The 72,089-nt window shown below is 46.5% G+C and overlaps 1 long non-coding RNA gene across 1 annotated transcript; it reads right to left on the bottom strand.

Moving 5' to 3' along the window:
* Positions 1 to 12,901: 12,901 nt before the first annotated feature.
* On the bottom strand, positions 12,902 to 44,381 carry LOC128336811 (uncharacterized). Its single transcript, XR_008312099.1, has 3 exons — positions 44,319 to 44,381; positions 15,531 to 15,633; positions 12,902 to 12,950 (listed from the first exon to the last, which is right to left on the bottom strand). It is a non-coding gene; the product is annotated as an uncharacterized LOC128336811 (long non-coding RNA).
* Between the last annotated feature and the right edge of the window lie 27,708 nt (positions 44,382 to 72,089).

Here is a 72,089-nt window from a genome sequence, read left to right on the forward strand (position 1 = left end):
TAGAAACAAGAGCCTCCTCTGCTCATTATACGAAAAAATAAAATAAAATAGTTATCCAGCAACAGTGACTGTAGGAATAAATGAAGAATATATGCCTCGGATCCAGTTTGGAACAATCTTGCTCTCCCAAGGTTTTATCCAACTGGCAATTTCCCCATGGGCTGAGTTCAGATGGTCATCTAAACTAGGACTGCACAACTTTGTCCCTTCCACTGTTTTTGGACTACAACTCCTATCATCTCTGACTACTGGCAACTATGGCTGGGGATGATGGGAATTGTAGTCCAAAAATAGTGGGAGGGCCATGTTGTGCAAGCCTGATCTAAACCATAGTTTAGATGACTGTATAAATCTGGCTTATGATGTAAAGAAATACAATTATGGCTTAGATTACTATGAATGAGCCACAGAGAGCCTCAACTCAAGGCTTAGATTACTATGAATGAGCCACAGAGAGCCTCAACTCAAACACACAAGCTGCCCCCTTCCCTTCTGCTCCTCCTCTCTGCATGAGCAGAGGAGATTTAAAGCTTCCGATTTTCAATAAATTGTTGTTCATTCCAACAAGCCAGGATCCAACTATACCTTCAGATCCTGGTTTGTGACCTAATGACAGTTAGAACAAACCACACTTTCCTGCTATGCTCAAACTTGGGAAACTGCAGTTTGTTCTAAATACTAGTTCATACATAACAGGAAACTGCAGCTTATTCTAAATGGAAAGTGCCTTTAAAACTTCTCTCTTTGCACACCAAGAAAGAATAGGGAGAAACTTTGCCGGGGTCTTGCAATAACAAGCTCGTTTACTTTGTCGTTTACTTTGAAATGAGTTATGAACGTCTAAGGAAAATCATGTGAGAGTTCTTGTTGGGCAGTCTTCCCCAAATTCTGATACCAGGGACACAGCTCCACAGCACCATTCTGGATTAAAACAGGATGCATACAGCACTCTTACATGCCCAAAACTAGGGTTGTGATGTTTAATTGATGAATTAGTTGAATTAATTTTATTTATTTATTTTTACATGTCTATCCCAGTAGCGGCCAGTGAGGGCACCGGTGGAGGGGTGGCGAGAGGCACCTTTAAGAGTAAATGAATTGGTGCTTACCTCTGCTCTCCACCTGAATGCTGCTCGGAGAAGCAGTGTGTTGCCCCACAGCCCCTGCGGCAGGGGGTCACCTCCGCCACTCACCTGCTTCTCCGAACAGTGATCAGGTGCGGCAAGAGCAGAGGTAAGCAAGCACCAATTCATTTACTCTTAAAGGTGCCTCTCGCCACCCCTCCACCAGTGCCCTCACTGGCCGCTACTGGTATATCCCACTCTTTCTCCGAGGAGCCCAGAGCAGTATATGTGGCCATGTTTATCCTCACAACAACCCTGTGAAGAAGGACTGACTCTGTGGCTGGCTCCGAGTCATCCAGTGAGTTCCGTGGCTGAGTGGGGATTTGAGCTCAGCTCTCCTCAGTCCTAGTCCAACACTGTGGCCACTGCACCATTCTGGCTGACAAAATTATTGATTGACTAGAAAGGGATTTTCCCCAGTCTTCCCTTCCCTCTGAAGTGCTCTGTACCACCCCAAAATATGTCCCTGACAGGACTGGCCCCTGGGGTACTGCACAGTGGCGTAAGACTGTAATATGTAATACTTCACCCTGCTCCCCAGAGGACCTGCACCCCAGAATACAGTCTTCTTTGCTCATTGCACCTCAGTCCCCAATAAGCAGTTAGTGTCATAAGCGGTGCTCCTCCTCTTGAATAGGAATTGCCTGCCTCAGCATCCAGTTCCAGAGAGAAATGGCTTCATACTGGATTTCCAGTTTTACAGCAGCATCTTTTCATCTCTGACATGTTAGAGTTTTGCCCACCATAACAGACTGGTGGGAACTCTCTCTCGCACTGTAGACAAAACCAGTGTGGGCTAGTCATCTGCTTGGGCTGGCCATTCATTCCCGCGGATGAGCAACTCCCGTTAAAGATGGAGAAACGGGAAGCTCAGGTTCAAGATGGAGCTCTGCAATTCTTGGCAGGGGGCGGGCTGCAGGCGGGCCAGACATTGCCAGAATACACTAGGGCTGGCCTTGGTCCCTGCAGGTCATGAAGCCAGCACATTCATAATGCTCACCTTCAATGCGATATCCGCATTAAGACTCCCAAGCTAAGATGCAGCTTAGATTTTTCATCATTGAGGCTACTCACACGTGTAGCCAAGAGCGGACTAAGCCGGCTCTTGCCTGTGCATGTGAAGCCACAGCATCTGAGTGGCTGCCGGTGGCTCTGCGGTGGCATAACCTACCTGCAGAGCCACTCTCTAAAATGAGGTTAAAGTGATTGCTCCCTTTTCCTGCTCGTGTGCAGCGCTAGCTGCTTTTAGCTGGCACTGCAGCAGCAACGGGTGCCTGCCGGTCGCTGCTGGGACACCCATAATGCATCACACACCCGCTTGGTGCATTATGGGATTTCAAAGGGCTGGGAGGACACATCCCGTCCCCGACCCTCCACGCTGCTGGGGGCTCCCGGTGGTCATCTGGGTGGGTGATCTGCTTGCCCAGGGAGCAATGAGGGATTGTCTACGGGGAAGGTAAGTTTGAACAGCCTTCCCCGCCTCCCTCCACCAAGCCCTTCTCACTGATCGTGGGAAAGGGCTTAGAGTCTTCACTCTTAAATTCTGCCATCCTCTCATCCATCCATCCACCCACTTCCCTGCCTCCAAGTTAGCATGCCCCAAAGGCAGAAGGAGAAGAAACGGGAATCACTCTGCTAACAGATATGTGCCACTCCTTCCCATTTCTCCTCCTGAAGCACTTTCCTTTTATTCTAGATAATTAAATGACTGTTAATTAAATAACTTCAAATATGAGCAGCCTTGAGTATTTTAAAATAGAAGTGATATAACACTCTCCTGTGCTGTCTTTGCAGCATGCTAGGGGCGGCGGAAATAGCCAAGGCTGTTGTGTTTGCCTTTTCACTATGTGTGAAGGTGAGTTGGCACTAGGTATGCCTGCAAAGAAACGATTAGAGCAAAAATACAGACAAATTGATCAGAGTGGACATCCTAGTGCGACCTCGACCCATTAGAGCATTTCTTATTTCAAAACCTAGCAAATTGCCATTCATGAGGGTACCACTTCCATTAGAAATGGATTTATTTCACAGGCCCTGGAGATGGAGGTTATGTTCCTTCTCCCACTTTTGGAGACGTCTCCCCACCCCCACGCTGCATCCCATAAGCAAATAAAAGTCAATCGCCCCTTCTTCCTCCAACTCTGAGATTCTTTCCAGCAGCCTGACTTCATTTCCTAACTATTGTTCTTGTTAGAAAAGTCTTCCTGGTGTTTAACCTAAGTCTTTCCTTTTCAGCCTCAATCCATTTCCTCCTGACCACTGAGAACAATTGGTTGCTAAGGGCACAATTAGATGTGACCCACGATTGGATCTCCCGCTGTTTTTAAAGAAATTTCATGGCACCCTTTGATGCCACATTATATTGATATTCTGCTTATCTCTGCTGTTTTATTTACTTTGATTGCTTGGGCTAGATTTTTTTACTTGCTTGTAGCGGTATTTTGTATTGTTTGAAGATAGCTTTGGAAAGGCAGAGCCATTAATAAGAATGAATGAAGAACCCCGAATCCTATTGGGACTGTGGTGCTGGGAGAAGGGCTGGGTGTTCACTCCTTCCCCATCCCATTCCTCTAATGAAAATTGCCCTCAAACGGCTACTGGGGAGAAACACATAGATGCCCATTTCAAAACTGTTGCCAACCCACTGCTCAATTTTCTCTTCGGTAGCCCCAATTCTGATAGTAACACATGGAGGTCATTCTCATGACCTATTTTATTAGGACTTGGGAGAAGACAGGAGCTTACCTGTCATCCCCTCACATGATCTGGGGACCATTCCCATCGGTTCTCATGACCAGCTCTATCCAGGCAGGGCTGCACTAGCCTGAGTAAAGCTGGTCGTGAAAACGACCTCATGGAAGTAATAGTAATAGGAGCATAGGAAGCTTCCATATACTGAGTCAGACCACAGGTCCATTTCTCTCAGTATTGTCTACACAGACTGGCAGCAGCTTCTCCAAGGTTGCAGCCAGGAATCTCTCTCAGCCCTATCTTGGAGATGCCAGGGAAGGAACTTGGAGCCTAGATGCTCTTCCCAGAGCGGCTCCATCCCCTAAGGGGAATATCTTACAGAGCAAACACTTCTAGTCTCCCTTTCTTATGCAACCAGGGTGGATCCTGCTTAGCTTAAGGGGACAAGTCATGCTTGCTACCACAAGACCGGCTCTCTTCCTATACATCACCATATAGGGCATCATGCGTATAGCAGTAACATAAGGTAGGGATGCAGAGAATCATGTAGTGATCCCAGATAACCTATACAGATCTGCTGCTGTTTTACATTTGGATTTGATTGGATGCTGTCTGAGCCCCACAGTCACTCCCCTTCTTTCCCAGAACTTTGTAGTCGGATGTGACCCATAATATCACATTATGAGGAGGGAAGCTGGTCTTGGGGTACCCAGCACGATTTGTCCCCTTTGCTAAGCAGGGTACAACCTGATTGCATATGAATGGGAGACTATGTGTGGGAGCACTGCCCTTAGGGGACGGAGCTGCTCTGGGAAGAGCATCTAGGTTCCAAGTTCCCTCCCTGGCAGCATCTCCAAGATAGGACTGAGAGAGATTCCTGCCTGCAACCTTGGAGAAGCCGCTGCCAGTCTGTGAAGGCAATACTGAGCTAGATAGACCAATGGTCTGACTCAGTATATGGCAGTTTCCTATGTTCCTAAGGTGTTGATAACCATGAGGTCTGGGTAAGTGGGACTCTTCTCCCCGCACCTTGTTGCACATGCTAGAATTAATAAGTAGACAACTTCTCACAAGACTGGTTTCTGTGTGGTACATAGGTGTGCCATAAACTGAGTCAGACCATAGGTCCATCTAGCTCAGTATTGTCTACACAGACAGGCAGCAGCTTCTCCAAGGTTCCAGGTAGGAATCTTTCTCAGCCCTATCTTGGAGATGCCAGAGAGGGAACTTGGAACCTAGATGATCTTCCCAGAGCAGCTCCATCCATGTTTTAGAAACGCTGTAAGCTCTTGAGAAGTGCACTGGTCTTGTAGTAGCAAGCATGACTTGTCCCCTTAAGCTTAAGCAGGGTCCACCCTGGTTGCATACGAAAGGGAGACTAGAAGTGTTTTCACTGTAAGATAATCCCCTTAGGGGACAGAGCCACTCTGGGAAGAGCATCTAGGTTCCAAGTTTCCTCATTGGCATCTCCAAGATAGGGCTGAGAGAGATTTCTGCCTGCAACCTTGGAGAAGCCACTGCCAGTCTGTGTAGACAATGCTGAGCTAGAGGGACCTATGGTCTGACTCGGTATATGGCAGCTTCTTGTGTTCCTGTGTAATATCTATTGTCAGCTTCAGTGGTGTAAGGCTCCTTTCATGACAGCCTCCACTACCCCAACAGCCATGGCTCATCACCAAGCTCACCCCAATTTCCCCCCTTAAACAGATGCTGTAATTGTGGGGGCGGGGGGTTCTGTTTCAAGAAGTCAAGGGTAGTTTCCTAGTCCTACAGAGTGTGAACCATATTATGTGGTTATTCACCCAAACGTACAATCTGGAATGCCAGCCACAAAGGGTGGAGGATACTCCTTGCAACAGAAGCCAGAAAGAATGGTAATAAAAATCAATCATAGTCCAAGATTCAGTGATGTAACAAACTGTTGGAATAGCAAGAGCAGCCTATTATTTTCATGTAGAAAGCCAAGGGCTTTGCATCCCTGCTGAGACCCTGGAGGGGGAAAGTGCCAGGATCGTGTCCCTGCCCATCTCTGCAGCACCACACTACAGGGATGAACAGAAACCGGATATTTTAAACTATCTACCTACCCATCTCTCGTGCTTTGAGGTCCTATGAATGTTTGCACACACGGTTGCTGGATCCGGGCTCCACCTTGCTTGATTTTGCAATTCTGAAACATCAGTTTTGTCATCAAGAGTTGAACAGAGACACACACTTACCGAAAAAGCTGAATTCCACCTGCCAAACTGTGGCTGAAGTGCTGCACAGGGAAATGCACAGTAGTGCCTGTGACCCTGCACACAGGCCAATGTCTCCAATGGGGCTACATCACAGGGCAGCAGTAGGGTTGTGTGAACGGGTTCAATGTTGAACAGGTTCAACATTGAACCTGTTCGGTCCGATATCAAACCGGACACACACACACACCAGTTCAGTTTGGTATTGGACCAAACCTCCTGGCCATTGGGGGGGGTGTGTGTGTGTGTATGTGAGTTCTGAGTGATGACCCAGCCATGCAGAGGAACATAGGAACATAGGAAGCTGCCATATACTGAGTCAGACCATTGGTCTATCTAGCTCAGTGTTGTCTTCACAGACTGGCAGCAGCTTCTCCAAGGCTGCAGTCAGGAATCTCTCTCAGCCCTATCTTGGAGATGCTGCCAGGGAGGGAACTTGGAACCTTCTGATCTTCCCAGAGCGGCTCCATCCCCTAAGGGGAATATCTTATAGCGCTCACACTTCTAGTCTCCCTTTCAAATGCAACCAGGGCAGACCCTGCTTAGCTAAGGGGACAAGTTATGCTTGCTATCACAAGACCAGCTCTCCTCTTCTGGGCATGCAGAGGCTCATTGGGCATGCACGGTGGCCTCCAAAATGGCTACTGCCAAGGGGGTGAGGCTTGGAATGGGCTGAAAACAGCCTGAACTGAGTGATTTGGCACATCATGGAGGCCAGCGGTGGAGAGGGGGAGGGGAACTCCTGGATGTCATCCCAAATATTGAGTGTCTTCCTTTTGTCCCCTTTTGTCAGAGTACAGAGTACAGAACCTGCATTAAAATCAAGCTATGAATAAGCAGCATTGTTTAGATTTAGATTTGGATTTAGCTTAAGATACACCTCCCTGTGACTCCATTAACATTTTACTGGAGGCCCACCTGGGTGGTGCCTCCATCAAAGGCTCATTTGGAACACAGGACGCTAGGAAAAGAGGAAGCTGCCTTTTCCCGAGTCAAACCATTGGTCCAGCTAGTTCAGTACCGTCTGCACAGGTTGGCAGCGGCTTCTGCAAGGTTGCAGGCAGGAGGCTCTCTCAGCCCTACCTGGAGATGCCAGGGAGGGAACTTGGAACTTCCTGCATGCAAGCAGGCAGATGCTCTTCCCAGAGCAGCCCCATCCCCTAAGGGGAATATCGTCCAGTGCTCACATGTAGTCTCCCATTCAAATGCAAATCAGGGTGGACCCTGCTTAGCTAAAGGGACAATTCATGTTTGCTACGACAAGACCAGCACTCCTATTTTATACCAGGCTTTATACGAAGTCAGTCCATTGATCCATCTGGCTCAATACAATGACTGGCAGCAGCGCTCCAAGGTTTCAGGTAGGAGTGTCTCCCAGTCCTGCCTGAAGATGCCAAGGTGTGCATCTGGGACCTTCTGCCCTTCCACTGAGCTGTGGCCCCATTCCCTAAAGCAATATCTTACAGCACTCACATGTGATCTCTCATCTAAATGCAAACCAAGATGGAATCTGCTTAGCAAAGGGAACAATTTATGCTTGCTGATCACTTTGTGATGCAGCAGGGAAATGCGTGACTAATAAGCAGAAGGTTGCTGGTTCAAATCCCCGCTGGTACTATAGCGAGCAGCAGTGATATAGGAAGATACTGAAAGGCATCATCTCATACTGCATGGGAGGAGGCAATGGTAAACCTCTCCTGTATTCTACCAAACAAAAACCACAGGGCTCTATGGGCACCAGGAGTCGAAATCAACTTGATGGCACACTTTACCTTTACCTAACCACAAGACCAGTTCTTCTCCCCAAGTGGCAGTGCAAGAGAGAGCATTCTCAGTGGTGGTTCCTGCCTTGTGGAACTTTGCCCTACTAAATCCAGTTGATACCCTCCTTTTAAGTCCCTTTTTTTTTTTTTTTGGTGGAGGTCGGGGGTGGTGGGAAGGATAAAGACCTTTCATTTTCAACCAGTCTTTCTGCAGCTTGTATGAAATGGTAAGATTTGATTGTGATTCTCCTCCATGCTGGCGCAGGTTTCATTATTTAGACTGACTGTATTCTATTGCTTTTATTTATTTTTGTATAGATTACTGCAAGTCACCTTGAATCATCCCTGAGAAAGGTGGGGTATGCATTTTAAAAATAAGCCATAACGTTGTGGAACTATTTGCATTTAGCTGATAATTTCAGGTAGCGAATTCATTGGAATAAGTTGTTAAGCATTTTCCAGTTTCTCTGCAGACCTTGACATTAACTGGAGCAAGTGAATCCCTATAGTAAGGGGAAAAGAGACAGGAACGTTTTCAACTTTTCCTGCATTTCAGAGGAATGCATTAAAATGGTAACTGTCAGGCTGCATTTAACAAAAAAATGGGGGGGGGAGGCAAGGAGGGATATGGCAATGGGTTGAGCAAAAGCTGCCGGTCAAATCCTGGCTCTTAGATTGTAATCAGCGTAACCTTAGTGTATTAATTACATATATATTCCACCTATCTTCCATAATGGGACTCAAGATGATATAAATACACATGGTCCCTAAGCAACCTCCCATGAGACCCAAGCCTCCTTCAGCAAGGATTCTGTGTCATGTGTCTTCAGAGCACACTAGCTTCGATTCTAACTTTCAGTGGAGTGGGGCTCCGTCATTGGAGACTCCCAATGCGCCCCATACTTTGGAGCCCCATACACTGAAGCCCTGTGAAGGGATGGGAGAGATTGTTGTGCTCACACAAGAATTTTCATGGAAGGACCTTATGATGACGGAGCATCACTCCACCAAAGGTTTCAACGCAAACTCTTGTTTTCATTCAGCAAAGTGAAGGAAAATGGGAAAAGATGGCTTTGTATTAATTATTACTTATGTACAATTTATTTATTGTCCTGTCCTGGATGCCTCACTCTCCCTTGATGAACCCAGCCGTGGTGTTAACCCCTTGTTTGCAGGCTGGTCATTTACCTGAGGCTCATTTACCCCCCCACACACACATATATCCGCCAATACCGGTCACCACTGTACTGAATGCTTACTGGCCACCACTTGTATCCACACCCCCAAGTGTATATGTTTATATTTTATTTGATACAATATGCACAATTTATTTGGTCCCACACACAATGAGTGAGCAATATCCAGACCTGTCTGACAAGTCTTCTAAACAGTCTTCTTGTTCACAGAAGAGGTGGTTTTCTCTGATTCTGCCTATAGGTGGCTATAGGCCAATTCCAGCCTCAAAGGCAGGATGCCTCTGAGTACTAGTTGCAGGGGAGTAACAGCAAGAGAGAGGGCATGCACATACCTCTTGCCTATGGGCTCCCCAGAGGCATCTGGTGGGCCACTGTGTGAAACAGGATGCTGGACTAGATAGGCCTTGGGCCTGATCCAGCAGGGCTGTTCTTATGTTCTCTTTCCTCTACTTCCCCTGTGCCTGCCAATCTGGTCCTGAGGGTCCCTCGATGCAGGCCTGGTTCACACATACATTTAAACTGCAGTTAAAGCTGCCTGAGTTTGTAACTGTAGTGCGCCCGAACGCGCAAAACGGCGGGTAATTGTCTGAAGTTAACTCTAGTTTGCCCCACCAGACTCCAATTGGAACCTGACCCAAGGTTTTTTCTAAGCTTTGCCACCAACAGCTGCAGTTTTGCTGCCAAACTGTCCGCCAAAGGCAGACTCAGCCATAAACGCGGTTAAGTGCCCATTTCCAAAATCTAATCATGGGGGGGGGGTGCAGCCCCACCCGAGGATGTGGCTGTTCCATGCTTTCGGCACTTCTCGCTGGCAGCCACTCAGGAAACCAGCCACGCCCCTCCTGTCAGCTGTGCAGCTATGGGGTTGCCAGGCTACAGGGACACCAATACGCCCCATCCCAGACTGGCCAGACTGTCAAGCTGCACAGCCACTTATGGTCAAAAGTCCACAAGCACAAACACCCCAAGTGGCAGCACAAGTAAGGCACCCCTTCATGGCACTGGGGAGAGGAAGCCAAAAGGCAACCCCAATCAGGGAAGCTGGAGTAGCCAAGTTCTATTTTGCACACAGAAAGGATGGGGTAGGAGAACCCAACCCCTTCCCCGGGTGGGAATATTTGATCCCTAAGTCTTCCTCCTGAGAAGAACCATCTGTGGGGCACTAATGCAAACTGTACGAGATGGGACTCGTGCTGTACAAGGTGCTGTTCTCGATGCATGATGAAGAGCACCCCATTACCCCATGGACTGCTCCCTCATGAGAGTAGCAGACTAAGGGGAGTTGGGGAGGATACTCCATGCAGGAAAGCTGCAGTGACGGGTACTTGGGCAACTGCTTTCCTGGTCTCGGCAACTGCCGTCAAGCCACTGTCAAAACCTGCGCCCTGCCAACCCACCCGCCAATGTAGAGATGTGCACCCCTACCCGCAGCCCCCAATGGGTGGTGCAGCCATTCTGGAGTGGCTGGAAACCAGGGCTCTCTACTCCTGGGAATCACTGCACCTCAAGATCTTCATACACAGAGGGTCTTGGATGAAATGGGTTATCTGGACCCTTTTCAATCTGGCTTCCACCCTGGATATGGGACTGAGACTGCCTTGGTCGCTCTAGTGGATAACCTATACCAGGAACTAGACAGAGGGAGTGCGTCCCTATTGGTTCTGCTGGACCTCTCAGCGGCGTTTGATACCATCGACCATGGTATCCTTCTGGGCCGCCTCTCGAGTATGGGAATCGGAGGTACTGCGTTGCAGTGGTTCCGGTCCTTTCTTGGAGGGAGGGTCCAGAAGGTGGTGCTGGGGGACTACTGGTCAGCTCCATGGCCATTGGCCTGTGGGGTTCCTCAGGGTTTGGTCTTGTCCTCCATGCTGTTTAACATCTACATGAAACCACTGGGAGAGGTCATCCGGAGATTTGGACTGAGTTGTCAGCAATATATGGATGACACTCAGCTCTATCTCTCCTTGTTATCTGATCCTAGGGAGGCAGTGGATGTCCTGAATTGGGGGCTGGAGGCCGTGATGGGTTGGATGTGGGCTAATAAACTGAAATTGAATCCGGACAACACGGAGGTAATGTTGGTCAGTAGGAGAGCCAATCGGGATGAGGAGATTTTACCGGTTCTGGATGGGGTTGCACTCCCCTTGAAGGAGCAAGTACGCAGCTTGGGGGTATTACTGGACCCGGCTCTGCTTTTGGAAGCTCAGGTGGAGGCGGTGTGGCCAGGGGTACCTTTGCACGGCTTCGGTTAGTGCACCAGCTGTGTCCCTTTTTGGAGAAGGCAGATCTGGCCACAGTTACCCATGCCTTAGTCATGTCAAGGCTGGATTACTGTAACGCGCTCTACATGGGGCTGCCCTTGAAGAATATCTGAAAACTGCAGCTAGTGCAAAATGCGGCAGCTAGGGTTTTATCTGGAGCTGCCTGGTGAGAGCACATCACACCCATTTTGAAAGAGCTGCACTGGCTACCAGTTTGTTTCCGGGTCCAATTCAAGGTGCTGTGCTGCGAACACAGTGCTGGCAGATCTAACTCCATGCGGCCCTGTTTAGGAGCTAAACTATGCCCCCACGTCCGATGTTAGAGGCAGGGGGTGTGGCTAAATGTTCCCTGAATCTGACATCAGATACAGGGGGCGGGGCAAAGGGGCTGTGGCAGTGACAGAACCCAGGCCACCGCTGGCCTCCCTCTGCCCCTGGTAGTAGGCTAAGTAGTAGCTAGGAAGTCTCCATCCATCTCCTGGCTCTACTCAGTCTCATCTCCCACAGCTGAGCCTGGTCCTCAGCTGAGGCGGCCTTTCCTCTTGAGGAGACCTTTCCTAGATCTGCCTGTGAGCTGCCAGGTGAGCACTCCATCCTCACTGCTGTAGCTGGGTCCCGGCTCTGCAGTGGTGAACACAGGGGTCCCCCAGAGATGCCGGCGCTCTCACACTCAACTAGGGATGTGCACAAACCACAATTCGCAGCAGAATTCTCAGCACATCTCCAGCACCTTTAAAACGGAGCAGCATACCTGCTCCTCCGCCACGCATCACCACTTCCTGAATCGGTGGCACTCCTCCCAGCTATCTTTGCACGCCAGTAGCACTCTTTCCCAGCTGCCCTCGTGCACCGCTTGCACAGACATGACCTCTGTGTCTGCATCTGAGGTTCTGAGGGGATGGTCTCTGGTGATAGATGGGTTTCTGGATCAGGAAATGGTTCAGACACAGGTTCTGGGTCATGCAGCTGGATTGCCCTCAGAGGAGTCATCACTAGAGGACTCTCTAGGGCCCCAATCGGGGGGGTGTGCGTCTCTGACACAAGAAAGACTTGAAGACAATGACCTGTTCTGGCTGCAGTTGCTCCCTAAGAGCCAGTATTTAGTGGCATACCATGTGTGCACAGGTTTCACATAGCCATCGTGATGCACAGTCACTGGCAGACCAAGGAGAGGTTACATAGGAAACTACCTTATACAGAGTCAGACCATTGGTCCACCTAGGTCAGTACAGTCTACACTGACTGTAGTGTAGTGAGGGCATCCTGCTCTCAAAGGCAGGATGCCTCTGAGTACCAGTTGCAGGGGAGTAATGGCAGGAGAGAGGGCATGCCCTCAACTCCTGCTGTAGGCTTCCAGTGGCATCTGGTGGGCCACTGTGCGAAACAGGATGCTGGACTAGATGGGCCTTGGGCCTGATCCAGCAGGGCTGTTCTTATGTTCTTATGACTGGCAACAGCTCCCCAGGATTTCAGGTGGGTGTTTCCCAGCCCTACCTGGAAATAAACAGGGACTGAGTCTAGGATCTTCTGCATGTAAAGGGGATGCTCTTCCACTAAGCTACGGTCCTTTATGAACATAGGTCTATCACCTACTGTCCTGAAAATCATCTTCATGAGTTTCTCTGTTATCTTCAATCAACCATTACTTCCTTTTCTTTTCTTGATGATCCTGATGTAACTGTAAATACACATTTAGTAATCCCATGCATGGTTTCCCCCTCCATAATACAATTCATGTTTAAAAATAATTAAGAAAAGAAATGGCATTCATTTACAAAGTTATTTGCCATGGGGATATTTTATTATTAAGTCATATATCCAGTCAATTCCGAAATAAATTTCAGCTCTCAGCATGCAAGAGTTTGTTTATTAATAGAGATGCCATGCATTAATTCAAGACTTCCAGTTCAGTGGGTAAAGTATTTGTAATTTGGAAAATGACATGCTGACCTTAAACAGATAATGGATGTTTTTACAAATCCTGATTGGTATTCACCAATGCTCCTCTAGAAAAACTATTGCAAGGAGGGGGAAAAAAATTCTAGTGGGCAAATGTCAACCAATAACAAAAAATATGTATGAGATGACCCTATGATCCTGACAGAATAAAAGCTAAGTGAGTCTTTCTATAAGTAATTTGTGGTGAAAATCAGTTTTGACAAAGGAAGAAGAGCAGAGTATTTTCAAATGTTTTAATTCATTCAGACTTGGACTGAATTTGCATAATGGCTCCAAGATGGAAGCATATGCATTTGAAAACTAATTACTAGCACATTAATTTCACACCTTTTTTTAAATGCATCAGCCTCACTGCAAAAGGGTTATTTTGTGATGCTCATCAGACTATTAGTTATGCAGAAAATCTTCACACAACAGAATATACATCTCTGTGGACTGGGGCAGGTGTGGGGAATTTAACACAGAAGAAGTCTTATCACATGGTTCAAAGAGGATCTGATGCAAAGAGGATCTTATCACATGGTTCAAAGAGGATCTGATGCAAGATAAAGAGGGAGCATCCAGACCATTTATTATTTGTCCTCACTTGGGTCCCCAGGTGTTGGACTACAACTCCCATCATCCCCAGCTGCAATGGTATTTTGGCCATGGAGTTTTGCATGTTTTATTTCAGGGGTTCCCAACCAGTGGTGTTCCAGATGTTGATGAACTACAACTTCCATCATCTCCAGCCACAATAAATTGTAGCTGGGGATGATGGGAGTTGTAGTTTAGTAACATCTGGAGTACACCCAGTTGGGAGCCCCTGCTGTACTCCACAGCTGGATGTGGATGTCTCCAGCTCGCAAGCAGCAAGCTTCAGGGCAGGAACCAAAATCTCTCCAAAGTGAAACTGGAAGAGGATTTTAGGTTCCTCCCAAGGACAGACAACCAAGAATATTCTTAGATGGTTCCTATAATTTCTCCACAAGCTTCAGGGCACCCAGCCAGTAAGACCCTCCTGAAACATGCAGCTTATGGATCGGTACAAAATTGTGTTCCTATTGTTGCTTTCTTGGGCCACTGCTGCAGGCCATTACACTTTATTTTTGACCCTCTTCACACACACAGTTATGGGGCAGCTATTGCCCATGGTGCTGTCCCATGCAGCTGTGCTATGCAAGTGATGGTCACATCCCTGTGGATAGAACCAACCACCACCGCACTGGTCTTTGCCTCCTAATCTTGACACATGATGGGGCAATGATCAGATGGGAAAAACCTCCTTTGACTGGTTCACCCCTGTGTATGTGTGTGCCATGCATGCACATGACCCAGTAGATGGGATACCAATACATTGTAACTGGGGATGATGGGAGGTGTAGTACATCTGGAGGAAGCCTGGTTGGGAACCACTGCACTAAGGGAAAGCAGATCCCATGGGCCTCCAGGTAGCTTTGAAAGAGGCCGCCTTCATGTGAACATTGCATGAACAAAAGATAAGGGGAGAATATGCCTGCCTAGAGAAGACAGCCTGATATTGAGAAGAGAATTTTTAAAAAAGAGGATGGTGGGAAATCAAAGAAGCCGCTCTCCCTTGTGATGAATATGAAGCTGGATGCATGGGGAATGATGGATTCATTAGCATGCGGAAATAAGTAAGTGATAATGAATTTGCTTCTTAAGTCCCAGTTTCTTCTTCTACTGAGGAGATGAGAGACCTACGCATTTATATTTCAGTAACCCTCTGGACACAGACGGTGCTTCAGAAAGTCTTTATTTAGCCATTAGTTCTCTAATGGCCTGAAACTTCTGCTGCTGATAGTTAAGTGGTTCGCATAGGGGGTGCAGACTCTTCAGCTAGTGCAGAAACATGAAAAATAACATTATGCCAGTTTCCTACATCCACTAGCATCGACAGTTGTCTGTCCTCTATCTTTAGGTTTAAGGCAGTAGTGAAAATTATGCTTTAAGAAAGGGTTAGGTCCCAAGCTGTGGGGAGCCCCTCCCTGCATTTCAGTGCTGTGTTGCTTCTTGCAGCTTGTGGTGACTCTCTCCTCTTCCCCACATCGAAGGTGATGGCCAGTGGCTTTTGGTACCCATTACATAAAAAGCTGCCTTATATTGATTGATTGATTGATTGTTAAATTTCTATACCTCCTTTCATTAAAACAATCTCAAAGCGATTCACATAAAAGTTAAAACAAAACTGCAGAAATTACAAAATTAAAATATTAGCTAGAATATAAAAATACAGATCTGATTAAGAGATTAAAAACCAAGCACAATCCATCCATATATATAATTCTCTAAGGCGTACCTGTGGATAATCTCGTGCGTGGCAGCTCTCATGAGAGTTCTCAAGCAGAAGCACCGTGCTGATTGGGCAGTGGAGATTCCATATGCAGATAGGGAGGAGGAGCCTGTGAGAACAGAAGCACCATGGTGATGGGGCAGTGGGGATTCCATATGCAGAGGGTGGGGAGGAGCCTATGATGGTTAAGGTCAGTTGAAATGCAACTGTTACTGGTCGGAAGATGTTCTTGATTGTAGAGGAGAAGAAGATAGATAGATAGATAGATAGATAGATAGATAGATAGATAGATAGATACCGTGTTTCCCCAAAAATAAGACAGTGTCTTATATTAATTTTAGCCCCCAAAAATGCACTAGGGCAATTAGTGGTACATCAGAAATTACTGCTAGGTCTTACTTTCGGGGTAGGTCTTACTTTCGGGGAAACAGGGTAGATAGCTAGATCTAGAACTAGATCTAGATCTATAGGATAGTGGGCAGGGTCTGTGAAGAGAGGGAGAGAAGGGTCATAAGGGAGGAAAGAGCCCCTTCAGGAGAAGGAGGCTGCCATTGTGTGAATTAGATGAGGAAACAAGATGAACAAGATCTGTTAACTCAGAAAGTGGGGGAGAGAGAGAGAGAGAGAGAGAGAGAGAGAAAGAAGGGAGAGGAAGAGAGAAAGAAGGGAGGATGAGGGACAGGCCTGAGCCTGTCCGCGGCCTGAGGGGAATGAGTGGCCATGGTGGCACCTATTGGCAGCAAGGAAGGGCCCAGTCAACCACTGCTGTTGTTTGGGGCTACTGAGGCCATTGGTGGAGAGTAGGGATGTGCACAGAAACATGGTGGGGCAGTTCAAAGGTGGCGGGGGTTGCCACTTTAAGAGTGGGGGTGCACTTACCCCCCCCCCCGCCACTTTCCTCCCCACCGCCTTCCTTCAGTAAGACAGCTGATTGGGGAGGCAACGTACTTAGTACTTGATTGCTCCCCTCACCCCCTGCACAGCCCTGCTCACCTCAGAGATCTCTCTCCACCCTCACCTGAGCTGCACTCCTGCTCCTCCTCCATCATCTGGTTGCTTCCATCGCCCTCACCCCTCCTGGTCACTCCTCCATCCCTTTACTTCATCCCCCTCACCCCTCTTGGTTGCAGCTGCAGCGTTGCAGCCCCCTATCCCCAGAGACTTCCTCACCCGAGCCCCACTCCTCCCTACAGGACAGGAGCAGCAGCAGCAGCAGCGTTTGACCGTGCCATTCCTCACTGCTGCCATCACCATGGCCGCTTGTTCCCCTCAGGCTGCTGACAGGCCCGGGCCCAGTCCTGTCCCTTGCCTGCCACTCTCTGCTGGGGATGTGCAAAGAACTGGTTTGAAGAACTGGTGGTTCCACTGGTTCAAAGGAGGTGGGGGTGCCGCTTTAAGAGCAGGGGAGGGTGGACTTACCCCTCCCGCCGCTTTCCCCCCACCGGCGTCCTTCAGTAAGACAACTGATTGGATGGCAGTGTACCTCCCTGCCGCCTCGTTGCCCCCATTGGCCAGATATGGCTGGAAGTCCCTGATGCACATAAAGGGCCGCCGAACCAGTTCCATGCACATCCCTAGTGGAGAGTGGCAGGCAGGCAAGGGATGGGCCCGGGCCTGTCAGCAGCCTGAGGGGAACGAGTGGCCATGGTGATGGCAGCAGCGAGGAAGGGCACTGTCAACCGCTACTGCTGCTACTGCTACTGCTGCTCCTGTGGGGAGGAGTGGGGCTCAGGTGAGGGTGAGGAGGTCTCTGGGGATAGGGGGCCGCAGCTTGGCCAATAGGCACCAGCAATGCTGCAGCCGTGACCTAGAGGGGTGAGGGCGATGGAAGCAACCAGATGATGGAGGAGGAGCAGGAGAGCAGTTCAGGTGAGAGTGGAGAGATCTCTGAGGTGAGGGGGGCTATGGCAGGGGGTGAGGGGAGCAATCAAGTACTAGCGTCCAGATGCTCTGCACAGGTTAAGCTAGTATAACCATAAAATATACAAAGCAGCAGCAATAGTAAAAATCATATAAAGCCTGGGTAAAAAGCCAAAATTTAACACGCTTTCTAAAAACTGGGATGGAGACTGAGGAGCAAATAGCCACCGAGAGAGCATTCCAGAGTCTGGGGGCAGCAACAGAGAAGGCCCTGTCCCATGTGCACGACAGCCGAGCCTCCATCATTGTTGGCACCCGGAGCAGGCCCCCCCCCCGATGACCTCGTCAAGCGCGCAACAACCTTTGGGAGCAGGCAGTCCCTCAGGTATCTGGGCCCAAACCTTTAGGGGCTTTACAGGTCATCAGCAGCACCTTGAATTGGACCCGGAAACAAATTGGCAGCCAGTGCAGCTCTTTCAAAATGGGTGTGATGTGATCCCAGCAGGCAGCTCCAGATAAAATCCGAGCTGCTGCATTTTGCACTACTTGCAGTTTCCAGCCCCACATAGAGCGCATGACAGTAATCCAGCCGTGATGTGACTAAGGCATGGGTTATACTGAGTCACTGTCAGACCATTGGTCCATCTAGCCCAGGACTGACTGGCAGCAGCTCTCCAAGGTTTCAGGCAGGAGTCTTCAGGCAGGTGGAGTGCAGCCCTCAACTGCAGGCCCATCCTGAGCTCTATCCCATCCCCTTTCCAGCAGTGATTGTTCACGCAAGCACACCCTGTATGAGCAGGCACTCACTCACCTGCCTGCTCCCTCTGTGCAATGAAAGGGATGGGGTAGAAGTCTAGTGGGAGCCTACTGAGGGGCATCTTGACAAGGGTTCTCCAAGACTGGACCTGGTCCTGCCTTGCTTGCATGGAAGAAGCTGTTGGGGTCCATAATAAAGGGTCAGGTCTTTAGGATCTGGACTGTGCTGTAGATTTTGTGCTCAGAGAGCCAGCATAGCGTAGTGGTTAGAGTGTTGGACTAGAACCGGAAATACCCGGGTTTGAATCCCCACTCAACCATGAAACTCACTGGGTGACTGGACCAGTCATGTATCTCTCAGGCTAACCTGCCTCACAGGGTAGCTCACAGGCTCTGGGATCCGCGGAGGAAAAGTGGGATATAAATGTAATAAATAAAATAAATAAAACAATCATGCTGTCACCTGGCTGTCACATCTTCTTGCCTTTTTCAGTAGTAGTGAGAACTTATGGCAGAATGCTTCATGTCAGCATGACTGAGTTCAAGCAGTTTTACAGGAGTTTTGCAAAACTTTGTTTCAGTTAATATGCATACTGCTTTGAAGCATTTGTTAGCAGCAGTGCTCTTCAGACTGGACGTCCAGGATGAAGTCCAGTCCTCAGCACCAGGAGGGGGCCTCCAAATATCCTGGAGGGGGGAGCTCCCTGCACCCCCCCCACACACATACACACCTGCACTCACCCCTGCCATGCCGAACTCTTTCTTGAGTGCTGCCATGTGCACGGCCGGGAGCGGGGAGAGAGAGCTGAGTGGGCCTCCTCCGTGGCGGCTAAGTTAACTGGTCCTCCCAGGCTGGTGGGCCTGTCTAGGCCTGCTGGAGGCCTGAGCACAGGCAAACCGCTCCCACTCACCTGTGCAGTGCGAGTTGCAAGTGTGGGAGCGGCTCGTCCGTGCTCAGGCCACCAGCAGGCCGCCATAGAGGAGTTGTGCTCGGCTGTCATACACCCCATCCCCCGGCTGCGCACATGGTGGCACACATGAAAGAGATCTGTGTGGCGGCAGGGACCCAGTGGGGGGGCTGCAGGGGAGGGCCCCTAGGTCAACTGGAGGCCCACATGGACAGGAGAGTGGTGGGCGTGCTGTGAAGTGCAGCTTTTAAAAAGTTTCCAGTTTTCCCTAAAGGGAGGGAGCTCACAAGGGAAGGGGGCCTCGTGGGAGGAGGGGGGCCTCATGGGAGGGAGGGGGCCTCCAAAGCATTTTTGGTCTGGGCTCTCAAAATTCCTAGGTGCATCACTGTTTGTTAGCTAATGCATCATCTCAAGAGCATGGCGAGTGAGCTAAGTTGAAGGACAAGCTGAGTGTTTGGATATTTTAGATTGCAACTGTCAAAGGTGTTTGGAGGAGAGCTGGTCTTGTGGTAGCAAGCATGACTTGTCCCCATAGCTAAGCAGGGTCTGCCCTGGTTGCATATGAATGGGAGACTTGATGTGTGAGCACTGCAAGATATTCGCCTCAGGGGATGAAGCCGCTCTGGGAAGAGCAGAAGGTTTCAAGTTCCCTCCCTGGCTTCTCCAAGATAGGGCTGAGAGAGATTCCTGCCTGCAACCTTGGAGAAGCCGCTGCCAGTCTGTGAAGACAATACTGAGCTAGATAGACCAATGGTCTGACTCAGTATATGGCAGCTTCCTATGATCCTATGCTCTGGATCTTCCAGACAGTTAAGTACAAAAGTATCTCAGAGAGTTTTTGCTGCTCTCACAACAGATTAGAACAGGCCTTCAGTGGGGAGATGTGAAGGTAGGTCTCCCACATGTAAGGCAACTCTGTTCCCTGTTCTTAGCAATGCTTCTTTTCTTATTTCTAGGGAGGTAGCAGCAGCAGCTCTTCCATGAGGCAAGGTGAGGTGGTAACCTCATAGTGGATACTGGGGTGCAAACAGTGTAAGATGACCTCTGACTGCCATCAGCGTTCTTCAGGACTGATTTGCAAAGTTAGCAAGGAACACTTCTCCTCACACTACTTGCTAAGTAGGGGAGCAAAGTAGTCAGTGTCACCAGGAGCTAGAGGGTCAGACAGAAGTCAGGAGTCACAAACAGAAGAAGAAGAAGAAGAACTAATACTAGTACTCCTCCTCAATACTGAAGCAAAGATCTTCCCACACAGGAAGCCTTTTATATCCTCCCTGTCTGCAGTGGGGCCAATGTCAGGTCTCTATGGGCGGGGCCAGTATAGAGCCTGGAGGCTGGATGAGTCCTGCAATATAATGAATCCCCACTGGTGGCAGTGTTGAGCAGAAGCCTTGTTAACTGGAGTTCTGCTGCCCTATCTGTATCCTGCATTTCAGGAGGCCCAAACCCATGTTTGCTTTTAACATGAACCCAGGTTCAGCCGTCCACACAAAAGCATATACATGTGTACAGACATCTGTGCACTCATACAACATAATATCTGAATAGGGCTCATATGAACAGTGTGCTTTGTCTTCCTCAGAAGGCCGAAATTTTTAATATTAAATTCATATGATAAGCCTATCCTATTATTTTTGACATATGAAAGAGCCCTTGAAATGTCCTTTCTAACTCCTGTCTGTAATTTGACACCATCTGGGGAGCGTAAGTGGTAATTCTGTTGCATCAACAGGAAAAAACATGGGCTCATCTACAGTAACAAAAGTTTTCCGCCAGCTCCAGCCTTCACGGAATACGCTTCAAGCATTCCCCCTCCCCCCAAATTGGGGTTAATACACATTATAATTATACTTGTCTTAGCATCATTAAACTAGCACAGAAGTATAACATAATTACACCTTCATGATAGGGTTCTCAGTTGCCGCAGTCTCTTCGATGGGAGGGCGACTGTGCTGTCATCTCCAACACTTTTGTAATCAACCTCTTGAGTGGGAGATGAGCACCAGCAATTCTTTACATTCTTGCTTATTTGAAACCTGTCCCCCACCCAACCGTACTGAATGATGGCACCCACATCCACAAAGCAATGTGCCAATGCCAGCACCTTGAAGTGGATCAAGAGGACATCATCTTGCAAGATTTAATTGGCACAGTAAGTGGGCGTAAGATTCAGAGTGGTCCCCCACCCCCATGAACAAGTATAGCTTTCAAAGGAGACATTTTCCTTTAAGGCTTTGTTTTTCAGGGTGATGCCTTCCCCAGAGAGGGTTTTGCGAAGAACTTGGGATCAAACTAAACAGCTCCCCAATTCTTCTCTTATCTCCTCCCCAAGCCTTTCTCTTTTGTAACAAGGCACTGCAGAAGGGCTATCCTTAGGGCATGGCAAGCAAGGCGAAAGCCCCGGGCCCTGCTCTTTTAACCCCCATTAGAATTAACTAGAACGGAGCCCGGCACTGGCTGATTTGACCCAGGCCTTGCATCCCGCCAGGGCTCAGTAAGGACAGCACTGCACTGCAGGGACCCAATTTGGATCAGGACCATAGCACAGAGGGGTGAATCCTTTTTGCCCCATGCTGTGGCCCCAGTCTAAACTGGTCCCCCTTCCCTGAAGCTGCTACTAGTAAACAAAAAACATGTGTCCATATTGTACTTGTGTGTTTCTCTTTCTGCCACTTATTGCTGCCTGGGGGCTGGGGGCACTCCTTTCATGAGGCACGGTGAGGCCTCAGGCAGCAAATTTGTGGGGATGGCAAGATGCACCCTACTGCCTCAGCTCCCTCTGCGATCTGATCAGCTGTTTGCCAAGTAGTGGCACAACCACCATTCAGCAAAATACCACCCCTTCCTGCTGCTGCTGCTGCCATCTCCCCCGCCTCCCCCGTTCCTTTGCTGCTTGCTTGATAATGAGAAGGGGGAGCAAATGGAAGTGCAAATGAGGAAAGGGCATTAGAGTACTGAAATTGTTCTACAGAGGGAGAAGAGTGCATACACTGCTTGTTTCACAGCAGCACCTATTTCTGGAACAAAGGAGGAGCTGGCAGAGGTGTTTGCGCATGTACAGGTGCATGTATGAAATCAAGCAGTGGCTATTGCTGCCACTGCATGAAAAAAGGCTACTCAGTAGAGCATGTCAGAGAGTCTGTTGGTACAGGGGCATAGCTATCCAGCATGCTCCTGGTCCCCCTCTTTCCACTTGCACTGAGAACAACTGAATAGAGCATATGTCGAATCCAGAACATCCACACACCAGCCACTCTCCATCAAAAACTATGTGTGCACTCAAGAAGGTGCCACAAATGAGAGATATGATGCTAAATGATCATAGTTAGAACAACAAGGGTGAGGATACAGGAGGAGAGTGGTTGGAAGTAGGGATGTGTGAATCGATTCGGGTACAAAATGATTTGTACCCAAATCTACCTGTTTTGGGTGATTTGTGGACAAAACAAATTGCCCCTTTGCTAGCTGACCAGATTCGGGTACAAAACAAATCGCCCAGATTTTGGACCTGAAACATTTGTAGATTCAGACCTCCATTTTGTGGAGATCTCTCTTTCTGTGTCTATTTTGTGTCAGGAATCTTTTTTGAAAATCCTGCCCTCCCAAGCTTCAGATTGGTAACTTACAGTGTGCAACGATTGGCTGGCGATTCCCCCCTGGTTCCAGATTGGCTCATTTCTATTCAAATCTTGTGTTGCCAGGGGTGACTGACCCCGCATTGGCTAGGGGAAGGGTCAAAGAGAGAACAAGGGTGGGTGAAGTTTGAAGGAGGGATTTTCAAATGTGCTTAAGGAGGCTCAGCCAGCGAGCCACCATTCTGCCTCGTGGGAGGAGAGAGAGAGAGAGAAAGAGAGAGCGCCAGAAGAGCTTAGCTTTGCCTTGCTTGCCTGCTGTGGATTCTCTGCTTCTTGTTCCTGATTTCCTGATTGAGAAAAAGAGAAGAGGATTTTTTTCACCCCCTTCCTGCTGCTGTGAGAATCGCTGCCTGCGCCTGCTATCTGTGCAAATTGATTTCAGTACAAAATAATTAGTACCTGAATCTATTTGTTTTGAGTGATCTGCGGACAAAACCAATCACCCCTGTGCTAGCTGGCCAGATTTGGACTCAAAACGAATTGGGGGTGATTTGATTCGGGTACAAATTGAATAAAAAAAATCAATCTGTACACATCCCTAGTTGCAAGCATGAATTGTCCCTTTTGCTAAGCAGGGTCTGTGCTGGTTTGCATTTGAATAGGAGACTATGTGTGTGAGCACTGTAAGATATTCCCCTTAGGGGATGGGGCCTCTCTGGGAAGAGCACCTGCATACTTTCATGAAGAAGGTTCCAAGTTCCCTTCCTGGCATTTCCAAGACAGGGCTGCGAGAGACTCCTGCCTGCAACTTTGGATAAGCTGCTGCTGTTCTTTTAGACCGTACTCAGCTAGATGGACCAATGGTCTGACATGGTATAAAGCAGCTTCCTATGTTCCTATAAAGACCATCAGTAACTGTAGAAGTTTGTTTGCTTCCATGTCTGAGGGCAGAACTATACGTATGCCTAATATCAGCCCCCATGTTCTCACTTGCTGCCCTTTATGCCAGGAAGTGCCTTCCAGAACACCTGTGCAATGCCTCCAGAGCTTCCTTCTTCCAACCTTCATCTCCATACTCTGCCATAATGAAATACATGCAACTCACGCAAAGAAATATAACTTCCCCTGCCTCCATCTTCCCTCCCCTTCCTCTACTGCCTCCCCATGTTGAATTTTACATTGGAAGCTCCTCAGGAGAAGAATCAGTCTCCTTGTACTCTGAAAAGCACCAGGCCCAAAGATGGCACAGTGCTAATACTAATATTAATAAAGTTTGATTCTATACCAATCCACACATTGCAGAGTGGCCTGTTAGCTGGCTGGGTTTAATATAATATGACAGGACATCATGCTGTCAGTCGAACTGTGAAGTAGTTTCTTTGGCAGGAGCTCTGCCAAGCAAGAGGGGACTCAAGAAGACCCAATAACAGTGAAGAGCTGATGATTATTTTTAACAGCTGAACCTCATGTTGTGTTCTGGAACAGTAATGCAAATGCCAATACTCATCTCATTCTAAAAGGTATGATTTAGTACAATAACAATTTTGCTTGAAAATGTAGCATATGAGTGTCATTCATTTTCTGGCTATGATTCATAAATCACTTAAACCAAAAATTCAATCCAGTTTCATTGCTTTAAAGTGAACAAGACCACAGAGATTTAATTAGTCTCAGTGATTTTAGAACGGGCTGGTGCGATTGTTATTAGTCACATTTCTGTGCTGCTCTCCTTCCAAGGAACTTAAGGCAGCAGAAAAGGTCCCCTCTATGATCCTTGGAACAGCTCTGCAAGGTAAGTCAAAGCAACTGTGAATGAGTGGGCGGGCCCATAGGCATCCTGTTAGCTTCATGGGTGAGTGGCAATTTGAACTTGGGTCTCCCTGGGCCTAGCTCAACACCCTTGGTGCCTTTTACATTTCTGAGACTCTAGCTTGCTCTAGCTTGATTGGCCTGCATATTATTACATGCCCCCAAAGCTAATTCTTGTTGACTCACTAATTTTGGTTCTATGCATTAAAATGATGAAATGGCAAGTATGTGGTCATTTGCTCAAGATGGTTAGACTTTGCACTGATTCCAATATAGCTTGGAGTTTGTGCATGATTAGCAGGGGCATAGCTATAACTGAGCGGATGGGTTCAAAGAACCCGGGACCCCAAGCTCTAGAGGGCCCCCCAGCTCCACCCCTCCCTATTTTCTTCATTATCTCCCTCATTCTGAGGGACCACCGGGGAGAGGGATAAACACGGGCCCCCTCTCCCCTAGCCATGCCCCTGGTGAACATAGGAAGCTTCCATATACAGAGTCAGACCGTTGGTCCATCATCTCAGTATCATCTACACAGCTCAGTATCATCTACACAGACTGGCAACGGCTTCTCCAAGGTTGCAGGCAGGAATCTCTCTCAGCCCTATCTTGGAGATGCTGCCAGGGAGGGAACCTGACACCTTCTGCTCTTCCCAGAGTGGCTCCATCCCCTGAGAGGAATATCTTATCTTATCTTAGAATATCTTAGGAGAGGAGAGCTGGTCTTGTGGTAGCAAGCATGACTTGTCCCCATAGCTAAGCAGGGTCTGCCCTGGTTGCATCTGAATGGGAGACTTGATGCAACTTGCCCTGGTTGCATCTGAATGGGAGACTTGATGTGTGAGCACTGCAAGATATTCACCTCAGGGGATGAAGCCGCTCTGGGAAGAGCAGAAGGTTTCAAGTTCCCTCCCTGGCAGCATCTCCAAGATAGGGCTGAGAGAGATTCCTGCCTGCAACCTTGGAGACGCCGCTGCCAGTCTGTGAAGACAATACTGAGCTAGATAGACCAATGGTCTGACTCAGTATATGGCAGTTTCCTTTGTTTCCTATCTTACAGTGCTCACACATCAAGTCTCCCATTCATATGCAACCAGGTCAGACCCTGCTTAGCTAAGGGGACAAGTCATGCTTGCTACCACAAGACCAGCTCTCCTCATGTGATTAGTGAATGCACATGATCAGAGGTGCACCTAGAAAATTTTGGAGCCTGGACCTAAAGGCTCCCCTCTCCACAAGTTAAGCATCATCCCCTTGCACACACACACTGTGACACATGCAGTATTTTTAACACATGGGTTCTTGAGGGCAAAAATAGCAACAAATTTTATAAATATAAAAGATATATTTATATATTTATATTAAACAGGTATATTATGCAAATATGCATTAACAGAAACATTTCCACAGGCAACTTAACATATTCTCATCCCACACATTTCTTTCCCCACTCCCCCCTCTGTCTCTGAAGCAGAGGTCACGCTTGGCCACCCAATTCAGAGCAGGCTGGAGGTGCTGTGACCACACAACCCAGTACAGACTAAGGATTGGGAGGGGGGGTGAGGGCCCCCAGGGGGTGTGGAGGCCCTGGACCTTGGCCTGGAAGTGAAGGGTTAAGAGCGCCTCTGCACAACTTGGCTAACTTGGCAAAGAGGCACCTTTTAACATGGTGATTCTCTTTTATTTAGCAGGAGGAGAGTAACTGGCCCTGTCCACCCCCAGCACAGGACCTCCACTGACTGTTGCTGGTGTCTATCTTGTGTTTCTTTTTAGGTTGTGAGCCCTTTGGGGACAGGGATCTATCTTATCTTATTTATTTATTGTGTTGCATTGTGTTGTGTTGTACGAAAGTAGACTTATACCCTGCTACAGTAGCTGTTGGTGCTTTAACTTGATTGGGTGATTAATGGTGGGGGTGGGGGTGGAGCTATAGCTCAGGGGCAGACAGAGCATCTGCTTGGCATCACTGCCTGGCATAAGTAGATCTGGGGAAGACCCCTGCTTGAAACTCCTGGAGAGCTTCTGCCAGTCAGTGGAGCCAGTACTGAGTTAGATAGTGCTGGGGTTTGTGATCATTTAGCAAAGCACCAAGGAAGCAAAGCTACCACTCCAGTTTCAGAGTGCAGAGTTTAGTTGGTTGCAGCTATTTAAGAAACATGCATGGAGATCACTGTAGAGCCTAAACTAAATTGGTTTATTGGCAAAGTACATTTTATTTATTTATTTATTTATTTATTTATTTATTTATTTCTTAATCAATCAATCATATTCTTACACTGCCCAAAACTTACATCTCTGGGTTGTTTACAACAAGATTAAAAGTAAAACATTAATTAAAAACAAAAACAAAAAATTTAAAAGCAAGAAATTTAAAACACAATTTAAGATTTTAAAAAAATATTCTAAAAACAACATTAAAACAATCAAAACAATATCAGTTAAAAGTCTGGGTGAGGAAATGTGTCTTTAGAGACTTTTTAAAAGATGTCAGAGATGGGGAGGCTCTTATTTCACTAGGGAGTGCATTCCAAAGCCTCAGGGCAGCAACGGAGAAGGCCCGTCCCTGAGTAGCCACCAGATGAGCTGGTGGCAAATGCAGATAGACCTCTCCTGATTATCTCAATGGGCGGTGGGGTTCAAAACGAAGAAGACGTTCTCTTAAAAACGTTGTTATTTGAGATAGGAAAGACCTATCCTAACAGCTACATAGTGGATAGATAGGGGGTGGGAGAGAGATGTTTCCATCTTTCTCTAGGAGGAAAGGAAAAGGACTCACTCACTACAAGAAGTACCTGAGGAGTCAAAGCAGGGGTCATAGAGCAAAGAAGGGACAGGTAAGGAGACCCTCTTGAGCTACCTCTGCTCCCAATGCCGCTAGTGGTCGGTCATTAGGATAGTTGGAGCAAAAGGTCAATGCACTGGAACTCCATCTCCAACAGATATGCCAATTATCTGAAGGCCGATAACAACCTCACTTAGGGTTGCCAACATTCTGTTGGCTGCAATTGGGACGGGGGACTCTGGCATGGTGAGTTGGGGGCGTGGCCACCTTGGCTTGTCTGGGTTTTGTTGCCGTTGTTTAAAGCTGCCACTGAGCAGCGCAGGGCGGTGCCGCAGGGCAGTGGCCTCCTGCCTCCCCAACGATCTGAATGACTGCCTGCCGCCCGCTGCTGAGCTACTCTGGCTGGCTGTGGGGCTGGGGCAGCAGGAGCAGGGGCATGGGCAGGCTCGCTGGGAGGGACGGCACGAGCGATGACTGAAGACTGAAAAAGCAAAGCAAGCAGCAGCGCTCAACAGTGAGTTACTGAGAGACTGTCGCTGACTGAGGGAGGGAGTCGGGAGAGAAGGCGGCGAAAGACTGCCTTCCTCAGCCCTTCCTTCCTCCAAATGAGGCAGACAGGCTGGCACGCAATCCAGTGCCACCGCCGCTCAGTGGCGGCTTTAAAAGTTTTTTTAAAAAAGTTTTTTGAAGTGGTAAAAAAGCGGGAGAAATTGAGTCCTGAATGGGACAATAATTTCTCCCTAGGAATGCAGGACATCCCACACAGTGCAGGACAGCTGGCAACCCTACCCTCACTGGTGCAGCGAGATAATGACCACATCCTCTTGCAGATTCTGAGACTGAAATTCTTCCCATATGAACCTGCCTTCAGCTGGCATCCTCCTCAGCATCCCTTGCCTTCAAATAATAGCTAGCTGGGGCAGGCCTTTTTTTGTCACTGTCAGTCAGTCCATTTATTGTGGCCCATAGACTAGAAGGCCCTTTTAGTCCAGCAGGCTTTGGACCTCTTTCTCACAGGAATGCTTACCTAGCACCTTCACTCCTGGTTTTTTCTACTGGACTGTAAAAACCATTGCTAGCTCCAGGTTTCTGGGAGGGCTGAGGGCAAGCCTGGGCTTCAGACAAGCCTAGGCCTCAGACAAGCACCTCCCAATGGTGCATTGGGGCCTTTTGCTCCCCAGGCTTACCAGAGATGATGGGTGGGAGCAAGGGGAGTCCTCAGTGGTGGCCGCAGTTCCTCCATTTCTCCCCATGGGAAGAGCTTAGGAACATAGGACGCTGCCTTATACCAAGTCAGACCTTTGGTCCATCTAGCTCAATATTGTCTACACAGGCTGGCAGTGGCTTTGCCAAGGTTGCAGGCAAGATTCTTTCTCTCAGCCCTGTCTTAGAGATGCCAAAGAGGGAACTTGGAATCTTCTTCATGAAAGCATGCAGCTCCACCCCCTAAGGGGAATATCTTCCAATGCTCACATGCAGTCTCCCATTCCAATGCAAACCAGGGTGGAACCTACTTAGCAAAGGGGACAATTCATGCTTGCTACCATAAGACCAGCTCTCCTCCACTGAGGAGGAATTGGAGCTGCTGCTGCAGCCCCTCCCCACCCCACGCGTGCACGCACACACACACACACACACATTCATTGAAGGGGATGGTGGATGGGAAGAAGAGAAGCAGCAGTCACTGCTGCCAAGTTGCTCATCTCCTTCTCCTCCCACCGACCTTCCACACTGGCCAATAGGATTTCTCCCAAACATCCTTGCAAGGCTTCAGGGGCTTTGGGGGAGAAAACCCAGTTGGCACTATTGCCACTGAGGAGTCCTGAGGTTAGCACAGCCAGATGGGCCCTCTGACAGGTGTGGATGTGGACCCTTGGCATGCACAGACAACTTCTGATGTCAGTAAAAACTCTTCTGTTCTGAAGGACCTTTGAGATTAGTCTTGTTTCAGTGTGATTGTTTTCTGCTACTGGGGATTGCTTAATGGTTATGACTGCATCTGTTCCTGCATAGATACTGTAGACTCTTATTATGTTAGCTGTTTGGGGTGTTCAGTGTAAACAGAAAAGCAGAATATAAAAGTTTCAAAATGAATACATAAATTTAAAGAATTTCAGCCTCCTCTCACTCCAGTTAGCAGCTTTAAGCTTTATTGTAGACGGGGTGGTGGGGTGTTTTTTTTTTTGGGGGGGGGTTGTTAACATTAATGCCAAAATAAATTATTCCAATATAATAGGCCGCTATTATCCTATATTGCATCTTCCATGTATTCAGCCAAAATTACTGTATTCAATACAATGTCTTCCTTTTTGCAGTAAAGCTTACAATTCTAACCTCCCCCTGCATCATTTATGTTCTGATTTTAGATGGTTCCAAATAAAGCAAATAGTGATTGTATAATGTATTGTGTTTTATTATTCCAGAATGAAATAAACAGACTCCATTTTTGTACAAATTTGTCATCATTTGTCTTTCTTCCCTAACTTTTACAAAGTTGATCAATTTTACTAAACAAGCTACATCTGAGATTTCTGTCAGCCAATCGAACACCATTGGTCAATTGATGCTTTGCTCATTTTTGCTAATTGATAATCTGGCAGCTGTCAACAGACGTATAATTAGCTTTCTGCCTTCAGTCAATGTTGCTGACTTAATATTACCAAAAAAAGCAGAACTAGTGGGTTGAAAGATAGTTACAGTGTATATTCCAGTCTTTTCTTCAACACTCAAAGACCAATAAAGACAGTCAGTCAGTCTTTATTATGGTCTTTGACCAATAACACAACATCTAAAACAACATAAAAAATTAAACATAACCATATTAATAACATAAGTGTACATTGAATCTAGCCATTACCGAGCAGAATGAGACGAGCTCGTATTGCAGAACAACATAATTTTGCCACTGTGTGTGTGATAGATGAATTCACATCTATTAGCAGATATCTGGTGTAGAATTCATCCGATTGACCTGGCAGATTATGTAAAAGAGAGTCAATTAACCTTCGCCTAAGGTCTACATAAAAGACACACCACAGGAACACACCCTGCTAACTGGCAAAGAAGCACCTTTTACCGTGGTGATTCTCTTTATTTAGCAGGGGGAGAGTAACTGGCCCTATCCACCCTCAGCACAGTACATCCAGTGACTGTTGCTGGTGCCTATCTTATGTTTCGTTTTAGAATGTGAGCCCTTTGGGGACAGGGAGCCATCTTATTTATTTATTATTTCTCTGTGTAAACCGCCCTGAGCTATTTCTGGAAGGGCAGTATAGAAATTGAAATAATAATAATAATAATAATAATAATAATAATAATAATAATAATAATGTGCAACTGATTCAATCTCATCAGAGTTACAGAGGCAATATCTCTGTTCAGCTGGGATTCTATTGTATCTACCAGCCAAGAATTCTGAAGGGAGAGCATTCATACAAGCCCTCGAAAGGGCACATCAATGTTTGGGGAAAGTTAGGAGAAACAGATAATCTGCTGGGCCCAATAAAGTCTTATTTTTGGACATTCTCAAAAAAACTGAAATATATTCACACCAGTATGTCCACACCTCCAACACTTGTCATCTTACTTTGCATAAATATAACCAAGCATTTTTGGTGTTAATAAGAATGTTAGCCTAAGCAGCGCCATTTTGAACCTCAGACTACCCCTCCCCTGTATGTAGGGTCACTAGTTAAAATGACTGCTTTAACTGCCTGCTTAGCTAAGCCTTTTGCTTGCAACAATGTGTGAATTACCCCTACTTCCCATAATAAAGAAGGAGAATGGCCTTTTGTTCTGTGGCTGCAGGAGATAACCAATACACAAAGCAAACTACAGAGGGATAGTGAGTGTGCTAACGAATGTCACCTACATTTGTCCAGATGCTGCTTGGGCAGAAGTGGCTCTATCTATAGATAAGGGAAAGCGAGGTATTCATGGCTGTTGGGCAAAGATATGTACTAACCAGGGGCGTAGCTAGGGAGAGGGGGCTAAGTTCATCCCTCTCTCTGGTGGCCCCAACCAGAGTGAAGGAGATAATGAAGAAAATAGGGAGGGGTGGATCTGGAGGGCCCTCAGGAGCCTGTGTTCTTTGAACCCTTTCGCTCAATCATAGCTACGCCCCTGGTACTAACTCATGCTCTTTAAAAGTTACTAATGCTAACATAAATTGACGAACAAAGGTGGGGGTGGGTGGGAACAGCCTGTTATGTGATCAAAAGTGTAATGCTGTAATGCTCAAAAGAGGAATGTATAAAACCTCTTCCTGGAGCATAAAAGGTGCCCTGGCTTTGAAAGTTTACTCCTCTGCACAGACAATAAAGATATATTAACCTTCCACCCTGCCATGTTAATTGGGCAAAAGCACGTCAGGCTAGAGCCTGGTTTCAGGTTTCAGGTAACAAGAACCTAAGGACAGCCCTGCTGGATCAGGCCCAAGGCCTATCTCGTCCAGCATCCTGTTTCACTCAGTGGCCCGCCAGATGTCACTGATCACCATAAGACCCATTTATAAACATTCTCCTTCAAATTATAGTTATGAACTGCCCTGAGACTTTGGTTTGGGGCGGTATAGAAATGTATTAAATAAATAAATATAAATATAAATTAATGTTCTGATTTTAGGGGTCCTTTGGGGAAACAGTGATCTACTACATCCAGACTAATGTGCTAGGGCAAGGGTGTTGCCAGTTTTCACAGCAGCAGATGGGGCTGCAGCTCAGCAGTGGAGCACATGACATCTCCAGGCAGGCTGGGAGAGAGTCCTGCCTGAAACCTTGGAGAGCCACTGCTGGCCAATGTAGACAATACTGAGCTAGGTGGACCAAGGGCCTGACTTGGTATAAGGCAGCTTCCTGTCTTCCCATGGTTGCATAATGTATTTCTCAACTGGTTGTGCAGCCTTGTAAAACACTCAGAGCTAGTGTGGTGTAGTGGTTAGAGTGCTGGACTAGGACCGGGGAGACCCGAGTTCAAATCCCCATTCAGCCATGATACTAGCTGGGTGACTCTGGGTCAGTCACTTCTCTCTCAGCCTAGCCTACTTCACAGGGCTATTGTGAAAGAGAAACTTAAGTATGTAGTACACCGTTCTGGGCTGCTTGGAGGAAGAGAGGGATATAAATGTAATAATAATAATAATAATAATATGAACTGGAAAAGGACATCTACTAGCTGCACAATGATACAGAGCACTACAACTTTATGCCGCTCCATAGATGGCATAAATATGCACAATGTGTCTCAATGTGCTAGTGAAAAACTAATCTGGTTATGAATCCATGATTTTAGAGAGATTTGAAAATGAGGAGAGCTGGTCTTGTGGTAACCATCATGACTTGTCTCCTTTGCTAAGCAGGGTACACCCTGGTTGCATATGAATGGGAGTCTACATGAGTGAGCATTATGAGATATTTCACTTAGGGGATGGAGCCGCTCTGGGAAGAGCAGAAGGTTCCAAGTTCCCTTCCTGGCATTTCCAAGATAGGGCTGAGAGAAATTCCTGCCTGCAGCCTTGGAGAAGCCGCTGCCAGTCTGTGCTGTAGACAAGACTAAGCTAGATGGACCTATGGTCTGACTCCATACAAGACAGCTTCCCATGTTCCTATGAGGTCCAAGTCTCATCATTAATGGTTGGTCAATATCTTTTTATATTTAACTTGATATTTGCTTCTGTCTCTGAATGCATGGTTATATGGCTTTAAAAAACAACAACCCTTCTACTGTGATGGATGATCTCCAATTGGTAATTGACAGAGGAAGTGTGACTCTGTTGGTCCTTTTGGACCTCTTGGCGGCTTTCGATACTATCAACCACAGTATCCTTCTGGAGCGTCTGAGGGGGCTGGGGGTGGGAGGCACTGCTTTGTGGTAGTTCCTCTCCTATCTCTTGGGCAGATTCCAGATGGTGTCTCTCGCGGACTGTTCTTCAAAATCTGAACTTCGGTATGGTCAGGGCTCCATATGGTCTCCGATGTTGTTTAACATCTACATGAAACCGCTGGGAGAGATCATCAGGAGGTTTTGTGCAGAGTGTTATCAGTATGCTGATGACACCCAAATCTATTTCTCCATGTCAACGTCATCAGGAGAAGGCATCACCTCCCTAAATGCCTGCTTGGAGGCAGTGATGTTCTGGATGAGAGGTAACAAGCTGAGACTGAATCCAGATAAGATGGAGGTACTTATTCTGCTGCGGGGCCGGAACTCGGGAGATGATTTTGATCTGCCTGTTCTGGATGGGATCACACTTCCCCAGAATGAACATGTATGTAGTCTAGGGATGCTTCCAGACACAAAAGTCTACCTGGTGTCCCAGGTTGAGGCAGTGACCAAAGTGCCTTTTATCAGCTTCGGCTGATATGCCAACTGCGACCATTTCTTGAGATAAATGAACTCAGAACAGTAGTACATCTGCTGGTCACCTCCAGACTTAACTACTGCAATGCGCTCTATGTGGGGCTGCCTTTGTACGTAGTCCAGAAACTACAGTTAGTCCAGAATGATGGCGCCAGATTGGTTTCTAGGTCATCTCGGAGATACCATGTCACTCCCATCTTAAAAGATCTACACTGGCTGCCGCTAACTTTCCGGGCAGAGTACAAGGTTTTGGTTATAACCTATAAAGCTCTAAAAAGCTTGGGCCCTGCATATTTAAGAGAATGGGGCGATTCTCACGACCAACAAAAATCGGGCTAGGAGAGCCTAGCCCGATTTTTGTTGGTCGTAAGAACCATCGGGCTTGCAGCCGAGCCTGGTGGTTCTTGAGTGGGTAACCCGCTCGAGAACCCCTGCTAAAAAGCAGGTTTGCGGAGCGAGCACTCCAGCAAACCTGCTTTTTAAGCTTGTGAGTAGCCGCGGCGCGGCTTCGCACCATGCCTACTCATGAGTAGATCCCCGGCCGGGAGGCAAAAAGCCACCTCCCGGCTTGGGGGTCTCCCCAGTATGACCTGCGCGCTCGTGCAGGGCATATTGGGGCTTGCGGGGGCCATGTGGCCCCCACTCCCCCCACCCCCCACCAGCTCCGTCACGGAGTTAGCCATTGTGTGGGTGGCCAATCCGGCTGCCCAGGGATCCCTGCCTGCTCGTCTGCGGGGAGAGCGGGCTTAGCCCGCTCTCCCCGCAGTTTTAACAAAAGCAGGTCTCATGGATCGTGACACCCGCCTCAATGTCTTCTTCGCTATGAAACACACTGCCCATTGAGATCATCTGGAGAGGTTCGTCTGCAGTTGCCATCGGCTCATCTGGTGGCTACTCGGGGACGGGCCATCTCCATTGCTGCCCCAAGGCTTTGGAACACACTTTCTGCTGAAATATGAGCCTCCCCATCTCTTACAACTTTTAAAATGGCAGTCAAGACACATTTGTTCACCCAGGCTTTTAATTAGATATTGTAATTGTGTTTTAATAGTTTTAACATTTTAAATTTTAATTGCTGAAATGTTTTAATCTTTTATTGGCTGTTTTTATTGTTTTGTAAACCACCCAGAGAACTTGTGTTTTGGGCGGTATAAAAATGTATTAAATAAATAAATACTATAGCACTATTGCTAAATATGGCATGTAAATAGCCATAGGAACCCTGGCTAAAAGCCACTTTAGCAAGCAAAAGGCTGTCTCAACAATCTGGTAAAACAACATTGAAAAATCCTTATCACACTCATATCTGTGAACAGAAATGTCCCACGTTGGCGAGATATGACATTTGAATCATATAGCTCTCCCTGCAACTTAACACTGAAGGCTCCAGCCAAGTAATGACTTCAATATTTTCATCCTTCCTCTCACTTCAAATTCTCTTGGAGGGTGTAATTTACCTGTGATGGGTTTTGTGATTAATTAGCAGAGCATTAAAGAAACTAGCCACTTCAGTTACAGAGTAGAATGCAGAGTTTAGTTGTTGCAGCTATTTAGAGAAGACCTGTGGAGATTCTTGTAGAATCTAAATGCTAAGTAGATTTATTGGTGAAGTACCCTCTGGATAGGAAAGACCCAATCCTATAGGCTACATAATGAATATGTAGGGGGAGAGAGAGAGAGAGATGTTTCCATCTGCTCTCTAAGAGGAAGGCAAGGGATTCTCACTCATCTCAGGAAATGCCTGAGGAGTCAAGGCAGGGGTCATAGAGTAGAGGTAAAGCAGGGCCAGGTAAGGAGACCATCACTAGCTACCTCTACTGCCAGTGCCTTTAGTGGTCATTGGGACAGTTGGTGCAAAAGGTCAATGCACTGGAACTCCATCTCCAATAAATTCTACCCCCCATAGCCTTTTACCACCACCATCTAGAAAGCTCACATGGGGTGGCAGCAATGGGGTGGGGACCAGAGGGCTTTACCCAGAACCCTCTCACACTTGACCAGTTTCATTAGATGACCCCACATTCTTGTGTTACAAAACAGTTTTAAAAACACACAAAACTTCTACCTACTTGCCTTATACCAAAACATTCCTGGGCAACCACATACTGTTATGGATGATATCATTCTGGTAGAAAAGATTGTAACTCCAATAATTAGATTTCTGTTTGGCTTAGGAGAGCTCTGCTTGTTTTTCTAGATGTATTTCCATATACAGCACTAGGTTTGGCAAAGCATAGAGTGCAGCAAGAATGTTAAAATGTGTGTGCTGTACTCAGGAGTCGCTATAAAGGGCATTTTCCAGCAGCCTTAGTGGAATTTCATCCTTTGCACTACCAGGAAATGAAACCCAGTCTGTATGCAGTATTTTTTTTTAAAGGATATAAACCCTAGCTAGTTTCTTTTTTAAAAAAACTTTTTGAAAATGATCCTTTTGAACCATATATTTTGCTAACAACCATTGATAGCCCTATTGGTTAATTTAAAGATTCTCAAACTTGAGTCCCTAGATGCTGTTGGACTACACTTCCCATCACCCCCAGCCACAACAGCAAAAGGCGGGGGATGATGGGAGCTGTGGTCCAACAAGATCTGGAGATCCACATTTGAGAACTCATGGGTTAGTTATACACAGACAACTGTACACATCTGGTAAAGGGGGAAATATAAATGTAGGAATATAGGAACAGAGGAAGCTGCCATATACTGAGTCAGATCATTGGTCTATCTAGCTCAATATTGTCTACACAGACTGACAGCGGCTTCTCCAAGGTTGCAGGCAGGAATCTCTCTCAGCCCTATCTTGGAGATGCTGCCAGGGAGGGAACCTTGATGCTCTTCCTAGAGCGGCTCCATCCCCTAAGAGGAATATCTTACAGTGCTCACATGTAGTCTCCCATTCAAATGCAACCAGGGCAGACCCTGTTTAGCTAAGGGAGCAAGTCATGCTTGCTACCACAAGACCAGGGGCATAGCAAGCTTGGAGTGGGCCCAGAGACAAGATTTTAAAATCCCCCCCACCTCAAACATGCTGTTCTGGTAGCTCCAGTTCTTAACACTCACATCAATTTCGGAGGATGAATATAACAGAAGGAAGCCCAGGTGGTGGGCGGCGGGGGGGGGGGTGTCAATCATGTGACTTCCCTCTGGGGGTGGGGCCAAGGCAGTGGGCCCCCAGACAACTGTCTCCCCTTGCCCTATTATAGTTATGCCCCTGCACAAGACCAGAAAACATTTTCTTCTTAGATTTCCTATAGAAATAAATTTGTGACCTTTTCTCTTGAAATGTGATTTAATAATATTAAGAATAACTAGCTGATCCGGCGCAGGGCATCTGTGCCCCTAGTCCCCCCACCCCTGCCGCTTTTTTGCTTGCCTGCCCCCACCACATACTTCCCTGCCACCCGTCTTCTTCTCCCCCTGCTTGCAGCCTTCTTCTTCTTCTTCTTCTTCTTCTTCTTCTTCTTCTTCTTCTTCCCTGCCCCCCTCTTCCTTCCTGCTCTTCGCGGCCACTTGGCCACCTGCGGCTGCTCAGGCCACCCGTCTTCCGGGCCTGCCTGCCATTTGCCACTGCTGCGGCCGCCTGCCTGCTGGGTCCACCTGCCATTCGCAGCCGCTCTGGCCGCCCGTCTGCCAGCCTCCCCCCCTGCCAGTCTGGCTGCCCACCTGCCAGGGCTGCTTGCCTGTCCTCTGGCCCCCTGTCTTCTCCCCACCCCCACTCTCAGCCAGCCATTCACCAGGCCACCACTTCTCCCCGCCCACCCCTCTTGGCAGCCAGCCGTTCACTGGGCCACCGCTTCTCTCCCCCCCACTCAGTCCCCAGCACTAATTGTGGGAGCTGCCACACATGGGATTAGCGATAGGTACACCTAAGATAATTAAATATATAGAAGAGAGTGTTAGTGCCTTTCATACAGAGCAAAGTTCCCTGTGCATTGTAATGGAATGGGTGCATAGCTGAACAAAAGCACCCTTTGCAGAAATGCAGAAATTGTGCAAACATTCCTGCACAAAGGATGGCCTTTGGAAATAATGGCCAGCTGTTGGACATCTGCATTTGTGCGATTTTTAGCTTACTTTCCTAAAGGAAAGCAAGCTTATGAGATCACAAGGCTGTGTGTGTGTGTGTGTGTGTGTGTGTCCCTATCAACTTTGCAATGCCTGTACCGATTTGGAACAAATTTGTTACTGTTGTAGGGACACATAGGGACACCTCAATGGCTAAGTTTTTGAAGATGTCATCCACCCCATTTCAAGATGGTAGATGCATGAACATTTCAGGCAGAAGTGGGCTAACTTGTGAGGATGGTTATTATCAATTAAGATTATAGTGAAAGGAAGTAGGCAGATTAGTTCTTACATGAACGTCTTGTTGCATTTGCACAAATAATGCTCTTGTGAAACGGCACACACATTTCATGGCAATGTGCCCAGAACTTTGCACTTTATGCAAGCCACTACTACTACTACTACTACTACTACTACTACTACTACTACTACTAATTACTATTTATATACCACTTTTTGACAAGTTCTCAAAGCAGTTTATATAGAAAAAGAATAATAAAGATAATGAAGCAAGCTTATGCAGGTATCTGCATATCCTATTTACTGTGTAAACTGCCCTGAGCCATTTTTGGAAGGGCATTATAGAAATCAAATGAATGAATGAATGTGTGTATGTATGAATATCCCTAGATTCTTCTTCAGTGTAATTCAGAAGAGGTGTTGGGAGAAGAGACATAAATCAGTGACTTTAATGAAGAACCACCCAAGGACCTTTTGTAAAGGGTGGTATATAAATGCACTAAATAAAATAAAATAAAATAAAATAAACAGCATCATGCTATTGCTTGGTGCAAAGGAAAATTCCTGCCAAGAATGGCCAGGGATGCAAACAGTATTCTGTGACATTTTATAAATGTATACTCCACCTTTCCAGTTCTAGGAAAAGCTGGTGTTCTGAGTCATGCTGTTCTATTGTGTAAAACAGAGAAATTGCTTGGCAGACACGGGGCATTGGTAAGGGACCATTGGCAGTCTACTCTTCCAAGCAGCTGTAACCTGAGTCACATGCCGTTTGCCAGGTTGGCTGCAAAACCCAGATTTCTTCTCCCCTTATTGTTTTTCCTGAGTCTGTAATGCATGTGTGTAACTAAAGCTGAACAGCAGCAGTTTGGGGTTTTGCTGGGGAACTGGTGCAGGCATTTTCTGAACCCACAGCCCTTTGGGACAAGCACCATCTGTTTCCTGAATCACAATGTAAAACAGTAAATATAATCCAGAAATAAAATGAAACAGGACAGATATATATATATATATATATATATATATATATATATATATATATATATATATATATATCCAGCACAGTATAGAAGATATTAAAGGATTCTGATAAAGATGCACAGCGTCACTCACACAAAACACCCTCCCACTGTCACTCCGAGTGCTGATGGGCTGGTGAGTGCTGCAGAAGCAGTAGCACCACATCCTCCTCTGAATATTTATATACTGCTTTCAACCAAAGTGCTCAAAGTGGTTTACATGGATACATAAATTTGAAAAATGATTCCTTGCCCCAAAGGGCTCTAGAGGAAACATAAAACAGACACCAGCAACAGTCACTGGAGGGGCACATACATATATACGAAGCTACCATATACCAAGTCAGACCATTGGTCCATCTAGCTTAGTATCATCTACACAGAATGGCAGCAGCTTCTCCAAGGCGGCAGGCAGGGAGTCTCTCTCAGCCCTGTCTGGAGATGCCAGGGAGGGAACTTGGAACCTTTTGCATGCAAGCATGCAGATGATCTTCCCATAGCAGCCCCATCCCCTAAGGGGAATATTTTAGAGTGCTCCCACATGCAGTCTCCCTTTCAAATCAGAACCAGGGCAGACCCTGCCTAGCACAGGGGACAAGTCATGCTTGCTACCACAAGACCAGCTCTTCTCCCATGATGCTGTACTGGGGTTGGATAGGGCCAGTTGCTAAATATAAGGTGCCTTTATGCTTAGTTAGCAGGGTGCAGCGCGGAGGGGCCATGCCCATGAACAGCAGGAGCAAGGAAACACCAATGGGAGTGTGACCCTCTGTTCCCTGCTCACAGTCCTCCCAGGTGCACCTGGTTGGCCACTCCATGAGGCAGGTAACTGGACGGGATGGCCTTTGGCCTGATCCAGCAGGGTTTTTTTTTTTTTGCATGTTCTTTTGTAAGCCAGTATTTTTAGCATCAGTGATTTTCTTTAACTCAATGTACCGCCTTCGTTTGTTGTTGTAGCTACTGATCCATAAGCCATTGCTATAATTCTTTGAAACAGAGCGACTTGGACTCATATATCCTGCTGCTGTTTTCTCCCATAATCTATTGCAGAAACAGTAACAGACAGACTCAATGCGGCTGCTATTTTTCAGCCTGAGATATGCCTTCAAGGGTCTTTTTTCATCCATTCAGACACAGAACCTAATGTGCCACATTCTTCGTACGTGTCTGCCATACAACTGAAGGTCAGGTTATAGATCTAGGGAAAAGGTATGTTATTATCAGTTGCCTTTCGATTCTGGTAAATTTTTATGCAGGAGGAGAAGGAGGACATCATCACCCATTTGTCTTCCTGCAGCCAGTTTAATGTCAGCTCTGGTGTATGTGGAAATCAAAGGGAAGTTTGTCATAGCCTTAAGGGAACAGATAGAGGTACCAAGAGTCCAGTCCGGAGCATTTAAATTAATTAGCATAGTCTTCCATATCAGGAAAAATGAAATCATAAATCAGAGCATGACATGGCTGTGAAAGAGGAAGCTTGTCAGGAAATCTGTAGCTAAAAGCCAGTATAAATCAGAACACTGGCATTGCACATTAAGGTAGATTATTTTATTGCCCATCTCTAAAAGAGTCTCCCATGAGCAGCGACACTGTCCACGAAGCTGCTTGCCTTACACCAAACCCCCGTAATTCTATATATTCTTGATTTAAATCATTTACTACTCGATTAAACATAATGGTCTTATTATACAGTGACAATCTGCTGTCACAGCCAACAGGACATAAAAATTTGCAAGACAAACTGCAGACACTGCGTTGGGTTACGAAATATTGAGGCTGTGTGCCTGAAGGGAATCGGAGAACAATTCTTATGAGGTGGCTAATCAATACATAAAATTAATTGATTAATTAATTAATTATCTACAGGTTTAGAATAAATGTATTAATAAATAATCAATACATTATTTATTTCAATTTTTTTTTCATTTGTACCCTGCTCTTCCTCCAAGGAGCCCAGTGTTGTGTACATGGTTACGTTTGTCCTCACAGCCACCCTGTGGCTGTCATGCTTGCAACCACAAGACCAGCTCTCCTCTATGGGACCAGCTCTCCTCAAGCTCACCACTTGATTGATCTTTTTGACAGAGATGACCAGAGAGACACCCGGCGTCCTGACAACCTGCCCCAGCTGCCTCACCTCAAGACTCACACCTCCCCGACCAGAGACTTCACCCCACAAGAAGCTGACACCAGACTGTGAAGAGCCAACACTGCGCTTGGAAAGGGCAGCATCCATTACAGCCTGCTGAAGCAACACAACCCAGGCTGTCTGGTGCTGGCTGCCATCTTCCGTTCCTGCAAGTGCTTCCGACAGGGGCATAGCAAAGTTGGAATGGGCCCAGAGACAAGATTTTAAGATGGGCACTGATATACACAAACAGACTTCAAAATATATAGTGCACTCACACTCACATCCCCATTATGAATACGGTGAATATCTAGTTCACATTGAATCTAGTTCACAGGGACAGATCCAGCAGGAAATTACAGGGGGTGCAACAAGAATTCCCCCCATAAAAGATCCACCCCCCATATACAGAGGCGTATCTAGGGAAAATAGCACCTAGGGCAAGCAGTGAAATTGCGCCCCCTGTGCAAACATCCCACACCCATCTTTCAGATAACTTTACCATAATATCAGCTCAAAAATACAAGTCGAGCTCATTAATCTTTTAATATTTCAAAAACTATTTAACACTGGACGTAGCCAACCAAAAAAAATGCTGGAAAACTACAAATTTCAGTATGCTGGAGCTCATGAAATACCCAAATACTATGTGGAGGTGTACTTGGGAAACTAAAATTGCCTCTCTAATTCTTTACTATGCATTGTAGCTTCACCATTACATAAGTTTTAAAAATAAATGGAGAATTTGACTTTTCCCAGATACTCTGAAAATAATTAAAGGATACGCAGAGTAAACTGTGTCACTGCTTGGAATATATTCTAGTATTTCAGAAAGACAGTTAAAATGAGAGAAAGAGAGCAAGAAACTTCCACCGAGCCTTAATACTAAGGATTTCACACTGATTCAAAGACAAATTCACCATTAATAGCCATATTATTAAGACATCACATTTAACTCACTTATCACAAGAAGCAAAGTAAGAGCAAATGAATACAATCCTAGCTCATAAGCTTCAGCTCAGTATTCACAAGCCCTGATTCTCTGTACATAGTGCCAGTCTGAATATGTGTACAGTGTCTTATATTATATTATTTTTTAAAAATTTTTTAATCTGTAGCCCCTTTGGAGGGCTTCCAAAAGGCCATGGGGGGTCTGCAAAGGTTCTCCCACCCCCCGCTGGCCTCTAGGGCCTTGCAGGGACCATTTGAGCATGTGCGGTGGCCATTTTAAAAATAATCTTTTTTTAAAAAAATGGCTGCCTAAAAACAAAATGGCCACCACGCATGCTCAAATGGCATCTGCAAAGCTTGGCATGGCCTAGGGATTCACAGAGGCCATTTGAGCATGCACGGTGACCATTTTGTTTTCAGCAGCCATTTAATTTTTTTTTAAAAAAATTACAAAATGGTGCCCCCTTCAAATGGCGCCCGGGGCACGTGCCCTGCCTGCCCTACCCTAGATACGCCCCTGGCCATATAAATATTGGGGCTTGGATTTTCTCTTGCAAATGCACTATGCCAGGGGGTGTCAAACTAAAATTCGGTAGTGGGCCAGATTAAATTCTGATGCACCTCTGGTGAGCCATACATAGCCTTGCACCCACCTCACACCACCTATCTTCCTCCTCCTGCTCTTTCTCTTATTCCTCCCCCCCACCACTTAAATTATCTGAATTCAATACTTTTTGCTCTAAAATACACTCAGGGAAAGATTGATTTTTTCCTATTTTTAAAAGAAATTCAGAACATTCCTGCTAATACCAGCTTTTGCATGGAAAATCCTATCAGTCTTCCTCTCTCCCTTACAAAGGTGTTGATAGGTACTTAAAAGATCCAGGGCTTGGGCCCACAGCCTCCCCACATTTTGATAATGAAACCCTTTCATGCTCTCTTAAAAGTATTCAACATTCTCCTACCCACTAGCTTGCCTCACAGCTAAAAATGAATCTCCTTTTTCTCCGGCATCAGATTTCTCCTGTATCCTATGCACACAGCTGAGAACCAGTGTGGTGTAGTGATTAGAGCGTCAAGACTAGGATTGGGGGACTTGTGTCCTCCGTTCAGTCATGAAACTCACTGTGGGACTTTAGCTGAGACACTCTCTCTCCCCTCCAAACCTGCCTCACAGTATTGTTGTGAGGATAAAAGTGGGGAGGAAGAACATGTACACTACCCTGAGCTCTTTGGAGGAAGAACAGCATGTGTGTCATTCTGATACACACACACACACACACACACACACACGACTTTTAGCCACATGCACTCCAATCCTAAGCATGTACTCAGAAGCACATTCAAATAGTGTTTTTCCCCCAATCACAGCAGCATGCAATTCAGTTTGATCTTTTATTTAGTACATTTCATTTAAGCAAGAAAATCATATGAAAAAAAAAATATGCAACTATAGTATATGTCTATATACTACAGTATATATACAATGTATAGTGTGTCTATACACTACAGAAAGAAAAGCCACTATTTTGATTTCAAATAGGACAGCAGAATGTCATATATGGAATTACCCCAATTTTGCAGAATTTAAAGACAACCAATCATTTCATATGCAATTTAATAAAGAGTTTCTTGTGAACTGATTTGCAAGGCCTTATTTTGAAGCAAGTGTACACAGTAGAAAAATAGACTTTTGGTGAGGAAGCATGCTACAAGCACAAAGCAAAATAAAATAAAATAGTAATATTTAAAGGGGGAAACATGTTAAGAGAACCATTTCCTCATATTTTGCTATTTAAGCCATTGTGAGAACTCTGTTGCTAAAAAAGCAGCATATAAATATTTTTAAGGGGGGGGGGAGAAAGCAACACACACAGAGACCAGATTAGAGCTATAAGCAGTGTAACTTCGGGAATAAAAAGGAACAAAAACAAAAACAGATTCATTTTGTCAGAACACGCGCCCCCCCCCCATTCTTTTCAAAGCTTTAAAAACTTTTGCACTAACTAATTTCCTCACAACAAGGTATACTGTTGGGATGGAGAGGGGTTTTCTTACAAGTTTGCACTAGAATAGTTTTGGCAACTTTGAAAATGTTTTGTTTGGTTTAAAGCTTAAGAATTCTCTCTCTCTCTCTCTCTCTCTCTCTCTCTCTCACACACAACACACACACACACTACACACACACACACACACAGGATGAGACTTCTCTCACATGTACAACACACACATGGTTCATGGGGGTGGGGGGAGAGAGTGAGCAACATGGCAGCTTAACCAAGGGAAACAAATCACAAACAAACAAAACAAACAGCAAAGGGTTGATTTTTACAACATGTCTTCTTACTTTCGTTCTTGGAGGAAGATCACCAGCCCAACACCCAGCTTCCTCAGCTCTGCAGTTACATACAAATTCCAAACGGGGGGAGGAGCACAAGACGCCAGGAGAACCAATAGGGCTGGGAGAAAAGTTAACCCTTTTTTTACTCTCTGCCACCTTATTTTATTTATTATTTCTCTATGTAAACTGCTTTGGAAACTTTTTATGAAAAGCAGTATGTAAATATTTGTTGTTGTTGTTGCTCCTGCCAATCTCCAAGAGACTCGATATTAATTCATAGGGGGTGCAACACGAGTGGGCAGGGAGTCATGTGACGTGCCTCTGGGGGGGCCTTTGAGGCAGTGGGGCCCTGAGATAACTGTCTCCCCTTGCCTAATGGTAGTTATTCCCCCAGCTTCCGACGCATGCCCACAGCCTGGAAGAAGGCCATGACTGTCTTGGCCCACAAGAAAGGTGACCCCACTCACCACAGTAATTGGAGCCCCATCTCTCTGTGCAGCACCCTCTACAAGATGTACGTCAGCTCACTGCCATTGTGCCATTGAGTCAGCGTTTACCCTTGCCATCTCCTGCACGGTATGAGATGATGCCTTTCAGCATCTTCCTATATTGCTGCTGATCGATATAGGTGTTTCCCATAGTGTATATATATATATATCCACACAGTCCATTGTCTATGCAGTGCTGAGCACAGAGGACCAGTCAACTTCTTGTTACTTTTTTTTAAAGCACTCTGAACAAAAATAGCCCCTAGACATCAGTTCAGATTTGTTGCAGCTGGAAGCTCTGATTCCATTTCTTGAAGAGACTTCTTATGTCTCAATTATCTCTTCCATCACAATCGTAACTTCAGGCAAATGCATCTCACAAAGGCTGTCAGAGATATTCACAGACTTGCACAGTTAATCTCACTCTTGGTCTCTATACTCTGAACCTGAAAAAGATATGAAGAAAAGACAGTCTCCTTGAGAAGTATGAGTCTCGTAGGCACCATATTTCATCTGGATTCATATAACATGCAATGAAGAGGGAGAACATTGCCCATTTTAGATGATGTACAAAATTGAAAAGGGGCCATCAGGTTCTGTTGGTGTAAGGGTAAGCACATTTTGAATTACCCAGTAATGGTAATTGCCACTGAATTTCCACAGAGGAAAAACTCAGTGGAGATTTCAACCTAAAGCAACATGTGAGTGAATTTGGAGACCCCGGCTCATCTGAAGGGATGCTGATGAACTGCAGAAGACAATAACATGATTTTGATGTGGTGAGCCTCTGAGTACCAGTTGCAGGGGAGTAATGGCAGGAGAGAGGGCACGCCCTCAACTCCTGTCTGTGGCTTCCGGCGGCATCTGGTGGGCCACTGTGCGAAACAGGATGCTGGACTAGATGGGCCTTGGGCCTGATCCAGCAGGGCTGTTCTTATGTTCTTATGAGCAAAATTTGTGGGAGGGCTTCACACCTTGGAAACACCTCACTGGGCATATTCTCAGCTACGCTAAGAGTTTGTTTACTATGGGATTTTTTTTTTATTACTTCTGGAGGACTTAGTGGGGATGGAGTTGATGAAGCAGGCTTCTGTCTCAGGTTTCCATTTTGCTCTCGATCTCCCCTCCCCACCCCTCATCCTCTCACTCAGTATCTGAGGGGAGCAGATAATGTAGAACCCTCCTTCCTCCTCTGTCTTTCAAGCTTTATCTGCTTCAAGATGTGGTGACAGCCAACAACTTGGATGGCTTTAAGAGGGGTTTGGATAACTTCATGGAGGAGAGGTCTATCAATGGTTATAGACCACCTCCAGCCTCAGAAGCAGGGTGCCTCTGAATACCAGTTGCAGGGGAGTAACTGCAAGAGGGCATGCCCTCAGGTCCTTCCTGTGGGCTTCCCAGAGGCATCTGGTAGGCCACTATGTGAAAAAGGATATTGGACTAGATGGGCCTTGGGCCTGATCCAGCAGGGCTGTTCTTATATTCCCAGGCTAGCCCCTCTCCAGGGACCTAGCCATCAGCCACATTCCATTTCCTCTGCAGTCTCGCTCTTTGCTATCCTAAATAGCCTCCGTGCCTTCATTTGAGAGTACTCCCTGCTCTGGAGTCCCTGGGCCCGCAAGAAGAGCGGAAGAATGCCCATTGCCAAAGCATCCCAGACTCTGAAGCACCAGGATTTGCTGCTCCAGTGTCTGGATTGTTGGCAGTGCTGTCGGCACTCTTCCATGCTTGCTGGAGCACCTGTGAAACTCATGGGACAGAACATAAGGACATATGAAGAGCCTTGCTGGATCAAGCCCAAGGCTCATCTAGTCCAGTATCCTGATTCCCACTGTGGCCCACCAGATCCCTCTGCAAAGCCCACAGGTAAGAGATGAAGCCAAGCCTCCTCTCCTGCTGTTGTTCCCTTGCAACTGTTGCTCCCTTGCAACTTCCTACCCGAGGAAGGGATCTCAGTTGCATCACTCACTCTCCTGCCAACCGCGCCAGGTGCCTGCACGTCAGAGAGCTACTTTGAGTCAGAGAAGGTAAGTGGCGCTTTCACTTTTGAATCCCTTCCCATCCCTTCAGGGTTGGCACTGGCAGAGTGTGAGCAAAGAGAAGGACCTTCCCCTTTAACTCTGCCCTCATCATCCTCCCAAGCAGAGCAGGATCCCGTTTGATGGCAGAGAGCCTAAATCAATCCCCCCGCCAACGCATGCAAATGCCAACTCTTCCTTGCTGGCTTCTGCTTCCTGCTTGTTAATGCACTTGGGGGCGGCAGGGGAGCATTTCATTCTTGGTCATGTTTTGAGTTTGGCGCTTCCTCTCAGCGTGCGTCTGGTTTGGCTAGAGAGAAAAGGACTCGCTGCCTGTAAGAAACACTTAGGGTCCTCCAGGAGGCAGTTCGCAGGAAGGGAGCTCCGTGCGGGGATTGAGCCGCCAACACCGTGAGAGCGGCGCGCTGGTGTATATGTGTTCATGAGTGGCAATAGCACTTAGCAATAGCACTTACATTTATATACTGCTCTATAGCTGGAAGCTCTCTAAGCGGTTTACAATGATTTAGCATATTGCCTCCAACATTCTGGGTACTCATTTTACCGACCTCGGAAGGATGGAAGGCTGAGTCAACCTTGAGCCCCTGGTCAGGATCGAACTTGTAACCTTATGGTTACAGGGCTGCAGTTTTACCACTGCGCCACCAGGGGCTCCTGGAGTAGAGACATGGAGCCTGACTCCTTGGTTAGTATGAGACCCCAGTTAATTAATTAATCAATTAATCAATTAATCAATTAATTATTATTAATTTGATTTCTATACTGCCCTTCCAAAAATGGCTCAAGGCAGTTTACACAGAGAAATAATAAATAAATAAGATGGACCCCTGTCCCCAAAGGGCTCATAGTTAAAAAACAACACATAAGATAGACACCAGCAACAGTCACTGGATGGAGGTACTATGCTGGGGGTAGAGAGGGCCAGTTACTCTCCCCCTCCTAAATAAAGAGAATCACCACATTAAAAAGGTGCCTCTCTGCCAAGTTAGCAGGGGTTAGTGGGGGTGGGGGGAAACTTTTCTGGTCATCAAACTTTTATTGGGCTATTGTAGGAATGTTCATGTCTGATTCAAAAGTGGTAGAGCCATTATAAAACCAAATATGGGATGTAACTAGTGTAGGTTTTATGTTTAAACTGTAGGTGCAGGATGTGTTTTTACCTCAGTCTGTGAAAGCACACTAAAATAAAATTATTTTTATTTTATGGCAGGTGTATTAAATACTGTTTTTTCAGTGTTCAGAAATAATGTCTTAAAAGTCAGGAAATTATTTAGGAAAATATGTTTCTCACACATTGCTGAAACAAAAAGCACGAGCTTGTCAAAATGAAGCACATACAGAATCCATTTATTTCAGCTAATTGTTAAAGGCTTACTTTAACTTCTGTTGAAATTGATATGTAAGAGTGCTTAACACTGGCTGGATCATGCGGAGACATCGGGCCGGGAGAAGGAGAGGAAGGCAGTGAGGAGCCCATTTTAAAATCTTGTCTCTGGACCCACTCCAACCTTGGTACGACCCTGAGCAAGATGCAACGTCTCTTTTCTGCTGGCATTGCCTGGGAACGTGATGCTGCTGTCACACAGAGGTGCATGCAGAGGCTGCCCCCTTTGAAAGGGGGTTAAACTGAGCCTCAATGTGTGGTTGCTCCATGTGATTGAGATAAAGCTAGCGATTTGATGGAGGAGGTTTGCCGTTTGCAAAACTGAACCTTGTGAGTCCCCAGCATGTCACAGACACTTAGCATTTCAATAACAAGGGAACCACAGGACATGCTGAATGGCAGTTGCATTTCAGATGCATCATGCTGCCCTTTGGCCTTCATCTCCCAACAGTGTGCTATTCTGGGCTTGATTGCCAATGCCTGACATTAATTTCAGACTATCAACACAATGCTGTGCCAAGGGAACTGGGTGGAAGATTTGGCAGTTGTTAAATCAGAGCCAGCGGCCGTAAAACAAACCCCAGGCAGTTAGCTCTGTTGTTGCCATCTTAATCTGCGGCCACATGCCAAGAGCTCAAGGCACCCCACCGTGGTGGCCCTTTTCAATCATTTTTGCAGACGGTCCTGAAAGGAGGAAAAGGAAGGCGACATTTTTCTCATGGCTTTGCTGCTGAACCTGAATTTCCACTTTTGACAATGAATGCCTTTCTGTCATTGTCTGGTTATTTGCTTCTTCCTTTCCCCCTTTCTCTGTGTTGCCATTCACTTCCTGGGAGTTATTTGCACATGGCTTCATGCTGCGGGGTAAATCTTGAGTGAAGCCACTTTGAATTACACTCGCAGCATCGAGGGGAGCAGCTCCTCCCCTCTGCTCTTGGTTTTTATTTTTGCAAGTTCACATGGCATGCATCTGTGTTTTCCTTCTAGCCAATGGTGAAGGAAAGTACTAAAGAGCTGCATCTGCATTTCTAAAGAGAGTATCCTTCTTTTCATGCTAATGATTTTGCCTCAGTGCCTCTCCCTATTTGCTCTGGCATTTTCAGGAAAAGTAGCTTAAAACCAGCATTTTAAAAACCCAGAAATACCTTGAGATAAGCTAGAATTCGCAAAGCAAACAAAGCCCAATTTGTGTGTGGAGTGGGTCCAAGGATCTCAAAGAGACTTCAGGGTAAGTTTGGCTGGTGTTTGAATGCACACACTCTCTTCTGAAGGAGATTTTGTTGGAAGTGAAGGACTTTGCTGTGTCTCATGTCTCAATGACAGAGGGGGACAGACTAGTGCGTCAGAGGGCTAGAGAGGTCAAGACATTGGTCATCCCTTCTCTACTGCGCTGACACTATCCCTTTGGTGTGTAGATTGCTATTCTTAGGGACTTCCTTCCATCCTGCCACTTCCTCTTCCTCATTCCCCTTTCTTCTCCCTTGCAACACCCACGCTCCTCTTTCCCTGCACCATGTGTGCAGAGATGCGGAATCTCTCTGCATCCAGCTAGCTAGATAGATTAGAGATCCTATCTCTCCACTTTACTATCTAGAATGGAGTTCACTAATAAAGACTCCTTATTTTGATTTGAAACTATGAACTGGCTCCAAGTTTCTTTTACTCTCAGCATACACACATGCCTGGGCAGACTCCACTGTGTTGTAATTCTGTGCACTCTGCTGTAATAGAAGGGTATCTCTTACCAGAGATAATTCCCAAAAGATTTGGGGTAGAAGCCCTGTCTGTAAAGCCTCCTGGGGAGAGAATTTATTTGGAATACATTACCAGGGCCAATCAGGGGGGGGGCAGGATGACCATAGGACTTGGGTCTTGAGCTCAAAGGGTCAGTGAGACCTGGTTTAGGGCGCTGAGCGGGAAGAGCGGGCTAAGCCCGCTCTCCCCGCTCACGAGCAGGCAGGGAGCCCTGGGTGGCTGGATCGGCTGCCCACACGATGGCCGGCTCCAAAATGGAGCCGGCAGGGTCTGGGGAGCTCGGGGGCCATGCGGCACCCAGAAGCCCCAGTATACCCTGCGCAAGCACGCAGGGCATACTGGGGAGACCCCCGAGCCGGGAGGCTGCTTTTAAGCCTCCCAGCCATGGGTCTACTCGCAAGTAGCCACAGCGCAGAGCCGCGCTGTGGCTACTCACGAGCAGATAGCCTGGGTTTGCGGAGCGCTCGCTCTGCAAACCCGGGCTAAGGGGCGGGCTACAGGAGTGGGTTAGCTGCTCCAGAACCACCGGGCTCAGCTGTGAGCCCGGTGGTTCTTACAATCACAAAAATCGGGCTAGGATTTCCCTAGCCCGATTTTTGTGATCGTAAGAATAGCCCCATACTCAATTGCACCGAGTGTTTTTGTCAGTTTGCCTGCATTAGTGGCTTCAGGCGAACACACCTTCCTCATGTTGAAGCAGGTAAAGAACTATCACCATTAAACTTTGAGACACGAGCATTTGAATGGGTGTGCCAGGCTTAATGCCATTTGTAACCAGGTGCATGGCTACAATGGAGCATGGGGGAATGGCTGTCACTGGGCCGCCAGGAGCTTGCCCTCCCCTCTCCCCTCTGCCCGTAGCCACTATCAGCAAGAAGGTCTGCACATTCCCTCTACTGTTCTCAGCTGATGCTTTGTTCAAGCTCTGTTTGGGTGCCTCTTTCTCTGCCTCACACTGGGTAGAGAAAGAAAGCACCCATAGAGGTCATTCACACAATTGAAAAGTGTGTTCTGCCCAGGTTTGGGAGTTGAGTGTGCTCCCAATTTTCAGTTGTGTGGAAGCAAGGTAAGAGGAAAACCTGGGTAGCTGTTCCTACCCAGCAAGGTGCAAGGAAACTACCACCCATATTTCAAAGAAATTGGGCAAAGGGGTGATTTTTAAAAGATTTTTGAAGTTCATGCATCCTTGTGTTCTACCCCATAGGGAATAATGGGGATTTCATCAGCCTTAGTTATAACTCCCCGGGGGGGGGGGACCAGGGTGGCCCAGAGTGGGTTGTGGTGGGTGGCAGTGCCCAATGGGTGCAAGGAAGCTACCACCCATATTCCAAAGAAATTGGGCAAAGGGGTGTTTTTTTTTTTAAATCTTTTTTGAAGTGGACATGTCTTTCCGGCAGATTCAGGGCAGAAAAGGGGTTTGGAGGGCTGAAGAGTGGGTCAGGTGGTTCCCCAATGGGGAATTTCAACAGCCCCATAACTCCACTTGGGGGGCACCAGGGTGGCCCAGAGTGGGTTGTGGTGTAGTGCACATAGAGTGCCAACCATCCCCAAATCGACAAGTTCATGGGGCACTGAGTTTTGCTGTTTTTAATGGGGCTATTCTTACGATCACAAAATCCTAGCCCAGTTTTTGTGATCATAAGAACCACTGGGCTCGCAGCCAAGCCCGGTGGTTCTGGAGCAGCTAACCCACTCCTGTAGCCTGCCCCTTAGCTCAGGTTTGCGGACCGAGCGCTCTGCATACCCGGGCTATCTGCTTGTGAGTAGCCCTCTGGCCGGGAGGCTTAAAAGCAGCCTCCCGGCTCGGGGGTCTCCCCAGTATGCCCTGCGCGCTTGCGCAGGACATACTGGGGCTTCCGGGGGCAGCGCGGCCCCCGCTCCCCCCACCCCTACCTGCTCCATCTCGGAGCTGGCCATCGTGTCGGTGGCCGATCCAGCCGCCCAGGGCTCCCTTCCCGCTCAGCGCCCTAAACCAGGTCTCACTGCTCGTGAGACCCGGTCCAATGTCTGAGGTGTTCTGAGAGTAGATTTTCTGGTAGGAAATGAGAGAATCCAGGAAAGAGGAAAACCTGGGTAGAAGTGATTGTGTGGAAACAAGGTAGGAAGAAAGGCTACCCAGGTTTTACTCCTACCTTGCATCTATATAATCAGTTCCACCCAAGTTTTCCTCCTACCTTGCTTCCACTCAACCAAAAATTGGGAGCACACACAGTTCCCAAACCCGGGTAGAACATGGTTCTTGATTGTGTGAAATGACCTCACCATCATTCTCACTCAAGGCTCCAACACAACTGCTCTAGAGTCTGCTATTTTCCTCCTTTTCCTAGTGTTCCACTTGGTTTCTCTTAAGTGGCCAATTATATATCAACAGTAAGGCTCTATACACAATCCATGTATAGAGCCAAAATGGGGTCTGCGAGGAGAGTGGGTTTGACTTGCTCTCTCCGCAGATGATCAGGCAGCACTTCCTGGGTGGCCAAATTGACTGCCCAGAAAATTACTGGCTCCACCACCTCCGTTGGGGGTGGCAGAGTTTGGGGGCCTCCCGGCTCCCCGAAGTTCCATAAGGAATCACACAAGTGCCTTATGGCAAGTGCACTGTGCCTTGTGGGGAGCCTCCCCCCAACTCTAGGAGGCTTGTTGTAGCTTCCTGATTGGGTGGCTACTCGTGAGTAGCTGCAGCGCAGAACCACACTGCAGCAACACACGGAGGTCATTCACACAATCGAAAACTGTGTTCTACCCAGGTTTGGGAGCTGTGTGTACTCCCAATTTTTGATTGTGTGGAAGCAAGGTTAGAGGAAAACCTGGGTAGCTTTTTTCCCTACCTTGCTTCCACACAATCACTTCTACCAAGGTTTTACTCTCACCTTGCTTCCACACAATCAAAAATTGGGAGTATACACAGCTCCCAAACCCGGGTAGAACACAGTTTTCGATTGTGTGAATGAACTTACGATATTTCAACCTGGTTTTTGTACATTCTCGCTCCCGAAACCTGGGTTAAGGCGGGTTAAACCCGGTGGACTTTGTAAGTGGGCTTGCCGCCAAACCGCCACCGGGAGCCACACAGCTCCTGTTGCTTCACATGAGCAGCAGGAACTGGGCTGGGCTCCCTTAGTCTGGTTTCTGCTGCTCGTGTGAATCGCCTCAACATGCAACTACAAAGCTTAAAGCAAACTCTAAATTTGCAGACGCTTAACATAGGGACATAGGAAGCTGCCATATACTGAGACAGACCATTGGTCTATCTAGCTCAGTATTGTCTACACAGACTGGCAGCGGCTACTCCAAGGTTGCAGGCAGGAGTCTCCCTCAGCCCTATCTTGGAGAAGCCAGGGAGGGAACTTGGAACCTTCTGCTCTTCCCAGAGTGGCTCCATCCCATAAGGGGAATATCTTGCAGTGCTCACACATCAAGTCTCCCATTCATATGCAACCAGGGCAGACCCTAAGGGGACAAGTCATGCTTGCTACTACGAGTTCAGCTCTCCTCTCCAAATTACATAGAGTAACAAATCATGAAACCTTTTCCCCTTTTTAACTAAGAAAAACTATCAAGAATCAGGTTTCCACATTTCAAGCACTTAGCGCTTATTCCTGTTCCTATTATTTTATCCTTGTATTCTTCTGGTTTTCTGAAGATTAAGTAGCTTAACTTCTGCGTTATAACAATTTTCTCGCTATTCACCATAAGTCATGTCAATGTAACCTATGATTAGCTGACTGCCTTTGGATGTATCCAAGGTGATTCAGAAAAATGAGGTGGTCTTGCATTTCTTTTCAATTCTAGTGATATTTTCGAACCATTAAATAACTGATGACTTATACAGCTTCTGATGAAAACCCTTGATAACAGGAGATTTTCCTTGGGGAAACCGGATACTGAGCCCTTTCTCATGAGCAGTAAAAAAGGTCAAGAGGGCTAGTGGGGAGGAAGCCTTAAAAAGCTTACCTCCCTGCAGATGATCCGGTTCCTCCCTTTGGGCAGGTGAATTGCCCACCCAGACAATTACTGGCTGCTGCCAGTAGCTCCAAGGCTCAGGGTACTGGACGCATCGCCCCACGTTGCCCTGCCCCCAGAGCTCCTCTAAAGCACTGTTCAAGTGTGTGGTGCATTATGGGGATCCCCCTCCCCTCCCCGAAGCTGATCGGGAGCCCCGCAACTGGCCAGCCCTGGCTACAAGAAGCCAGGGCTAGCAGACAATCAAAGAAACGGGGTTACAAGAGCACTTGGTCTCATAACCTCATTTTGGAGGGTAGCTCTGTAGGCAGGTTTGCTGCTGTGGCACTGCCAAAATCAGATCCAATCCCAGTGGTACACATGCACATGCAAAACAGGGCTGGCCTTCCTTAGCCTGGTTTTCATGTGTGCAGGGCAGTCCTTGGGGCGGGGCGACCGGGGCGATTGCCTCAAGCCTCGTGCTGGCACAGACGGGGCACACTCTGGGCACACTACAGTGTAGTCTGCCCTCCTCTCTCCCCCAGTCCCAGTCACTTATCTCCCCCCTGCACAGCCCAGCTGGAGCCAATCTTTTGTGTGGATTTGCAACTTGAAAGGCTCCCAGGGAAGCTGCTAGAACTCTCTCCACCTCTCAGCTGTTTGGCCAGTGAGTGGGACTTCCAGAGAGGCCTCCATGCAGGCCTCTGTGAAGCCTGAAGTGCTATGCTGCCCCCCACCCCCTCCCAAATTCGCAGATTTTTTAAAAATTATTATTTTTTTAACCTGTAGCCCCTTTGGGGGATTTCTAAAGGCCACGGGGGGGGGGGGGCTGCAAAGGCTCCCCTCCCCCTACCGGCCTCTTAGATCACCACCGCAGCCCATCCCAGGCTGATTTTCAGGCCTGTTTGGGCCTACAAAGAGCAGTGTGACGGCCATTTTGGAGATTGCCGCACATGCTCAAAAGGCCTCTGCGAGGCCTGGCAAGGCATAGGACCTCGAAGGGACAATTTGAGCATGTGCAGCAGCCATTTTTTTAATTTTTAAAAAAGGCCACTGAAAACAAAAATGGCCACCGCACATGCTCAAATGGCCTCTGTGAGACCCATGTCTAGATTTTTCCCTGATCTAGGGAGGCAGAAGAATGCAAAGTTGTTGGCAAGGGACCCGGGCATTTAAAAAACAGATATAAATGGCACAAACGTAAGTGGACAAAACATCCCCTAAAAAGACAATGTTGGTTTAATACCTTGTAAACTGGCAAAACTGAAGGGGGGGAAGGCAAGGAATAAATTGGAAATATTCACTTGCATGCTGTTTAATTCTCTATACAGAGCTCTATCTTTATCTGCATATTTGTCAAGCAATCTGATTGCAAGGTTTGTGGGATTTCAAACTTGGAAAGTGCCTGCCTTTAACTTGTGTGGTGCTTTAAAAAAAAACTGTTATAAGAATTCACACCCAGAAATGTTGCATTTGCAATGTATTGCCATCCCAGTGTTCTGCAGTCTTACCATACTGAGAAATGGCTTGTCTTTTGAAATAAATGGTTAACATGCTGCAAATTATTTCCTTCAATTTAGCTGAGTTGTACTCGGGTTTTTATTGCCTGTGCACATCCCAAGTAGATTTGCTCAAGTTTCCTTGCCTTCTAAAAAAGTTATATTTTAGAATGTATTTTTTTTAAAAAATCAATGCAACTCCCTTTGTACTTTGAACAAAATTATTTTTAAAAGACACATTGAATAGTCATGCTGTGATTCTGATTGACTAGTGCATTTGATAAAATAGACATAAAGTTTACTGTCCAGTCTACCTGTTGCCTGCCTCTGTATTGAACAAGGGAGGTGTAACTTATCCAAGGCACCATATTTGTGTGCCTACTTGGTTCATTTATGGCAGAGCTCACTTTTGAAAGGGTTGTAATGCTATGAAGGTGGCTGTTGTCCTCCATCCAATGCACACTATCACAGGCCATATGCTCTTATTACCTTAGTATCTGTCATAGCGACAGATAGGAAATGGAATATGTATGCAATATAATTGAGTTTTTTGTTTTGTTTTTCCCTTTAGACCCAGGTACTTGAGAGGATGGGGCAGGGGCAACCTTTTACCAAACCTTTGCAGTGTGGAAGACACCATTTTTCTGATTCGAATATCACACTGTTTTGCTGTTCTGTGGCTAGCTGCAACTTCCACCTTCTTCCTGATCAGGCTGCTGGATCCAAGCCTATTGTAAGCTGCTGGATAGTTTCAGATTGTTTGGGGCCCCTAGGATTTCCCATTGCAACCATCTCCCTTTAAGGCAAAGGCTGTTTGGACAGAAAAAAACTATCTCTGAATTTCTTGGAGGCAGCAACCTGTAGTGAGGTGTGCCAAGGTGGCAGATCATTTGCTAAAGATAGCTTTCACTGCTTAGCTCTATGGAGGCATGCCCAGCACATGGATGTGCTGCGTTTCCTTGAGAGGGCGACTGGCTCATATGTGCCACATGTGTGGTTGTATGTGTGTGTGTTGCTTACAACCTGTTTCTCCTGAAAGTGTCTGAACTTGTATTGAGCGGATATTATGGTAAGGTTATCTGAAAGATGGGTGTCAGATGTTTGGTCAGGGGTGCAATTTCAGTGCTTGCCCTACGCGCTATTTTCCCTAGATACACCCCTGGTTTTTATATGTGTGTGTGTGTGTGTGTGTGTGTGTGTGTGTGTGTGTGTGTATATATATATATATCTCCATCAAAAAAGTCCTATAAGTGGCTTGTTTCATGGCAGAAAATTAAAAAAATATTTAGAACTGAAGCCACTCTCTTAGACCATTATTCCACCCCTGTATGAAAGAATCTGCCCTTTGCCTTCATAAAAAGAGTAAAACACACCCCTTTCTGGCCCAACCTTTAGATCACCTGGGATGACCTGGAATGGGGCTTTGGCATTGAGCAGAGATGTAGGGCAGGGATATGGGAGGAATATGTATATTTAAATTGAAGTGGATTGGACAAATTGTTGGTTTTTAATTTTAAAAAATTGAATTTAAAATACCCATTTAAAATACCCATTTAAATACCCATTTAAAAATCCTATAAGTGGCTTGTTTCATGGCAGAAAATTACAAAAACTTCTGGAACAAACAATATATAATATATATTTATTTATGAATGCACTATGCTCAAGTTGATTTGCAGCCCAGAAGTTCTGAGAGCTGCGAAGCATGTGTTGTGCTTTTTATTTTTATTTCTTTAGAAATGCATTATATGTTCAAGCTGGTTGGACATGTCCAAAAAGCTCACTCATACTATTTACACTGTTTGTCATCAATCAGTATGATTCTGTAATTATATGAAATGTTAAGGAGGCCCCACACATGCTGATTCACCCCCAACCCTGCACCCCACTAGGGACGGCCCTGCACACATGTGTGAATAGCTTCGCAGTCTTCTTGGAAGAAACTATGATTTCAAAGAACAGCTTTCAGAATGTCAGCTGGGGATGGAGAAATCGGAGGATTCTTTGGTCAGTTTTTAAAGTTTCTGAATTAAGGTCAAGGAGTGGTATCTGAATGTAACTTTTGGCAGCAAGAAGGTGGGAAAGAAATGAAACTCTTAATATTTATAGAGTCAACAATGATATCCAGTAAGAACAATTCAGCAAGAGTTGTTCATGCACAAAAGCCAGCTCCCACAACTGGGTCCCCTTGATGGATGGAATCCTCCAAACATAATAGGTCACTTTGCAAGATAAAATGCATGCATCCATTACCAGTAAAATTGTTTTATATGGTTCATACGTTCTATATATTCAATTCACAAGCAGAAATATATCATGTCTTTAACCTTTCTTAATTGATTGGCTTTTTCTTAACACCATTGGGTATGATATTTACTTTAATTCTGTAAGTTTAAGATATTTCTTTTTTAAAGAAAATATTCCACCCAGGGTTATGTGGGTGGCAATCCATGGTGGCTTTGGCCTCTTCACTCACCCTTTAATGGATGGTTGGTAAAATCAGCATTGACAGGACAGTTTGGGGAGGAGACTGCAGCCCCCACATTTTTCTGAATCGTGTTTAGAACTATCGGAACTGGTTGTGCAGCTATCCATTAATTATTATTATTATTATTATCATTTACTTTTTATATCCCGCTCTTCCTCCAAGGAGCCCAGAGTGGTGTACTATGTACTTAAGTTTTTCCTCTCAAGAACCCTGTGAAGTAGGTTAGGCTGAGAGAGAAGTGACTGGCCCAGAGTCACCCAGCAAGTCTCATGGCTGAATGGGGATTTGAACTCAGTTCTCCCCAGTCCTAGTCCAGCATTCTAACCACTACACCACGCTGGCATTAAGGCAGGGGCTCTTGAACTTGGGTCCAAGGAAGTTGCTGAACTTCAGTTCCCATCAGCTCCAGCCACAATGGCCTTCTGGCGACCCAAGTTTGAAAAACCCAGTATTAAGGGCTGAGTGAGGTGATGCACCATAAATATAAATACAAATATGATGAATATTTATATAACACTTTTCAAGAAAAGGTCCCAAAGTGCTATAGATAGAGAGATAGAGAGATAGAATAAAATAAAATGGCTCCCTGTCCCCCAGAGGGCTCACAATCTCACAAAGGGCTGACAGTCCATAGATCACTAAACAAGGGAGCCCATAGTGCTGAATGCAGGTATTTTACTGCAAACCTGTGTGCATGCAGGGCAAGGGTTGCTATATGGACAGGTCTTCTGTACTTTCAATAATTACATAGAACAGGGAATTTCAGCCGGTGCAGCTTTTCTTTCCCCTGCATGAGAAGCTTCAGCTATCCAACTATTCTGCCCAACGCTTAAAGGAACAGGAGCCCTGTTCTCTTTTCCATAGGGCAACCTGTTGTGTTCTGTTAAGTAATCTTTTCCTGTTTGCTTCTTTGTTTGTTTGGAGATTTGTGCCAAGGAGAACCCTGTAGAGAGTGTGGGGGAGGAAAAGGGTAGGAAAGGAAAAGGAGAAAATGGTGTTGTTGCTGAATAATCCTTCAGTTTCTAAGAAATTTGAGATACCCTAGAACTCTCCCTTCATAAAAGAGGAATGAAGAACTTGAAGGCTCTCGAAAAGGCAATCCAGGTTCTTTGCTAAAGGTTGGCTTGTTTTTGTTCCCCAAGGTTCATGAAAGCACACTGACAAAGAGTTAAAAAGTTAACAGTATTTATTTCTTACCCTAATTTTAGGCAGTCTTTAATAAGAGAAACAAAAGAGGTCTCTAAGTTCAGTCAGTACACATTAAGCATTTTGTGAGAATGGTTTGGTTAGAAAGCAAAAGTTTTCAGCTTGAGATTTATAATACCTTTTCCTGTTTCTTGTGGTTGTACCTTGAAGTTTTTCTCTGACTGGGTCTCTCAACTTCCTCTCCCTCCTTCTCGCTTGTTTTCTCCTTAGTTAGTTCTTAATTGTATCTCTCCTTAACCCTTTAACAGACCCTGGGGCGATTCTCACGATCAACAAAAATCAGGCTAGCAGAGGCTAGCCCGATTTTTGTTGACCGTAAGAACCACTGGGCTCGCAGCCGAGCCCGGTAGTTCTTGAGCGGGTAACCCACTCGAGAACCCCTGGTAAAAAGCAGGTTTGCAGAGCGAGCTCTCCACAAACCTGCTTTTTACGATCGTGAGTAGCCATGGCGCACCTTCGCGCCGCACCTACTCACAGGTAGACCCCTGGCCGGGAGGCGAAAAGCCGCCTCCCGGCTTCGGGGGTCTCCCCAGTATGGCCTGCGCAATTGCGCAGGGCATACTGTGGCTTGCGGGGGCCACACGGCCCCCCACTCCCCCCACCCCCGCCAGCTCCGTCACAGAGTCAGCCATGGTGTGGGCGGCCGATTCTGCCACCCAGGGCTCCCTGCCAACTCGTGAGCAGGGAGAGTGGGATTAGCCCGCTCTTCCCGCTCACTGCCCCAAACCGGGTCTCCGGTCCCCTCTCTTAAGTACAATTGTGGAGTCATTCACACAAACTTGCTCCTCCACTCTCCCTAACACTGATTGGTCAAAAGAATCTTGACCATTGATGACCTATAACCCAATTTGTCACCCCCTTTGACATATAAATTTATTGGCTAATTCTTAAATGTGTGTAAATGAAACTTTCAGAAACTGCATCATGGGTGTTATAATCGAAACACATGCAAAGTAGGGGTGTGCAATTCGGATTTTCGGTGTTTCGGTTCGGATCCGAAACGAAACACCCCTGTTCTGTTTTGTATCCGAATATGGCCCATCCGAATCACCCCTGATTCGATTCGGATCCAAATTAATCCAAATCCGAATCGATTCAGATAAAAAAACGGGTCCCAGGGGCAAAATAGTGGAGTGGGGTGGTAGTTCCCAATGGGTGGAGGCTACCACCCAAATTTCAGGGGGGTTGGGCAAAGGGCTGCTTTTAGGTGAATTTTTGAAGTTTTAGTGTCTTTGGGGCAGATCGGGGGCATAAAGTGGAATCTGGGCCAAAAGAGTGGGGTGGAGTGGTAGTGCCTTATGGGTGGAGGCTACCACCCAATTGCAGAGTGATTGGGCAGAGGGCTGATTTTTGGTGAATTTCTGAAGTTTACGCGTTTTTAAGGTTTCCCCCCATTAGGTATAATGGAGGGTGTATCGCTTCACATCAGGGGGAAGGGGTGGCCTAGAGCGGTGTGGGGTTGGTGGTAGTGCCGGGTAGGGGCAAGGAAGCTACCTGAATTTTTTCAAAGGATTTGGGCAGAGGGCTGATTTCTGGTGAATTGTTGAAGTTTACACGTCTTTAAGGTTTTTCCTCATAAGGTATTATGGAGCTTTCAGCAGCCCCATAAGTGCACTTGGGGGGTACTGGGGTGGCCCAGAGCGAGTGGTGGTGTAGTGCACATTGGGTGCCAACCACCCCTCATGGGTTGCTAACCCATGGGGTACAGGGTTCTGTTGTTTCTGAGGTATTCTGAGTGTAGATTCTATGATAGCAAATGAGATTTTCAATGAGACACCACGAATCCACGCTAATTTGCTATCATAGAATCCACACTCAGAATACCTCAGAAACAACAGAACCCTGTACCCCATGGGTTAGCAACCCATGGGGGTGGTTGGCACCCTATGTGCACTACACCACCACTCGCTCTGGACCACCCCAGCACCCCCCAAGTGCATTTATGGGGCTGCTGAAAGCTCCATAAATTACCTTATGAGGAAAAACCTTAAAGATGCATAAACTTCACCAAAAATCAGCCCTCTGCCCAAATCCTTTGAAAAAATTCAGGTAGCTTCCTTGCCCCTAGTCACCCATTATTATTGCCCTGTCTCTCTTTGATGCCTCTCTTATTTGTTTCTCCAACTCCAGGTCACTCTCAGCACTTTGATCTGGAGGGTGATAGCATGTCCCTAGTAACACATTTCCTTTCAGTCCTCGTAATGTTACCCATAATGATTCTGTGGAGGACTCTGGTCCACTTAGGTTTTCTAGCTTATTGGAATCTATCCCTTCTTTGATATACAGCACCACTCCTCCCCCAACCCTCCCCTCCCTGTCCCTTCTATAGAGTTTATATCCAGGAATAATTATGTCCCACTGGTTCTCACCTTTCCACCAGGTTTCTGTTACACCCACTATATCTATGTTTTCATTAGTAACCAAGTACTCCAGCAAACCCATTTCCTTGAAGCTGCCATTCTCCTTGCCTGCTCTGCCAGTTTTATTTTTTATTTTCTCTGTTGTTTTAGTGATTCTTGTACAATTATTTTGCTGTATTTGATGGTTTTATGTGTAGCTAATATTTTTCTTGGCCGCTTTGAATGGTGTTGAAACAAAACATTAGGATGTCTTTTAAAATAACATAATAAATAAATATGTGGCCCAGGACTTCTAGTTTTCTTCTTCTTTTTCTCAAATCATATTTTGAAACTCATAACTGACTAGCCACCCAATCTGTTTGAATGTGAGTTGCAGAGTAATGACATCAATTTTACCTGAGGGACATAGAAGAGAAAATTCACTTGGCTTGAAATTGCATAAAACAATCAGGAGTCCAGCATTCATTCTATCTCAAGCATCAGTCAATCACTTCATTTGATTTGCAAAGGCCCAGCAAAAAGAGACAAGCAGAACTGCCAGCCTTTAAGCTAAACATAGGAACGTGATTTAGGAAAGTGTTCAAAGCATATCTATGAGAGCACATGAGCCACCTGGAAAGATTGGTACCTTCTGAGTGGGGGGATGGGGGACAAAGGCTCACTGGGATTTTTGACAAGGTCTATACCCCTAGAAATGGAAAATAGCATTGCAATACTTCCAGCTTTGTGTGTTATGCTTTTATTGTCCTGTCCATCAAGTCTGCAGCAGCCAAATTTGCAATGGTGTTTTACAAGCTTTTAAAAGTTTTAAAAACACAAAAAAAGATGACAAAATTTTATCAGTGCTGTCAGAGGAATGAAAATGAAAATTGGGAACAAGTTCCGCCAAAGATTACCCGTTGGAGTCGGGGAGAGTACAAGAACTTGTTCATTGTTACTCTAACCCGGACCCTAACCTTTTGCTCTGTGCAAAAATGACTGCAATTTTACTGTAATCATTTGGGGGGTATGGCTAAAGAAGAGGCAAGAAAGACAAGTAGGCTATTCACACGACTGCTCAAAAGTGGGCTAAGGGAGCCCAGCCCACTTTCAAGCAGTCGTGAGAACCGCCGGGAGCCACATGGCTCCCGGCGGTTAGCCCACTTAATCTTCCCCCTTAAATGAGGTTAGTGGAGCGGGCGCTCTACTAACCCCATTTTGATTATCATAAGTTGCCACGGCACAGCTCTGCGCTGCAGCAACTCACAAGGAGACCCCTGACCACAAGGCTCCAACAAGACTCTCAGCCTCGGGGATCTCCCCAGAATGCCCTCACACTCACGTGGGGCATTCTGGAACTTCCAGAGTCCAGGAGGCCCTGATCCCTACTGCCCTTAACAGCTCTGGCCTAGAGCCAGTAATCTTGTGGGTGGCCGATCTGGCCACCCAGGGCATTCTCCCTGCTCGTCTGCGGGGAGAGTGGGCTAAGCCCGCTCTCCCCACAGAGCCCATTTAGGCTGTACACACAGATCATGTGTAGAGCCTCAAGTTGTATGTGCAACAATGCTATCACCTATTTTCCATCTCTAGGTCGATAGACATTGCCAAAAATCACTGTGGGTACCTGAGATGGTAACGGTGATGGCTAAAATTTGTGGTCCTAGCTCATCGACTGTGGGCAAGTTAACACTACTACTGGCTGGTTTGGACATGGGGAAAATGTCAGGATGTGAGAGAGCATGCTCTTGATGGGCATGGCATCTGAAGCCAACCAGGCCTGGTTCCTGTGTTCTCCACCCAACATTTCCCCAAGATTCTCTGCCCAACTTCCAGATTTCGGCTTACGGAAGTCAGGAGAATGTTGAGTGAAGAATCTTGATGGCATTCAGACCTCACATGCCATCTTTCCCCCCATTTCGAGACCAGCTGGCAGTTGTATGAACCCACCCAAAGTTTCCCTATTGTATAATCTATCTACAGGGTTGAAGAAGTGAAGGTTGAGGAGCAAAGTAGTTTTCTGCATGTTGATATTTCTTGCTGGTGGTCATGGGAGAAAGATGGTCTTGTAGCAGCAAGCAGGAATTGTCCCCTTTGCTAAGCATGGTCCTCCCTGGTTGCATTTGAATCGGCGACTATATGTGTGAGCACTGTAAGATATTCCCCTTAGGGGATGGAGCCAATCTGGGAAGAGCATCTGCATGTTTGCATGCAGGAGGTTCCAAGACATCTCCAAGATAGGGCTGAGAGAGACTCCTGCCTGCAACCTTTGAGAAGTAACTGTGTCTGTGTAGACGATACTGAGCTCAATTGACCAATGTTCTGTTTCGGTATAAGGCAGCTTTCTATGTTCCTCTGTAAGAATTCCCCAGATTGTTTTGAGCAATGGAGTGCTATGTTACCAGCCTAATATTTTGTAACAATACTTGCTGAAATTACACTTCTCTGGAGAATTTCACCTTCCTTCATTAAGGAGGAAGCACATTTTCTAGCTGAGGGTTATCTGTTTGCCTGCAACTTCAACACCTGACACAAAGAGAACAACAAAGAGTACTATGTGATTGAAGCAATCATTAGGGAGGGTGTTAAACCTTGAATAATGTATTGTCTTTGCTTGATCCCTAGGATTTTGTTTGGCTTTTTTGAATTAATATGTATTTTAGGTTTCCCATATGGATGTATTAAAGTTTAAGAACATAAGAATAGAGATAAAGATATGCTAATCAGTTTGGGTACAAAATAATTTGTACCCAAATCTACCTGCTTGGGGTGATTTGTGGACAAAACAAATTGCCCTTGTGCTAGCTGGCCAGATTTGGGTACAAAACAAATCGCCCAGATTTCAGACCTGAAAGATTTGTAAATTCAGACCTCCATTTTGTGGATATCTCTCTTGCTGTGTCCATTTTGTGTCAATAATTTTTTTTTTTTTTAAATCCCGCCCTCCCAAGCTTCAGATTGGTGACTTATAGTGTGCAACGACTGGCTGGTGATTCCCCCCTGGTTCCAGATTGGCTCATTCCATTCAAAGCTTGTGTTGCCAGGGGTGACTGACCCCGCATTGGCTAGGGGAAGGGTCAAAGAAGAGACAAGGGTGGTTGAAGTTCGAAGAAGGGATTTTCAAATGTACTTAAGGAGAAAGCCAGCCACCATTCTGCCTTTCTACCTCGTGGGAGATGAGAGAGAGAGAGAGAGAGAGAGCCAGAAGAGCATAGCTTTACCTTGCTTGCCCGCTGTGGATTCTCTGCTTCTTGTTCCTGCTTTCCTGATTGAGGAAAAGAGAAGAGAATTTTTTTTCACCCCCTTCCTGCTGCTGAGAGAATCGCTGCCTGCGCCTGCTATCTTTGTGAATCAATTTGGGTACCCCTGCTAACTTGGCAAAGAAGCACCTTTTAACGTGGTGATTTTCTTTATTTAGCAGGGGGAGAGTAACTGGCCCTATCCACCCCCAGCACAGTACCTCCAGTGACTGTTGCTGGTGTCTATCTGATGTTTCTTTTTCTATTGTGAATGCTTTGGGGACAGGGATCCATCTTATTTATTATTTATCTGTGTAAATGGCCCTGAGCCATTTTTGGAAGGGCGATATAGAAATCGAATAGATAGATAGATGGATAGATAGATAGATAGATAACAATTTGTACCTGAATCTACCTGTTCCGAGAGATTTGTGGACAAAACAAATAGCCCCTGTGCTAGTTGGCCAGATCTGGACCCAAAACAAATCAAGAGGGTGATTCAGTTCAGGTACAAATCATTTGAAAAATTTGATTTCTGGACATTCCTACATAAGAAGATCTTTCTAGCCTAGCATCATTTCCCCCAACAGAGGCCAACTAGATGCTTCTGAGAAGTGCCTCAGCAGGGCATTAAACTACAGCTTTCCTCTGAAATTGCCTTTCAGCAGTTGGGGGTTCAGTGGCATCCTAACCTAATCAAAATTATGTTCAACATATGTACCATTGTTGTGCAGTGTATGCACATACAGATCTGTAAGAATGTACAGATTATGAATACATTCAAACACAAGCATTATGTTCTATCCACTTACAATAGTACATTCTCTAACTCAGGCCTGCTCAGCTTCGGCCCTCCTGCAGATGTTGGCCTGCAATTCCCATAATTCCTGGCTATTGGCTGCTGTGGCTGAGAATTATGGAAGTTGTAGTCCAAAAACAGCTGGGGGGGCTAAGTTGAGCAGGCCTGCTCTAACTGTTCCCTGCATTTGAAGGGGCTTGCACTCAGATTCTCCTTTTAAAGGCCCTCGTGAAGGCAGGCCGGCACATGCACGGAAGCTTCTAGGTCTCAGGTCACAGAGATATGTGGTTTACATAGTCTGAAGTTGCTGGCCTTACCTAGCAGTAAATCCCATTGAGCATGGTAGCATTTATCTTTTGAGTAAATATGAATGAGGCGGATTCGCTGACGTATTTTTCACAGAAATGCAAAAAAAGAAAAATATAATTTCATCTGGAATTGTTTAGCATGTTAAACAAAAAAGCATGCACATGTGTACAGACATCTAAATGCAAGTGCAATGTGCCTCCTGCTAACTGGGCAAAGAGGCACGCCGTGGCATGCGACAACACGTAAGTAGACCCCCTGACCAGGAGGCTGCAAGCAGCCTCCCAGGCTTGGGGATCTCTCCAGAAAACTTGGTGCACTTGTGTGGGGCATCCTGGAACTTCCGGGGGCCATGTGGCCCCCAATCTCTGCAGCTCCTGCCAGCTTTATGATGGAGCTGGCAGTCATGTGGGCAGCCAATCCAGCTGCCCAGGGCTGCTGTTTGATCGTCTGTGGGGAGAGCAGGTTAAGCCCGCTCTCCCCGCAAACCTCCTTACAGCTCTTCACACTAATCATATGAAGAACCTCGTTCTCATAAATACCCAGGGCCTAAGCAGTTTGGGGCTTTATAGTCATAACCAGAACCTTGTATTTTGCCCAGAAATTTTTTGGCAGCTAGTGTAGTTCTTTTAGTATAGGCGTAATATATTCTCTTCGAGATGACCCGGAGACCAACCTGGCTGCCACAGTCTGGACCAACTGCAATTATGGACCATGTACAAAGGCAGTCCCTCACAGAGTTCATTGCAGTAGTCAAGTCTGGAGGTTACCAGCATATGTACTACCATTTTGAAGTCGTTTATCTCAAGAAACAGGCACCACTGGCATATCAGCCGAAGCAGATAGAAAGCACCTCTGGCCACCGCCTCGACCTGAGACACCAGGAAGAGGTTTGGATCCAGAAGCACGCCCAGACTGCATATCTGTTCTTTCAGGGGAAGAGAACTGTCAGCTCAAAATCCTTTCCCAAGTTCTGACCTCGCACAATAAGTACTTCCACCTCATCTGGATCCAGTCTCAGTTTGAATGTGAATCCTAATCCAGCCCATCACTGCCCCAAGCAAGGCATTTAGGGAGGTTATTTATTTATTTATTGTTCAAAGTTACATTTAAACATGCTTTCTCCTGATGATGTTGTCATGGAGAAATAGATTTATTTCCCTGCCCTGTTTAGCACAGAATTTTTGTGCAGTAATGCCATTCCAAAAATCCCAGGCATTCCGTGCAGGTATGTGATCTTGTTGCAGTAGTACAACTTTGTTCATAGTGCAAACGTGTTAAGTTGCCAACCACGGTGTCTGAAGATGGACGTTCCAGTGGCCACTGCGACTAAGGTCTGTTAGATGCAGTTTTGGTGAATTTGTCTAGGCTCTTTTGAAGCTGTCCAAGGCCAAGCCCATGATCACCATTATGTTTTGTAGCTGTGAATTATATAAATGAATGAAGTGTTCTGTGAAGCACTTCCTTTTGTATCTTTTGAGACTCTACACACGATCAGTGTATAGAGCCTTAAGGGGTTCTGTGGGGAGAGTGGGTCAAGCCCTCTCTCCCTGCAGACAATCCGCAGGCTAGCCATGGGCTGCTGGATCAGATGCCCGCACGACTACTGGCTCCATCATGTTGGTGAAGGGAAAGAAGGTTCTGTCTCTCTCTTTCACAACACCAGAATTCAGCGTCACCCAGTGAAACTGACTGGAAATAGATTCAGGAAAGACAAAGAGGCTATTCACACGTGTGGAGGAAATGGGGCTAAGAGAACCCACCCTGGTTTCCCCCATGTATGTAAACCTCCAGGAGCCATGCAGCTCCCAGCAGTTAGCCTGCTTAATTGCCCCTCCCCTTAAATGAGGTTAGTGGAGCAAGTGCTCCGCTAACCCCATTTTGGTGATCGTGAGTCGCCACAGTGTGGTTCCTCACTGCAGAGACTCACAAGCCTTACAAGCAGGTTCTGTACCCTGTGAGGTGCTATGGTAATTCCACCCCACCCCCGCCCTGCTTGATATATTCGTCTCTTACACATATCAGAAACAGTAATGCTCCCAGAACAGCTTTATTAATTTTAGCATCACAAAGGAGATCAGGTTTACAGGGAAGTACTCCAGATCAGCAGTAAAAAATAATTAAATAAAAGCTGGTGGCCATAAAGATGTGGAAGAAGAAGAATATCCACTCTGCACAGCGCAGCAATCAGCTTGGCTCTTGTAATAATGGCAGTTGATGCATGGAATGAAGAAAAGAGATGAAGCATCCCCTTGTGGGACTTATATCTGCTTAACTGCCATCTGTCCTCACATTAATACAGCCAAGGAAAACAGGTTTATAATAACTAAGAGCAAGGAATTATTTGATGGCTCAAGCACACAGCCCAGGAGGAGGATGGCCTTAATAAGGTCTCTTAGAGCCTGATCCAGTGAGCTGCTCCAATGGAAAACAGGAGCGGGTCCATTTACATTGCCTTATTAAAAATGGAATAATATGTAGAATCATCCCAGTTGGAACATACACTGGCCTCCAGAAAAAGCAAATAGAGGCATGCCCTCTAACATTTTAGAGACCAGAACAGGACAAAGAGTGGTATATAAATGAAGATAAATAAACAAACTTTTCTGTTACTTCTGTTTATTAAACAGATTCAGTAGGAACTAATCTGCCTACTTTCCTTTAACTATAATCTTAATTGATAATTACCATCTTCACAAGTTAGCCCACTTGTTCTTCCAACATTCAAGTGTCCGCCATCCTCAGCTGGAGTAGATAACATCATCACAAATTATACCTTTGAGGTTTCCCTATGTGTCCCTACAGCTGTACTAAATTTGGTTCAAATCAGTTCCCACTTGCACCTCAAATGTTCACGTGCCCACCATCTTGAATTGGGATGGATGAGATCATCACAACTATGTCATTGAGATTTCCCTATATGTCCCTACAACTGTACCAAATTTTGTTCAAATTGGTTAAGTGGATCACAAGTTAGCCCACGTACCACAAATGTTCATGCATCCACCATCTTGAATTGGAGTGGGTGACATGATCACAAACTATGGCTTTGAGGTGCCCATATGTGTCCCTGCAAGTGTATCAAAGTCTAAAAGCATCAATACTTTTTCTATCTTGCTTCTTCAAAGTCCACATCCATAGAGTGTAATGGGAAAAACATTGTCCGAACAATTCTAATCTTTGTAGGTATAAACACGTCACAGCATCTAAATATCCTTTCCAAGGCCTTCATTGCAACCCTACCAAGTGCTGATCTGCAGCATATTTCTTGACTGCTGGATCCTTTACTGTTGATGGTCGATCCTAAAAGGCAGAAGCTATCCACCTCTTCAATGTCTTCATTATCAATTCTGAGGCTGGTTTAGTTTCATTAGATTAGTCTTCTTTACATTTAGTTGTAGTCCCATTTTTTTCACTGTGCTCCTTGACTTTCATTACTAGAGCTTATAGATCATCCGCATTCTCAGCTATCAGAGTGGTGTCATCAGTGTAGCACAGTTTCTTCCTCCAGCTTTAAAACCATGCTCATCTTCTTCCAATCCAGCTTCCTTCAGTATACATTCAGCATATAAATTGAATAAATAAATAAATTCTATCTATCAATACTTTATTTCGGTCTTTGACCACCTGAATCTGAAAGATCATATTGAAGTGGGAGAAGATGTTCCTTTGGATAACATCTTCTTCTTCATCATCATCATCATCATCATTTATATTTTATATCCCGCTCTTCCTCCAAGGAGCCCAGAACGGTGTACTACATACTTAAGTTTCTCCTCACAACAACCCTGTGAAGTAGGTTAGGCTGGGAGAGAAGTGACTGGCCCAGAGTCACCCAGCTAGTATCATGGCTGAATGGGGATTTGAACTCGGGTCTCCCTGGTCCTAGTCCAGCACTCTAACCACTACACCACGCTGGCTCCCTTGACCTTAAACCATAAAGAACTTTAAAGGTCAAAACCAGCACCTTGAATTCTGACTGGAAACACACTGGAGAATCACTGCAGCTTGTAGATTATCAATGTGGTGTGTTCAAAACACCCCCAAATTTTGTCAGTTTCTTGCCATTGCATTCTATCTTATACACCACTTGGAAAGCCCTTGTAAGAAAAATGGCCTCCAAATATACATATATAATGTGCAGTATCTGCTGAGAACACAGCTTCTCATTCAACTAACGAGACAGGCACAGAAGCCTGCTGCTTAACCGGAACATGAAGTGCAAAAACACACAGTGGAACAGACATAGGGCTAGTCACATGAACATGTGGGCAGGCAGTTCGATGGGTGGGGAGGAGGGAGGCAGGGTTCAACCTACCTCCCCCCACATTTGCTCTTTGCTTCTTCGATGTGCAAGCTGTGCATCCACTAGGGATGTCCAAGCAGGCCCAGTTCAGGCAGTCCGAGTTCAAACCAGACCAGTCCCCGAAGTGGGGGTTCCAGTCTGAGTTCGCACTGGACTAGCTCCAGTTCGAAGAACTGATGCGGGATGGCTGAGGGGCTATACTTGCAAAGAGGAATCTGGCTAGGATTCCCCTTTACAAGTAAAGGGGATTCCTTAGCTTCAGAAGGGGAGGGAGGTGAAAGGGGGATCCTTTACTTTAAAAATGAAGGTGCCAGGGACAGCTGAGGTGGTGGAGGCAGCAGATACATAGGAGGCGGCGGAGGGGGCTCCTTCAACCCCCTCCCCACCGACCTTCCAAATGACAGTCCGGACTGGCCGTGGCCCGGTTTAGGCCTCTGTGCACAGAAGGCTGCAGTCAGTCCAGACTGTCATTCAAGCCAGCAAAACCGGTTCCATGTACACCCCTAGTGCCCACACAACCTGTGCTGATGGGAGCAGCACAGATCACTATGCCCTAGGGATGTGCACAAACTAGTTCATGCACTCCAGGGAGGAAGGGTGGGTCTTTTAAGGGGCACGTCCCTTACCTGTCCCGGGACTCTCCCCCTGCCGACACTCTCCCCAAAAGCATTGGTGCGGGGATGCAGTGTACCTCCTTGCAGCCCTGGTGAACATCACCACACAAATGGATGATGTGAGTGCATGCCATGCATGCCCCCGACACAACCCGTTTTGGACTTTGGCTGCGTTGGGGGCATGCACTCACTTGGGAGTGAGGAGGGGAGCTGGAAAGCATGGTTCCTCCTTCTTGAGGGGAGCATGGTTCCTCCATGCTCTGGCAGACAGCAGACGCTGATTTAAGGTAAATGGGGGAACTTTCTCCCTCAACACAATCCTCCCCGCTGTAGCCGCTGCCGCCCAATTCTGCCGCGCAGGCAGTGGTGTTGTAATGTAAAAGGACGGGGGGACATTCCCTTCATTCCCCAGTTCCCCACTGCCACTGTCCCCCATCCTGCCTCTGCAGTGGTGTTTAGTGGGAAAATGGGGAGCCTTCCTTCCTCCTGCCACCCCTACCCTCCTTGCTGCACCGGTTGGGGCAGAAAATCCTTGCCCACCTACTGGCGGCAAAAGGCTTCTTCCGCCCCTGCTCATGGCAACGCACTACCAGTTTTCATGAATGGAAGTGCTTTCTGTTGTAGAAACGTGCCACGTCTTAAGCTGCCATGAGTTCATAAGACTTGTGCTCATTCATTTCAGTGCAGCCAAATAGAAAAGGGGAGCATGTCTCTGCAATTATGGTTTATCAAGTGATATGTAACTGAAGGGCAGAAAGCTGTGTGTGTCCAACTTCATCCCGGCATGCAAGACATTTGCTGGATCAGAATTTAGAGTTCGATGGAATTCTCCTGATGCCAGCACGGCAGTTGCCTTAGGAAAAACGATAAATGGAACAAAGAAGTAGAGAGACAGATTTGATTGACAGAGAGACATGATCAGTAGAAGGAGCAAACTAGATGTGACAGCCAACTTGGGTTGTGTTGAATTAATATAAAGCCTTCTCTCTGTGTGTGAGGGACTGAAAAGACATCATGGGCAGCCAGAAGAGGCAGCTGGACCTTCCAACGCCCAGGTCCAGTTTGGATGAACAGTAGCCCTGCAGTAGCCCAACACACAATAACGTAAGGGCAAAGAGTAACGTAAGCCTGACACATGAACACACCCAACCCCGACATCGCTCAAGGACATGCCAGCATGATTGCAGCATGTCCTTAATCACAAGAGAGGGGTGATCACCCAAATCTCCTCTCTACATGAAGCTTTGATTCGTATCCACATTCGTATCCTTTGATCCCCCCACAGCAGCCCTCTCAAATGAGTAAAATGTATTTATTTATTTATTTTTATATATCTTTGGGAACTTTGGTTGAAACGCAGTATATAAATATTTATC

The sequence above is a fragment of the Hemicordylus capensis genome, chromosome 1 (genome assembly GCF_027244095.1).
Source record: "Hemicordylus capensis ecotype Gifberg chromosome 1, rHemCap1.1.pri, whole genome shotgun sequence".
Taxonomy (NCBI): domain Eukaryota; kingdom Metazoa; phylum Chordata; class Lepidosauria; order Squamata; family Cordylidae; genus Hemicordylus; species Hemicordylus capensis.